This window comes from Spinacia oleracea, chromosome 2 (genome assembly GCF_020520425.1).
Source record: "Spinacia oleracea cultivar Varoflay chromosome 2, BTI_SOV_V1, whole genome shotgun sequence".
In the NCBI taxonomy this organism is placed as follows: domain Eukaryota; kingdom Viridiplantae; phylum Streptophyta; class Magnoliopsida; order Caryophyllales; family Amaranthaceae; genus Spinacia; species Spinacia oleracea.
In genome coordinates, this window is record NC_079488.1 from 9685481 (window position 1) to 9738429 (window position 52949).

At 35.7% G+C, this 52949-nt stretch overlaps 2 protein-coding genes across 2 annotated transcripts; one reads left to right on the top strand and one right to left on the bottom strand.

The window, feature by feature from the left end:
- The first annotated feature begins 6504 nt into the window (after window positions 1-6504).
- Window positions 6505-33393, top strand: LOC110803514 (protein CTR9 homolog). The gene is made up of 24 exons (XM_022009028.2): window positions 6505-6873; window positions 7498-7564; window positions 7651-7845; window positions 12173-12273; window positions 13637-13690; window positions 13851-13967; window positions 14873-14936; window positions 15044-15258; window positions 15767-15851; window positions 16810-16910; window positions 17022-17114; window positions 24178-24246; window positions 24354-24446; window positions 24579-24848; window positions 25932-26012; window positions 26573-26731; window positions 27174-27272; window positions 27452-27553; window positions 28160-28267; window positions 28361-28585; window positions 30084-30350; window positions 30430-30501; window positions 32149-32469; window positions 32781-33393. Exons 1-24 carry the CDS (start codon window positions 6733-6735, stop codon window positions 32958-32960), a joined length of 3279 nt encoding a protein of 1092 aa, XP_021864720.1. The 5' UTR covers window positions 6505-6732; the 3' UTR covers window positions 32961-33393.
- Window positions 33394-35290: 1897 nt separating this feature from the next.
- LOC110803509 (growth-regulating factor 1) lies at window positions 35291-39164 on the bottom strand. The gene is made up of 4 exons (XM_022009022.2): window positions 38733-39164; window positions 37386-37824; window positions 35897-36425; window positions 35291-35607 (listed from the first exon to the last, which is right to left on the bottom strand). The coding sequence occupies exons 1-3, from the start codon at window positions 38956-38958 to the stop codon at window positions 35915-35917; spliced, it is 1176 nt and encodes a 391-aa protein (XP_021864714.1). The 5' UTR covers window positions 38959-39164; the 3' UTR covers window positions 35291-35607; window positions 35897-35914.
- Window positions 39165-52949: the final 13785 nt, after the last annotated feature.

Genomic DNA, 52949 nt, shown 5'->3' on the forward strand with positions numbered 1-52949 from the left:
ACATAAGGCATACAATTCACATTTATTTATAACTGTTTTTATCTTGGAATTGAGTAAGTGATCACGAGGCATCAAACAAGACTCATTCCAATTAACTCCAATCTTTTCTTTAATACTGATCAACCCCTGAATATGGGTATAAGGTTTCAACTTACTAAATAAGGTCCTCCGCCCTCATAAAGTAGTGAAAAGCTAAAAAGGGAACAACAATTAATTGATCTGAATTATATACTGAATAATCTAGTGTTCCCAATCAAACATGTTTGCATCAATCTTCCATACTAACATGTTATAATCCTCAAAATGTAATAAAGGTTTAATATGTTCATCCAACAGTATCAAACATGCGATATCAACCTGACTAAGTTCATCAACAACATTAACATAACCAAGTTCATCAACGATTCAACATAACCAAGTTCATCAACAATTCAACATGGTTTCAACAATTAGCACACATTCCAAGCACACAGGTATGTACGTACCTTGTGTAAACAAACTGATAGGCCACTTTAACACTTTCAAAAGTCGCCTAAAGAGAATTCTCCGCCTAAAACAACCAATAAATAATCTCAATCAATTTCTGATCATTGACAACCATAATAAAGCATTCTAATTGCATCCTAAGCATATTTAGAACTTTCCCCAATATCAAAACTTAAACATTTGATTTCCTAGAATCATAATTATTGAATTAGTGATTGAAATTCGTTGAAAACTTTTGCAAACATCGTACTTTAAATTTTCAGCAATATAGATTCATTTAAAAGCTTCACCATGGTCAATCTACGTTCCTAGTATCTCAAAACAACCAATTCAATAATCCATACTCAACCTATCATGATTAAAACTCATAAAAACCTTGAATTTCGTACTTTAAACAATCCAAATTAATATTTCAAAGTAATTTGATAATCTGAAAATTAATAACCTTATTATATAATTTGCAAAAATCTGAAATTTATAACTTAAATCACAAAACTCCTAACTTTAATTCAAGAAACTTAATTCAAACTAATACATCATGAATAAACCCTAACTCAATATTTAATTAAACAAAACTGAAAATTAATTCGTTTTTTAATCTCAACATCAAATCTGAAAATCATATTTACCACAAAAATTACAAATTTAATTTAAGAACATAATCTAAATTAACAAGCTTTAATTTAAAATAATTAGTTACTTAGGGTTTAAGAAATAACCAAGGATTAAGGAGAGAGAGAAGGGCTGGACGGCGGTGGCTCGCGGCAGGGGTGTTCACCGGCGACGGTGGCTGGGCGCGGCAGAAATTCACGGCGACGGTGGCTGGGCGCGGTGGTGCTGCGAAATTGACAAGGCTAAGCTACGAAAACAGAGGGAAAAGGAACGAAAAGAATAGAAAGAAAGAACAAGGGGAGGAGAGATCGAATGAGAGGGAGAAGGGCTCACCGGCGTCGAGGGAGGAGCCGCGGCGAGGAGGGTTGCTGGGCTGCTGTGTCGGGAGGATGAAGCTTTGTTTCCTTTTTTTTTTTGATGTTTCACGTGAGTGAGGAAGGAGAAAGAGAATAGGGTTTTATTTTTTTTGTTTTACATGAATTAGAAAAGAGAAAGGAGTATGGTCATATGGGTTTTGTTGGTTTGGGCTTTGCCCAATTGGGCTAGGAATAGTAATTGGGATTTGCTTTCTAATTCCAATAGAACGTGATTTCAAAATTCGAATTCGTTTCAACGTAAAATTCAAAAATACATTTGATTTCGTAAATCATTTAAAATATTCAAAATGTAATAACATAATTATATTTCAATTACATATTCATTTCTAAAGTTCGTAAATTTACATTTAAATATATTAAATATACGTTAAAGTATATAATTAAAATATAATAAAATTACGGGGGATTACATAGAGTTTTAATAAGATTTTAATTAAATAAATTAGTATCCTAATAGGATTATAATTCCTTTCCATAAACTCTATAAATAGGTGCCTAGGGTCACATATTTACATCGAGGATTTCAAGTATTCAAACAATAAAAAGCTAAGATTTTTAAGTAGAAAAATCAGCCATATTCTTGCCCTATTAGCCGAAAATATATAGTACCTTAAGGGCGATTCTAGTTGGTCAATCTTAAGGCGGATCCGGACGTGCTGTGGACTATCTACGGAGGGACGACACTTGGAGTCCTAAAGACTTGTTCTTGTTCGGTTCGGGCGCAGCTAGGGAGGGCACGCTACAAAGTGTATGCATCTGAATTATGCTAAATGATTATGTGTAAATAATATGTTTCCTGGTTTTATGGTTTTTCCGCATGATTTATGTTTATTCATATGTATCATAACCTAACAAATATGTAACACTTTTACCCATTCATTTAAGTGGTCCCTTTACTTTTTCTATTTCTGTAACACCCCCATATTTAAGCCTACTTTAAAGATACTAATATGACTTATTAGCTTAACCTACTTTAAAGATACTAATATGACTTATTAGCTTAACTAATTATTAAAAATTTCGGCAGCATTTCCCTTAAATATGGGGGTGTTACAATTTCATTTTCTTTTTGTTTGGTGATTGTGACAGTATTTTAAATTTTTAATACAACAATCTAATCTAATATATCTATATATAAAGGGGATTTTTTTGGAAAGCATTTAGAGCGTCCACATAGGATTTCCACGTCATCACATATTATTAACTAATATTTTAGGTTTATTAAAAAATAAATATAATAATATTAGAGCCATTGACATGATTAAATTAGTAGGTAATATGATAAAGATAGATTCCAACAAAAATTTATCTATTTCTCTTATACTTTTTGTATATATATAGAGGGAAGCTTTTTGGGATGAATGATTGAGATAATAAATTCTTTTAGCAAATAAACGTTTTGTATGGTTTGTTCTTAATACCAAAATTTTAATTTGTTTAATGTATTTTTTATAGTAAGCCTTATTAATATTTGTTCATTTGTTAATGCTTTATACTTTGTATGCATTGTGTAGGGTATTTACTCTTTGTTTTTCTTCCAAGAATGATTTTATGATTTGTAATGTCCGAAGTTTTGTTGAAAACAGGTCGCAAGCGGGTCAAGATTACATGGATACCTTGAACATGGATCGTTGAACCAAAGCAAAGGTTGTTCCAAGATAACCGGATAAGGAGCTATGAAACTTTATGGAAGAATTCCAAATAATTTCAGATTAATTGCTTAATTTCAAGCTTTTTCATATAGCATAGTGATAAGCATATATGTTTTACGTTATTGGTAATAATGCTTTTGAGATTGTCAAATTCCTATCATTATTATGGTTTTCCCCATAAGTTTCGGTTAACTCTTTAGGGGTTGATGTTGTGCTGAATGTTTCGTGGTTTTGATCATGGGATGTTATTGAGAAAGAGGAATTTGTTTGTGTGTGCGTGTGCTATTAGCGTAGCTTCCGTACAATAAAAATTTATCTATTTTGTAATGAAAAAATTTTACATTTTAATAAAATCATTCATTTCAAAATCATTAGTAACGTACAAAGATAACCATTTAAAATGTTTATCCATCAATTTTTTTTTTCATAATATAAAATTTCGTCAAAATATTTTAAAAATTAAAAAGTGTTGGGTAAAAAATAACCTTGATGCAATAAATTTATTGTACACCGCGTGTGTGCAAGATCTTTTGGAAGATTAAGGGAATAAGATAGAAGTGTGATTGATTATTACCTGGAAACTGCAATAATAGATGATAGTTACAAGCATTTGAGAGGCTTGTTCTCCCCTTAAATGTAAAATAAACTAACAATAACTCTCAATAACATTCAGCATGCCTTTCCTCTTTCTAATTTGCTTTATTTATGGAGATTCTACCCTAAGTAACTAACTATTTTCTTCGTCAAGCTACAAGCATCTTATTATAATGCTACTCCCTAAAGTGTCCGTCCCACTAATGTCGATTCATTGCGATAGGAGAGAGTTTGTGTGTCCTAGGCATGAAGATGCACGTTATGGGGTAATTAATACGAGTGTGTGTTATCTAGGATATTATCTCTTCTTGTGTGAAGTGAGTCAATTCTGTACTTGCTAATACAGAATTCTGTTTTCCTCATGTTCATAAGATAAATAAACTTTATGCTACCAGCCTGCCAGTGGTCTTTTGTAATCATATACCATTGAGTAAAGATGGTTGTGGGTCAGGCCGACCCGAAGCCCGACCCGACCCGGCACGAAAAAAGCCCGGTCCAATACGAGCACGAAATAAGCACGGCCCGACACGGGCACGAAGTCGTGGGTCGGGCCTGGGCCTTAATTTTTTAGAAAAAGCACGCCAAGGCACATCACGACCCGACGCGACAAAGCACGCAAAATTTAGTAAAAGTAGCCTTGGGCACAGCGGGACGACCCGGCCCGGCACGAAAGCCCGTGGTCCTGGGCCGGGTCTAGGCCATGTTTTGAACTTATCGACCCGGCCCGACACGACACGATATAATGTGGGCCTGCCGTGGGCCCTACCCGTGGGCTTGATCCGAAGCCCGATCCGGCCCACAACCATCTCTACCATTGAGACGTATGGCTCTCCATAAGCACGAGGAGAGGAAGGCAAAAGAGAGTTTAAATGCAACCGGATTCTTACATTACCCGAAGCTCCGTTGGTTAGTGCTGATGTGCCATTGACTTTGTTTTTGTTTTCTATGTTATTATAGTTTTCTTTTTATTAGAGTAAGAAGAATCTGAAAAACTAACAAACTAAAAGACTAGATGTCCTGACTCTATGGATGACTACATTGTTGGTTATCATTCTGGAGGGTGTAGAAAATTATCACTTCAGCTAGAACTCAATTACTTCCTTCTTGCATCTTATCATTTTATGTCAGCCTAAAAAATAACACTTGCATGGTGTGCTGGAATGATAATTGCAGCCAATTTTCCTTAAAAATAATCCTAACACTTCAAATTGGCCCTTAGAATTACATCTGATCTTTGTCCAAGCTAAGTCCCTGCCGGACCTTTTTATGTTACCTAAGATACCTCACTTCCGCAAACATGAGATTGAGTACGACGCAATCATGCAAGAATATCATATTGGCCGAAGTCTGTATTGAATCTTGACTTTGTTGAACCAAAGCAGATGCAGTTCCAGGAGCAGTCAGCTAGCATCTATTCCCCATGCGCCTCCCTAATGCATGCCTACATAAGAATACTGTCATACAGAGTAGGTGGAGAAGGATGAAGGAGGGATCATATCGATTTTCCATATTTTGTATAATATTACCATTGTGACATGCACAGCCTTATGCGGTCCTTCACATAATCACATCGTTGTTCTAGCTATTGTATTACCATCTAAGGTGAATTTTGTTGCTGAAATTAAATATCCATTTACGTTCATGAGTCATTGACTCCGGGTCTCCGAGAAGATTCTATGGTGATGTTGTTTCTGTTGTACGATGTTGATTATTTCTTTGCCGAGTTAATCTTTTACGTTATGATAATTTGACAATTGATACACTAATAAGTTTAGGGAAATTTTGATGAGGTAGGGCCGTAGAGGTGTATACAATTCATGTTGTGCCTTTTGTTTCAAGGTACTTGAAATTGTTCAATTCTTAAGCCTCAAAAAGTCTGAATATATATCAAGAGTTCTAAGACCCTATGTGCGATTACTTGGGTTGTTTTCCTTAAAATTTACTAATTATAATTTTGTAACATGTGGAGTATATATTTTAAATGCAAATGTTATTGGTCAACAAAAAACTACATTTGTCAATACTCATAATTCATTGCTTTGCATTTATCAAGAGTATTGAGAGCTTCCATAGGATTGTACAGTCACAATAATAATTAAATTAATTAAAAAATGATAAAAATGAGTTCATGATAAAATAAAATAGTCAAAGAGATAAACATTTTATAAAGCACTCCATGCTCACCTGACGCCTTCTATTGTATTTTCATTCACCTATTTAAAGATAACTCAATGTTTACGGGTTCACTTGAAGAGTGGTAGAACATATTAGTTGCACAAGGGTGTACGGTGCACCCTCCATTTTCCCCTTATATGGTGATGAGAAAATGTGAGAGAGACCACCCATTAGCATAAAAAATCAAGCATTTGGGTGCACGTACACACATGTGCACCTAATAATTTTCAGAAGAGTGGTAGGGATTTACAACACGGGTTACATTTTACCTTACGAATATCAAAGGTTTAATATAAATAAAAAGCTATTGCATGCTTGATAATTATCATAAACATTTTAAATATTAAGAACACATTTATACCCTAACTAGAAAAGGGACCTATTTTAAATTTCTATTATACGTACAATTTATAAAACACCTATTTGTATACGATGATATAATAAGACAAATATGAACGAAAATTGACAAATACTAGTGACAGTATATATACAACAATAACAATACTTATATTACTTTTGACAGTACTCCTATATAACAACAAGATAGTAACACTTTTACACATTTATTTAAAGGTGGACAATCTTTTTTAACTTTTTTTTAGGGTGGGTATGGATGATTTTGTCGCTCGTGACCAGCGGCCTAGACAACCTCGGGAAAACTAACCTCTTCTAGAATCTAGAGTTCTAGTTCTCGCGCGGAGGGCACCAAATCACCACTGTTAAGCTCAGCTCTCCAACTCTTCCTTCTCTGCGGAGTCGATAAAATTGGAGAGGAGAGAGAGAAAGATTTGATGAACTAGGGTTTCGATTTCTGAAGCAATCATACCAATTCATTAATGGCGTCCGTATACATTCCAGTCCAGAACTCCGAGGAGGAAGTTCGAGTTTCTCTCGATCAATTGCCTCGCGATGCCACTGACATTCTTGATATCCTTAAGGCCGAACAAGCTCCACTCGACCTCTGGCTCGTCATTGCGGTTTGCTCTCTTTCTCTCTCTCTTCGCCTTGTGTCGAATTTTGATGGATTAAAGCGTTAATTGAATTGGAATTTGAACTGCTAGGAATTGTTAATTTAGGTCCAACTACTGGTTTCTGTTGTTGCGTAGTTTGTGAACAGTGTTGAATTTTGAAGGATTAAAGCGTTAATTGAATTGGAATTTGAATGGCTAGGAATTTTTAATTTAGGTCCACATACTGGTTTCTGTTATTGTTGAGTTTGTTAACTTGTAATATGGTTATGCTTCGTGTTGAATTTTGAAAGATTAAAGCGTTAATTGAATTGGAATTGAAACTTCTAGGAATTGTTAATTTAGGTACAGATATGTTATTGTTTGAGTTTGTTAACTTGCAATATGATTATGCAAAATAAGAACTTTTTAGATTTTGGTTTCTGCTTGCGAATACTAAATACAAGGCTTATTATCGTTGTTGTTATGTTATCTAGTTGTGTACACTTTTACTCTGGCACACTTTTATACACTCTGTTTCTGTTATCGAATCGAGACAGGATCACTTGTTAATTCTGCTTGAAGTGGAAGTGATTTCTGTTTTGTGATGGAAGTAAAAGTCTTTTTGTAATTATGATGTGGTGTGGTGTGTAGAGGGAGTACTTTAAGCAAGGGAAGGTTGAGCAATTTTGTCAAATTTTGGAAGAAGGTTCAAGCCCAGGTAACTTCAGAAGTTGTCTTTAGTTTTAAGTTGGCTTTCTATAATGTCATGGAGTTTGGGGCTTAAACAACTGCATGTAATTTCAGAAATCGATGAGTATTATGCTGATGTGAAGTATGAAAGGATTGCCATTCTAAATGCGTTGGGCGCTTATTATAGCTATATCGGAAAAATAGAGACGGGTGCTAAGGAGAAGGATAACTATTTTGCTAAAGCAACTCAGTACTACAATAGGGCGTCAAGAATTGACATGCATGAATCTTCTACTTGGGTTGGCAAAGGTAAGCGCTTAGTATAACTTTTTGTAACGGATGGACTTGAATTAATCTCTTGAATTGAATAACTTGCCAAAAAGGATTCATTGTATGTAATTGTTTCCGTGTGAGCAAAGTGGTTGTTTGATATTTCATATTCCCATCTTCTATTGACATCTCCTGTATGGTCATCAAGAGATGTGAATGGTTATTAACTTATTTTACTGAAAGTAGTTGACACAGTATAAAAGACGGAGAAATTATGTATGTAATGTTTTTCTAACTACTACGAAGTTTAGGGACATTTATTTAAAGATACCCTATTTCAAAGCTCAGGGACATGGGTACGAAGTAGTATCAGACTTCAGAACAACCACACTAAACAAATTTGCGATATAGAGTTTCAGGATTTGTACATCTCTGCTCCTAATTTTAGTTCTTCTAGTGAGTAATTGAGCATTCAACATACTCTACGTATAGCGCAAAATGGTCAAACATAGCCTGGAGGATTTATTTTATTATCTAGCTCTGTTTCTCTGTTTTATTGATCACACAACATAAAAGAATTATTTCATTAGCTATTGAAGCACTTGAGTTGACGACTAGGATGAGGCGTTGTGCCTTATACACACTTCATCTCAATAGGCAAAGTCTGGAGAGAAGACCCTAGTTTATTTGGCTCTGGTGGTTTATGAGTTTATGTGGAAGGAAAGGGAGAGGGAGTAAAAACATTGTTGAGCTAGGTGCATAAGCTTTCCTATGAGGCTCTTCTATCATCGGGGACTTCGATTCCAGCACTCTGTAGGACTATCTTTATTTCTGTAATTCGGTAATTCCTTTATTTTGTAGATTAGTTCATGCGTGATTCTATGAGGACTTATGCTTTATTTGTAGAACTAGTATAATACCCGTGCGATGCACGATTTATGATCCAAATATTAATTTTGCATGAAATCTATAGCTATATACAATTATCATCTAAATATAACTTAAAAATATTTTTCTAATGAAAATGGATAGATATGTAATTGCTCATTCGTCTTATTTTATTGAAAAAAAAAAATTAAAACCAATAAGGGTACCCATATGAGCTCTTCTCTAAAGGGAAAAAGGCGCAAAATCCAAATCTACCACACTTGAAGCAAATTGTGGAAGACCCTCCTATTCTACACAAATATTATTTTGACCCCTCATTCATCCCCCGTGTCAAACATAAAGTTATTTGCATCCACCTTTACTTTGATAATAATACCATCTAGTACTCGATACACCATCTACCCCATTACCCAGTCAATTAACACCTACCTACACCATCTACTTTAGTGGTGGGGCACGTGCGGATGATGGTCCCTCCACATCCGTACCCTCCTAAAAATGTCATATGCATTCCTGCTACCCACGATAGTATATCGTACTCATCCCCATCCCAACCAAAATCATGCTTTGCGGGGTACAAAAAAATTGCATCCCACCTCCTTCACCACCCGAGTATTCACACTCGCCTCAAACCCACTCCTAAATCCAACCAATTTTATTTTGTTTTTGTAGGAGAGTTTTGAATTTTAAGACACTATTGTTGTATGATTTAATTCGATTTTCTGATTAGAGTGATTGAGTAAATAATCAAAATATTGTAATATGTAGGTTATAATGAAAAAATGTATGTACAATTGTACATTCATAATCAATTAGATGAAAGATAAGCTAGGCACGCGGTTCTAGACTAAAATTCATCATCATTGTACTGATACATGTTTATCCCCATAATCCACCATGGTGAGATCGATGCAAGATTAAGTACTTAAATGTTAATTTTGCACAAAATTTTATACATAAGTTATATTGCAATTGTTACATTAACATATTAATAATATTTTTTTCTTGCAAACATATTAATAATAACTTTAATAATATAAAATACTACTCACAATATAAAACTATAAACCCTTATAAGATAAATACTAATATACATTTTATGGTTTATGAAGTTAGAAATTTAAAAGTTATGTATGTCTCAAGTATGATATACTTATAGACATAACATTATAAATTTATAAAGTCCCAAACTAAGTTGGGATGATGAAAAAGTAAAGGGGACACTATAAATTGGGGCGGAGAGAGTTTAATTATAAGCTTTGAGTTTTTATTACACTTTTTTAAAAAAGTAAAAGAAAAAGATATAAACTTATTCTCTATCATTCTCATCCATTATTTAGTTGGACATCCATATACAATTAATACTAATATTCTTTTTGTTGTATGTTAGTGTAAATATATAACATATAAATATATAATATTAGTTTTCAAATGGGTTAGTGGTAGCCATGTTTGATAGGATTATATTTTTCTATACGGATAAAAATTCACAAAGCTATCTTCATAGGTTTTAGATTTTGATAATCCATATACGAAAACAAAAATTAAAGTACTTCATATATATTTTCATTGAATTGCTTCATATTTAATATATACACTTAAATTTCTAAGTTAGTCAAATTTTCTTTCTTTAGTTATCTAGATAATTTTAGATTGTTGTAATCTAATAATGTTATTTTATTTTTCGTTTATTTTAATGTGGGGTATTATTGATATAAAAAAAACAATTGCAACCAAAATATTAGAAGTATGATAGTAAAAATTAGACTTGTGAAGGAGTAAGGAAGTAAGATAATATCTTCTTTAGACTATGGTAATAAAAATATTTTCAAAATTAACAAAATTAACAAAATTAATGCATTTATGACTATAAACCATGTCCACAGTTTGTAGAATTTGGTTTTGGTTTCATATTTTGAGGAAGCATATACCAATTTATGTACTCGATAAGATATATTTCATTTTATACATTTCTCTTAAAATAATTCTTGAAACGATAATGTACCAAGTATAATTTTGTAATAGTCATATTTTACCGTCTTAACGTAGATTATAATTTATATTTGGTCAAATATATGATCTCAAATATGTTGAATTATTATAGGAGAATTACTGTCTAATAAGAAAGTGCGCATATAAAAAATAATTCTAAGTATGGGAAAAGATCTTTTGATTCCATTGTCTATATTATACTATCTAGCCCATATATTACTGACAATCACTAAATATGTTAATTATTATAAAAAGAAAAATTAATAAAATTTATTAGACAGGGACACTTGTCAGCCTCAAAATGAGTGCCTTGTGTTTTAGTAGAGTATATAGATTATCTATTTTTCCTTTTTTCGGGGGGGGGGGGGGGGGGGGGGGTTAGTGTATAAAAAAACGCAAGGCGCACTAAAGCGATAAGAGTCATAGAGCCTTACGTAAAAGCACAAGGCGCACGCCTTATCGAAGTGAAGCGCGCTTTTAAAAAATTATAGGTTTCTTACTATTATGTATATGTATCTGACTAAAATAAAGTATTTAAACCACAAAAATATATGAACATCATATTTGCTTCGTTATTAGTCTTTGTTTAACAAAAATAAAGCATTTAACAGAGTATTTATCATGTACTATCCACTAGGAAACAAATATACTATAAACATCGTTGGTTGTTGTCTTCTTCTTTTTCCTGTTCTTTTGGACTCTTGGCCCACTTTCTACCGTTGAGAATTGATTAATAGGGTGTGGTTCAGAACACAGTAACAACATAAAAAGAGAAGATTCCAACATAAAATAAAAACAGAAAAAAGAATTTTAATGAACCTTAGAAAATCACGCTTCATGAGTTTCACGCGCTTTGATGCGCTTCTTCCAAAACGCTTCTCCTAGGACTACCCAAGCGCTTTTCCCTAGCGCTTTAAGCGCGCTTTTTCATACACTGGGACGGGGGAGGGGGGTGGAGGTGGGGTGAGTGAGACCCCAACTACGAAAGGTATCTAATGCTTTATAGTCGTGCTCGAGCCAGATTGCCACGCTCGGGACCTCCTTTTGTATTTAATAAAAAAACCCTCTTATTTGCTAATATACTAACACTTGTTGTGTTAAAAATATCCTATGTCGTTCTAAAGGACTATTTTTAAGAACTGTGTTTTTTGTAAATGACCCAGTTCTAACTTCTAAGTCTTCTAACAGCCACACAAAATTCACTTTATATCCCTTCTTGTGAAGTGATGTTGGGTAATTAGGTTGCATTTTGTTCAGGATTCTGGAATGCTACTGTGCGTTCTCTAGTGGCATCTAATTTTGCATTTCCATTCCTTTAACTATGCTGATTCGTTATCCAATACTCTTTCAACTCTTGGTTACTTTGAGCTCTTTGTTGGACTTGATGTGTTGTTCCTCCACTTCATTGAGGATTATTCTCTGCCGATTAAATAATATCTGTAGTTTGGACGAGGATTTATTGTTATATCATCTTTTCTGAGCTCAGGTCAGCTTTTACTTGCTAAGGGTGATGTAGAGCAAGCATATAATACATTCAAGATTGTACTTGATGGTGATCCCGATAATGTTCCTGCTCTTCTCGGACAGGTATATTTGTTCTCTACCTTTGGGAATAAAGAGGGTTTCTTATTGCTTCACTTGTGAGAAAGGCAGCTAGATTTTTGTCTTCTGGTGGCTCATTGTGTATTTCTCCCTTCCGTAGTTATTTTCTACACCTGTTATGGGAAAACTCTTTTTAATTACTTAAGGTTCATCTCTGCAAAGTATCTGTTATTCTATATCATAGTTTTGATTAGTGGTTAAAGGAATGGAAATGCAAAATAAGTCGCCATTGTGGTAAATGGTTAAAGTGGCACACTAAGGAAATACTCTTTATTGTGGTACTAAATATTATGGAGTAATGTAGTATGTTACTTGTCGGAGTTGATGATGTGGCATGATTATTAAATTGGTCATTAAGCTGTATCCGCCTTTTGTTAGCTTTTTTCAGCCTTTTATCGGTTGTATACTTGTATGGACTTCGTAATTTTGTATCGGCCATATTTATCTGCTTGTAGGGGTCCCTTAGGCAAGATATAGTTAGCACTTAGAAAGCTAGAAAACTGATAAGAATTGACCAACACTTCACACATTGGATTAATGGGCTTTTTTTCCACTATACTTTGTACTCCTGCCTCCCGTATTTAAGTTTCCATTTCGAGTGGTATAGAGGCTGAGATAAAAAATTGTTCAGAAAGTCGAATGTATTAATTTAATAAAAGGGTATTGCGTAGAATCTAAATACATAGATAATGAATAGAAAACACAGACTCATTTGAACAATAGATGCCTTACACATCCAAACATAACTCTAAAAAATACTGATAATGGATTGAGAGAGAAATAGTAGTAAGTGTTGTCATTCAGAGAGAAAAATGACTGATGTGATGAGAAGGTTTAGTTGGGACATCCCAAAAAGAAAATTGGGAAGTGAAATTTGGGACGGGGGAATAGTTGGTAGTCTTGGTTAGATAAGAAAATGGGACTTTTGGAGATTTGTTTCTTTTAAATATGTACTCCTTAAGAGAGTAAAGAAAGAAAATGCACCTTTGTTTTATGTCATATCTAAAACTTTTCTGAAGTCAGGTGGTCTCTTTAAAGTTGATGTTTTTTGTAGCTTGTTCACGCCCAAGAGCCTTGTGATTGACTCTTTTGTATCAATTCCAATTTACAGCATTCTACGCCTCCCATGCTGCTCTTATTTTGTAGTTGTCAATCACAAACCTGAAGTGGGGGTATGGGACAAACTTGGTCCTGTTTAGCATATGTATCAATTTTTGTACTGTTAATTTTTCAGTTTGATTATTTGGTGCAGGCTTTTGTATGTGTGCTTATCCTTTCATGTATACCTTCTTACCTGTCTTCCCTTTTTTCTGTTGTTCTTCTCGACTTATCATCTATGTAATTGCAGGCATCTGTGCAGTTTAATCGTGCACGTTATTCCGAATCCTTGGAATTGTACAAGGTCAGTTCTATCCCGGCTTAGTTAATATATGGGATGTTTCAAAGGAGCTCTGGTAAATTGATTACTTATGAAGTGATGAGCTTTGCTATTTAGCTTACACATCTTAAAACTGGATATATTTCTATCTAGTATTAATTTGCTTTTTATCATGCTTTGTTAGAGAGCCTTGAGAGTGTATCCTGATTGTCCTGGAGCTGTCAGACTAGGCATAGGTTTATGTCGATACAAGTTGGGTCACTTTGAAAGGGCCCGCCAGGCTTTTGAGCGTGTATTGCAGGTAAGATTTTTTCTTTGACATTTATTCAGGGATAAGGCCATGATTTACATATGTCTAGACACACATGGGTACACACACCAACTCACACATTTGTCGTGGAAGAATATCGTGTGATTCTATATACACAGACTCTTTTGTTTAAAACATACTTAGGCCCTGTTCTTTAGAGCTGAGCTGAGCTGAATGCTCCTGAACTGAACTGAATGCTCCTGAACTGAACTGAACTGCCAAATAAGTCCTGAAAGGGCCTTACACATGCTGAGAACTAGACACTTCACTGTTGGTGTGGGCACTGTTACCTGGTTCGCTAGTATGAGATTGGGTACGGGTTCGCAATTCGCTACCTAATTTGCTAAATTAGACCAAAAGTATACCATTTTGATGTTATAATTCGCTTTTTCGGTTCGCGGTTCGTGGGCTGATTGGAGGATTAGGTAACACTGGGTGTGGGTACTTCAGCATTTGACACTTCCTTTTGGACCAAAAACATGGATTTTTTTATGAAATGGTCAAGGTCCAATGGATTTTACTCATGTCCGACACTAGTAGCCAAGTTACAGTAGCTTAGCTGTGATTATGGCCTAAATCCTACACAACACATGTTTTCGACTGATTTGAAGAGATTTCTACTCGTATCTAACACTTGTATGATAGGAACATGTTTTCAGTAATTTTAGAAATTCATCGTCCATGAATGATAAATCATAGATCGAACGACCGAATCGGAAAAATTGGGTGCTATCATATAACTGGCTAAGTTCACGAGTTATCCTTGCCTACCTTTTCTTGAATTTACAATTCTACACATAATTTTATTTTATTTTAGCTTTTTCTTACCACCTTCTATTGTTTTTGATTTATAGTACGTGATTCTTCATATTTTCAAGTTGGTTTTTGTTTTGCAGTTAGATCCAGAAAATGTTGAAGCTCTTGTGGCTCTTGGGGTTATGGATTTGCATGCAAATGATGGTTAGTGACCTGTAAATATTCTGGATAGTGGTTGTGTTCTGAGCTTAATCACTGTTTAGCTTAAGCTTCTGCGCTGTAACCTAAATTTTTGGTGAAATATGTCGCAGCTACTGGAATTAGAAGGGGAATGGAAAGAATGCTGGTTGCATTTGAGATATATCCATATAATGCATTGTCATTGAATTATCTGGCGAATCACTTCTTTTTCACTGGTCAACATTTTTTAGTGGAGCAATTGACAGAAACTGCCTTGGCTGTTACAAATCATGGACCAACTAAGGCCCACTCGTACTACAACTTGGCCCGATCTTATCACAGCAAGGTTTGAAAATATTGTTGGATTTTTTCTTCCTGTAAGAAAGTGGAACTTCCTTATGTTTTCGTAGACTATACGTAATGACCTAGAAAAAAAAATCTAGGGTGAAGCTCTTTTTTTTTCCTATTTTTATTGTATTCATCAGTTCAGTTTTGTTCCTGTGCCACTCAATCACTCACCCGTTAGTTCCTGATTTCATGTTGTTTAAAACTTAGATCTACTGAGAATTGGTTTTTACTCCCCTTCTGCCTTTACCAGTTCATTTTTGTATTATGATGTGAAGTAATAATTGAACAAATTTCTCTTGTTTTAAGCCTTCAAGCATTAGTTACTTTTATAGATTAGTCTATCTTGCTGATTTGGTCTTCTAAAGTACTCCGTAGTAGATATTTTTTGGCCTGTTAGATCACTCATATCTCTCCCCCCTGCTTTGTGACGGGCAGTTGGTGTTATTGAACTCCGAAGATTAATCTCATTTATTTGTGTTAACATGTCGGTGTTTCTTTCCCTGCAGGGAGATTATGAAAAAGCAGGGCGATACTACATGGCCTCTGTTAAGGAAAGCAGCAAGCCTCAGGAATTTGTGTTGCCATATTATGGTATGTCACGTGAATTTTTTTTAGTGACTTTTTTGTTTTATAGAGGATGATTTCAATTGGTGGAGAATCGTTGTTTCGATGTGTTCTATGATAAAAGGTAACTGTATACTACGGAGTATATTATAATACTTAGAAGTTAGGCTGAAAATTAAAATTTATATCTTAGATACAAACAAATAAAAGGAATACAATAATTTTGAGATTTTTGGGCTGGTAGGCTGTTTGGATGGAGGTGAAGAAAGGGAAAAGGAATTAGAACCCCTCTTTCCCTTACTCCCTTAGTGAGTTAGTGGTTGTTTGGTGGGCTTTTTTTTATTTCCTTGTCCCCTTTTTTCTTTTATGAGTCATCCTGAAGCCACCTAACTTGATTCTCTAGTATAACTTGGGACTTGAGGTTTTCCCCATTTGCACCATCATCAATCCTGGCCACCACAACTCCACCAGCCTATAACAGTATAACACTCCTAGCCACCAATAGCAACCACCTTCGCCACCATACCACAACCACCTCCCCACAGAAATCACCATTGGTATGGACTTTGAGAAACAAGACACTTATGGATTTCGGTGTGGAGTTTTCATAGTTGAATTGACCACCATAGCTATCATCAATGGTGGGAAGGCAATGGTTGCAAGCAGAGGAGGTGTTCGGCCGTTGGCTTGTTGCTGTAGGTTGTGTTATGGAAACACAACGCTTTTGCTTTTGCCTATAGTGCGTTGTGACTTTCTAGGATCAGGCACAGGACTAGTTAAATATCTGCAACGGCAAAGCTTTTACGTCACTACAGAGAAGTACAAGATACTTTTGGGGGTTTAAATTCACCCTACAACCTAACCCTTTTTGCCATCTTAACTGGTCATGTCTTCATGAGCCCAGCTTATGCTACACTTGATTTGTTTGCTATTTATCTGTTTACCTCATAGTTTGAATATGGGCTAAAGCCAAGGCCTTCTGCAGGTTTGGGCCAAGTACAGCTCAAACTGGGAGACTACAGAAGTTCCCTTGCCAACTTTGAAAAGGTTTTAGAAGTCTATCCTGAGAACTGCGAAACACTGAAGGTTAGTTGTCTATTCTGGAAGGTCCCTTAATTCAATGTTGTAGACTAAGAAATGACGTTTCCATTTGTTTACTAATTTATTTTTTGCCTTTTCTTGTTCATTCTTGTTTAGTCGCTTGGCCACATTTATGCTTTGCTTCACCAGACAGACAAAGCTTTGGAGGTTTTAAGGAAAGTTACTAGAATCGATCCACGTGATGCTCAGGTGATATATCCTGTACTTTGCAAGTCCTTGGTCTACTTTCCATGGCTAACTTATATAAGAGCCATACTAAGTACCTTGAGATAAGAATTAGATGATTATTAAATTGTTAAACAAATATTTCTGTAAAAAGGTTAGTGGAAAAAGTACCTTGAGATAGGAGTAAGATGATTATTAAATTGTTAAAAGAATATTTCTGTAAAAAGGTTAGCGGAAACTTAAAGTGGCACCTTTGAAGAAGAATGTAGAACCTAGAAAGCAGGAGGGAATTTACGTAATTAATACTTCAATGTGTTTTGGCCCTTCCTTCAAATGTCTAATGACTGGCGTTATAGAGTAAAAATGGTTTGAAGTGAACTGCTTTAAACGCGCTTTTTGGCTACGTGATTTTTCACATAGTAATTATTGTTGTTCTTCTCTGTCCCCATATCAGGTCTAAGTAAACAATGTTATATGCCATTGTTTTTTTTCTATTGTTGATGTTGCAATAGGTGTCCCCTCTTTAAACATGCCATGGACTAGTATCTTTGTTTTTGTTTGATAAGGGAAACAAAATTCATTTTAAGAGATGAAACAAAGAGGAGTAGAACTATAGAAGTTCATAAATCTAGGCAAAGGGGGAAAAAATTATAATCTTGCACTACATCGGAAAGGGACATTTCATGCTAAGTATAGCATTCATGTAGCCGTTCTCATAAGTAACCAAAGAAGAATCAACCAGTTGACCACAGATAATGCTATCATTCCTCTCCTACCGAGCACCCATATAATGGTGACTAATGCATTGTAATATCTTTTTTTCCCTTCCGTTAAATAAACCTTACATGTAGTGTCTGTAGATGACCTAAAAGAGTAGAAGGGGCAGTTTGATGTAGCCAACTAAACAAAATTACCTCTCCTGATGAAACATCGCCAGCCCGTCAGGTGAGGATGCACAAACATATTTTGCTTCTGTCTCCTCACTAGCTAGACAAAAAGTACACACGTGAGCGAATGAATCCTTGTGTGGTCTCTTGCAGAATATCACAAGTATCGAATTTTCCAAAATGCAAAAACAAATTTACAAATATTATGAGTGTGGAGTGTTTTCGCTTGCTTTGGGACCTTGGCCTTCCAGATAAAGTAGAAAGATGGAAGGATTATGAATTTGGTGTTTTGAAAAGATGGTTGTATGAGGAACAACAGGTAAAAGAAGAATCAGCCATCAACACACTTCTATCATAGGAGTCTGACAAAAAATCAGTTTCAAGGATAAGCTCTTTACCTGCATGCGATACTTGAGTGCCAATCTGGGTAGCACAAACACTGACAGGAGTCATGTCCCTGAGCCTTGAACTTTGTGCGTAGGTGCTTTTGTGGTAGCCTTGTTGAATAATGACTTTATTATTTTCTTAAATTTACAAATAAATTGGATAGCATGACTACTGTTTTATATGGAGTAGTATGGATCGGACAATACAGTTTTTGTTCACTATTTTTTTTTTTTTGGCAAATAAGAGATTTTATTATTTACCAAGTAATAGGTTACACCCATACACCAAAACCACCAAGCCTTACATCTCACACATGAGACTGAAGACTAACAACTAAAGCAAAATCAAACCAAACACTTCCTCATCTGATCATCACATCTACAAGCAATAAGGAAAACAATCCTAGAGCTAGTTACATCAACAGAATCAATACTGTTTTTAAAAACTTTAGAGTTTCTTTGCAGCCAGATATTGTAAACTGTTTCCACAAATGCCATATTGCAGATTTTGTCCCTTGGCTTTGTACCTCTGCTCTTCTTTGCTGCCCAATCAATCTCTCCTTGCCAGGTCTGAATTGTTCTATCTACTCCAATTTTACTCAACACAGAACTCCACACCCTTTTTGAGAAAGTACACTAAAAAAATAAGTGTTCCAGTGTTTCAACCTGTGTCTGACAACTAACACAGCCACCATCAATCTGCATATTCCATTTTAGCAACCTCTCTTTAGTAGCTAATCTGTTCTGAAGAGCTAGCCAAACAATAAATGTGGCTTTTGGACTAGCTTTACTGTTACAAATAATTCTCTTCCAACTAACTGCAGTTGCATTTTGCCTCAAGTGAAGGTACATCTTTTGAATGCTGTATTTTCCATGAGTGATGAACTGACCAATATCCCCAGAATCCACAAACACTTCTCTATTTGCCCAAATTTTCCTCATAGACCAAGTAAGCCCATTAGGAACTTGCGTAGTCCAGAAGTTATGATGTTTCACATAGTATGTATGCATCCACTTGATCCATAATCTGTCTTGCTTCATTGACAAAGCCCAGCAGTGTTTCAACACAGCTGCCTTATTCCAAATAGTTAAGTCCTTCAAATTCCACCCTCCACAGGACTTGGGCAAACATAAACTTTCCCAAGCAACAGGAGCTTTTGCTGACCCTTCACCAGTACCAGACCACAAATCCTCTGGATTTCCTTCATTACCTTTTTAGGCATGACAAAGATCTGGCACCAATAGAGCTGAATCCCAAACAGCACTGATCTTACTAGTTGCAGTCTTCCAGCATAAGACAGAAACTTAGTAGCCCAACTTTTGATCCTAGCAACTGTTTTTTCAATCAAAGGCTTGCAATCAGTATAACTAAGTTTCCTAGTAGTAAGTGGGACCCCCAAATACTTAAAAGGAAATGAGCCTTTAGCTATACCCAAAGCATCAACAATTTGACTAGCAGCAGTATCAGATACACCAGCAACATACACATCACTCTTATGCAGATTAGCTTCCAAACCAGAAGCTTTTTGAGAATTTAGTAAAAGCTTGAAAAATAGCAGACACAGAAGGAATATTAGCCCTAGCAAACATCAACAGATCATCTGCAAACATCATATGGGTGATGTTTAACTTTTTACATCTGGGGTGATGTTTGAACTCTTTACTCTTTTCAACCACAGCTAAGCATCTGGATAGGTATTCCATACCTATAGCAAACAGATAAGGGGACATGGGGTCTCCTTGCCTCAAACCTTTCTTTGTTGGAATTGGTTTGGTAGGAAATCCATTCACTAGGATAGAGTAAGAGACAGAACCAAGGCACTGCATTATCCATTTAACAAAAAGAGCCGGAAATCCCAACTCAACTAGCATACTTTCCAGGAAGGGCCATTCTATAGAATCATAGGCTTTCTTCAAATCAACTTTAATCATACACCCGGGGGAAATGTTCTTCCTGGAGTAACACTTGATTAGCTCTGATGCAAGGAGAATGTTATCTGCAATATTTCTTCCATGAATGAATCCTGCCTGAGCACAATGAACCACCTTCCCAATTACACCTTGCATTCTTGCTGTTAAGATCTTTGAAATGATTTTATAAACCACAGAGCAACAAGCTATGGGTCTGAAATCTTTCACAGTGGAGGCATTCTGAATCTTTGGAATCAAAGTTACTGCAGTGTTATTAATTGGCTTCAGCAGAACACCAGTATCAAAAAATTCTCTGATTGCATTGTAAATGTCAGCTTTCACAATATTCCAGGTTTTATGAAAAAAGAGACTGTTAAAACCATCCAAACCAGGAGCCTTATTCACATTGATTCCCTTAATAGCAGTATCAATTTCCAAGTCAGAAATTGGAACAATGAGAGAGTCTGCATCAGCAGCACTCAATTGAATCCCGTGTCTAACAATAGGAACATCAATACCAGTTAGAGAAGTTGCAGCAGAACCAATCAATTTTCCATAAAAGTTTTTAATTTCAGCCTGAATGTCAGTCTCAGTTGTCAGTTTTGTACCATGATCATCATATAAAACATCAATGCTATTAATGGCATACCTCTCCTTCATGGCACTGAAGAAGAATTTGGAGTTAGAATCCCCAAGCTGAAGCCACTGAATTCTAGACTTCTGCCTATATGCACTTTCTTGAACTTTCAGAAACCATTTAAGCTTTGCCACACACTCTTTCTCCTTTTCCTGAGCAACACTATCATCAGGATTAGCAATGCTGATAGATTGAGCCACTTCCAAGTCCCTTCTGCATTTCTCAATGTTAGTGTCTAACTGAGCAATTTCCTATTTGTGTAGAGCTTTAAGTTCTACTTTAACTGCCTTAAGTTTGCTCCATACATTCTGCATTGCTGAAGTTGTTTGATTCTTCTCCCAACCTTTCTGCACAGCTTGCAAAAACTGGGGATGATCTGCCATGTAATTAAAGAACTTGAATGGTCTACCTCCCTTCTTCATATTCATCTTATAATTCATCACCAGAGGAGTGTGATCTGATAACCCAGGATTCATGTAATCAACCACCACATCAGAGTATGTACCATGCCAACAGGAATTGCCAAAAGCTCTATCAATTCTTGAACTAATTCTATGCACCTCATGCCCCTTATACCAAGAATAAAAATGTCCACAGCTTTTGAGTTCTGTGAGATCAGTCTGAATCAAACAGGTTTCAAAATCAATAGTTTCTGCATTAGTGACTGAATTGCCATTCACCCTATCCCCGGAATAGAGAACAGAATTAAAATCCCCCATCACCAACCAAGCTAGATTATTAAGGGCACTTAAGCTACTCAATTCTCTCCACAATGATCTTCTGGTTTCAATGGAATGAAGACCATACACTGCTGTAAAACCAGAAGTGAAATCAGTTGATTTAGCTGATACTATCCCATGAATAATCTGTTCAGACTTGTACTCCACTGTGAATGTTACCACCCTATGCTTCCAACCAATCCATATTCTCCCCCTATCAGAATGATCATAATTAGAGACCCAATGCCACTGAGCCCCAAACTTATTCTGGATTTTGTTACTATTCTTCAGCTTAACTCTAGTCTCAATGAGAGCAACTACACTAATTTTATTGACATTAACAAAGTTCTTAATATCTCCAACCTTACTGCGGTCATTAATACCCCTCACATTCCAGCTACAGATGTTCATTACCCTTTATCAACACAATCCTCCTCCTCACCTTCACCTCCTCCATCAAAAGAAAACCCCCTAGTAACAGCTTGAACTTGTGCCAAACCAAGCACATGGCTAGCTGGTTTAGGATCCCTTTTCCTCCTAGTAACTATTCTCCATCCATCATCATGAGTAACAGGAGTGTGTGTAACTTGGCCATCTGCCACTGGAGTGTGGCTAACATTCGTATTATTTTCAGCAGGAATGTCAGTTGTTGCTGCTTGTGCCACTACCTTTTTAACAGGCTGCCACACCTTCTTCACCTTCACAGGCATAGCAGGTTTAAACCTAGCAGATTGCTTTCTACCCTCCCACACACATGACCCACCACCTTACATGTGCCACAATAAGGTGGGAGCCAATCATACAAGACAGGTTGAGAAAAGGTGCTACCAGAAGGATCTTGCAAAAGGACTAGCTTTGGAAGGGGTTGAGTAACATCAATCTCCACCAGCAGCCTAGCAAATGAGACTCTCTTTTGAGCAGATGTACAATCATCAGCAAACAATGGTATGCCCAACAAGCTACCAATCCTACTCAAAGAGTCTATCCCCCAATAATTCAAAGGCAAATTTGGTAACCTAACCCACACAGGTATAACCCTAAGGATTTCTTCCTGGAAATTGAACTTGGCAGACCATGGTTTGACAATCATTGGCTTATTGAAAAATGAATTAAGGTCCAGCCATCAACACACTATCTCTGTCTCTTTTACTAGTAAACCTTATGACAAAGTAACCTTCATCATGAAGGAATACTGTTGGGGCAGCAACATTCACCCAATCTTTGGCAATAAACCTAATAACAACTCCAATAGAAGGCATTTCCCCCACAATATACATCACAATCGAACAATTCTAAATAGCAGCCATAGCATCAATGTCAGTTTTATCAAGAAGAGCAGTTGGCTTACCATCCACAATAGTGGGAGAGATGAAGCTCAATGAGGCCCCCTTCGCATTCAAAGATGTGCCATTAACAATGTTAGCCCATGATTTGTGGCCTGGCTGTTGCTGGATCACAGGTTCATCCTTCTTTTCCTCTCCTTCATGCTCTGTTTCCACATGCTCTGTATAAGTGTTGGGAATCATATCATTCCCCCATGAAATCCCATAGTCACCAGAAATTCCTAAGGCATCATTAACCTTGGTCATAATCGCATTCATCCTAATCCTCGAGCTGATATTTTCAGTATCCTGCTCCAATCGAGAAACCCCCTTCTCCAAGCTACGTGTCTGCAAACTCGAAGGAGTCAATTTTTGAGGAATAGGTTGCCTAACAGAGTTGTGGTAGGCTCTAATCACTTCCATTAACTCCGGCGATGGCGGTCCATTGCTTGGATGAGGTGGAACAGCGTCACTCCAGTCGAGATCTACTGTTCCATTGGATTCAGAACTGGGTTCCTTCTCATTCTGTTTCTGCTGAGATTTCGACCTTGAAACGTTCTCTAATGGTGTAGACGAAGATCCCTCAATCATTTCTCGCAATTCAGATCGTTGTGGCTTCTTCTTCCTCGGCATGGTGAGAGTGCGTACGATAGCAGATCACCTTATCATGCGCATCCCCCCATGAGAGAGAAAGCTTTTTAATACCTTGGACAACTTGTTTTTGTTCACTATTTTTACAAAGGTATGTGTATTTTTATAATTTTAACACATCTTGCCTTTATAAAAATGTGCTTGTATCCTCTGGTTTAGGTTTGTCGTTTGCTGGTGCCATTACTAAACCAACAACCTCATCCCTGTCCATTTTCTTGTAACCTGGTCTTCCATGCAACTTAGGAACCCTTTTGGAAATAATATAATATTAAAGTTTAGACTCAGTAATAAAGTTCAGTGGGGAATCTAACATGTCACCACTGACTTGATGTCCATACAACTGTGTCAACATTTTATGGGCTTTGAATGGGTGTGAATGGCGTACCTGACTCCAGATTCTTAATGTTACAGTTACTCGGTAAGAATAAATGTGAAGGTATAGAGAGGAAAAGAAAGAAAGAAGACGTAATGTTATGTAAAAATTTGCACAAACATCAACCTATAATTTGATACGTGGTATCTGTCAAACATTTAGTTTTGGTGTTCTGAATAATGTGTGATGCAACTTGTGCAGGCGTTTTTAGATCTGGGCGAAATTTTGATCTCATCTGATACCGGAGCCGCTCTAGAAGCCTACAGAACTGTGAGAGCGTCTACTATCAGATACCGTGTCTTGCCTTTTGTTCCAGTTTCTCTTTCTGTGATTCCATTTATTGTATTCACTATTCACAATTTTATGCTTCTTCATAGGCGCGCATTCTTCTAAGGAAAGTGGGGGAAGATGTACCAATAGATCTTCTCAACAACATTGGGGTTATTCATTTTGAGAGAGGAGAATTTGAGGTTTGTTCATTTCTGGTGGTTGTGCAACTGTTTACTTTTTTAAAGTTAGCACAGTTACCTGACTCATTATGCTCAACGGTTTCTCTCAACCTTCTTGAAGAAATCATATAAACTCTCTGTATTTGTTTCTAGCTTGCAGAGCAAACTTTCAAGGATGCTCTGGGTAGTGGTGTATGGCTTTCACTGATCAATGGGAAAGAAAACAATTATGTTGTGGATGCGGTCACAGCTTTGCTTCAGTACAAGGACGTGAATATATTTCATCGTCTCGAGGAAGAAGGCGGCAATGTGGATCTACTACCATGGAGCAAAGTTTCAACAATCTTTAACCTGGCCCGGTTACTCGAAGAGTCGCATAAAATTCTAAGCGCAATTTTATTGTATCGCTTGATTTTATACAAGGTATGTGGGCATTATGGAACTTCATCTTAGAAAGTTGGTTAAGAATAATTTCGCCGTTTAGTGATGTGCTAAATACAATCCACCACTGACGAAATTGGGGCTGGACGCTTTTGAATGAGCAACGTATTAGATCTCATGCTGGGCAGATTTGGAAAATCTGAATAAGGTCTGTTAAAAGTAAGACAAAATTTAAAAGTCCCTGTTTCTGCAATCAACACCTCAAGCATCTTTGTTTACTTAATGACCTTGGAGTTTTGCCTTTTCGACTGTTTGTGGACCAATTATATAAAATATTGAAAAGTTGAGAGTCTGCATTACATAATACAAGTACTTCATAGCAGTAAAAGGTGGGATTATTTTAGCCAAATTGCTTTTGGATATAATGAACTGCATTAGATGTTTTGTGTGATTCGACGAAGAGCAGTATGCTAATGTCCCTTGTTTAATTTTGTTTCACCTCTGTAGCATGGTATTTGATTGTGGTGTTATTTATTTGTTTGTACAATATGGGATTGGAGGTGCTGTGTCTTGGAGGACTTAGTTTTTAGTCCTTTTGAAGAGTTCATAGTTTGCAACTTTGCATTTGAATTTGGGATCTCTATATAGATTGCACTTAATGAGTGGCCTTCCTTTCATAGGTAGTTAGCTGGATTCAGTACTAACTGATCTTGCTTCATGTAATTAATAATTGAGTAGGCCCAGAAAGAACAGCTGTCACTGTTGCTTCAATATCCTCAATGTATTCATATTTGAGTTTCCCACTTCTTTAAAGAGCACATATCTTAGCTTCTCACATTCAAAAATCCGTTCTTGCACATTTAGTGAATCCTTTATCTTTGCAAAAACGTTTCTTTGAGGAGTATGAAGGCACACTTGTTATGGTATAAATTGTGCGGTTGAGCCCTCAAACGAGTTTACGAAGTCACAATGCCATCATCATTCAAGAGAATCTGTCACTGGGGGAAGGGGGGTTACACTTAAGTACTTAACATTCATTCAATTCTCCCCTGAGTTCTTTGAAATTTTGTTATACTAAGTTATATTTTCTCATTGACTACTAATTGTTTCTAATTTGTTTCGCAGTATCCAGAGTATGTAGATGCTCTTCTAAGACTTGCTTCCATAGCAAAGGCCCGCAGCAACATTCAGTTGAGCATTGAATTGGTTAGTCCATTCATATGATTGATGACACCATGATTTTATTCCTCGTAGAGTTCACCTCTATAATTTCATTTTTCCGGTCGCCTAAAGTTCTAGAAACAGGTTCTTTTAGTCTTAAACCGCTTCATACCATTCGATGGTAACATGTGATACATATTGACATGGAATCCTAGATTCTGAAGGCTGGGGTTATAGAAGGTTACATTTGGATGTACTAGTTTATTTATATAAATACTCCATCAGTTTGTTTTTTTGTTATACCCATTTACGAGGCTCATGTTTCTAGGAAACGTGAGTGGGTGTAAGAAAAAGGTGGATAAAGTAAGAGAGATGGAGTAAAAGGAAGACAAAGTAAGAGAGTGGAAATGTTTTATTATGGGATAAAAGGGGTAAGATGGTAATAGATGTTTGCCAAAAATGGAATAAAATAGTAGTGGGTATAACAAAAATGACACCAAATTCTTAAAACGGAAAATGGGTATAACAAAAAAATGGAGGGAGTATAAGGTTTTACAAGGACTTAATCTCTTAGTTTTTTATGTTGTGTTTTATTATTGTTACAGGTTGGTGAAGCACTAAAGGTCAATGATAAGTGTCCCGGTGCTCTTGCTATTCTAGGATGCTTGGAACTGAAGAATGATGAATGGGTTAAGGCTAAGGAGACTTTCCGAGCGGCTAGTGAGGCTGCTGATGGAAAAGATTTTTACGCATCTGTTTGTCTGGTGAGAATCCGACTTAACTCCCAACATAATTACTCTGATATACCTAGCTCTTGTTCTGGCTTTAACAAAAAAATGTTGCTTTTTTCTAATAATTTTAAGCCTGCCGTTGGCTACTTATTAAAAGTTATAGTTGAGATAACCTGTTACGTGCTATTTCTTGTGTAGTACATTTTCTAGTCAAAAGATGCTCTTTTGCGGGGTCATTTAAAACTTCTTATGTTTGTCAATGTAGAAATGGTATACATCATATTCATATCATGACCTCCCCAGTTCTCAGATCTTCCCTGACAGATCTTCCCTATGTGTAGTTTTTCTAGGTGCTATTTACTAACCGTATATAGTATTACCACCTTCTCTTTCAGTACATTGTAAATTTGCAAAATATGCAACCCTGTATACTTTGTTATTTTGTTTACATTTTATTTCCTTTTGCTGTTATTAGGGAAATTGGAACTACTTTGCGGCACTCGTAAGTGAGTTGAAGAAACAGGTCAAACACATTCCCGTCCATCTGGAGAAAGCAAAGGACATTTACTCAAATGTAATTTCTTCATAAGATGTCATTTTCTTGTGCTCACTAGGATAGTTTTTTTTTTCAACACTCGTGAACAGCCTTTATCGCCTTTCCCCTTTAGTTATGCTTGATCTTGACCATTTCTTTTTCTATAAAACTATTGCTGTCGATTAGTTTTGAAAATTCTTTGTCTATTGGATGATTAGGTCTTGAAGAAGTGCCCTGCTAATCTGTATGCTGCCAACGGACTGGGAATGATTCTAGCAGAGAAGGGGCAATTTGATGTTTCCAAAGAAATATTTACACAGGCAAGTTTTGCATGAATGTTTTTTTCTTGTTAAGTGTCGTTTGGTTCGTCTGGCTGTGACCTTTTAAAATTGAATCAAACATCTGCTTCCTATTTATATGTGTGCTTCCGATCCTTTTGTTTTCAGTCTGTTAATTACTTAATTCTCGTACTCCCTCGATTTTTAAACCCTTCTCATCAAAATGCATTACCAAGGGGAGTTGAATATTTAGTCCCACCATGTCAGCTTCAGGAACTTAACCATCACTTGCCACAATGTTAGCCACCACTACTTCTGCTGAACAATGAACAACATCAACTTCCCACCATATCAATGAGAGTTGGAAGGGGGGAGGTACCTATAAATTAGCAGAATAAACATCGTCTTCTAGGGGAGAGAAACTGTAAATGGTAAGTATGGAGCTGTGTGAGAGTCTATAGGTTGCAAAAATAGCAAACGGGTCCTAAAGTAATTCATATACAAAAATAGCAAAAATAATTTCTAAAGTAATATATAAACCATTTTCCTCCTGAAATATTTCCATGCTGCTGTTTATTAAATATCCGAACCAAACGGGTCTTTATTCTACAAAGGAGAGTCTCTCATTTGTTTATGTTTCTGCTCCAGGTCCAAGAAGCTGGGAGTGGAACAATTTTCTCTCAGATTCCAGATGTTTGGATAAATTTGGCACATGTGTACTTTGCTCAAGGGAATTATACACTTGCTGTAAAGATGGTGTGTGCCTACCCTTTTGCTTTCTCATGTATTCTCTTTGTTAATTGGTTCCATATCCAAGTTAACAGCTTTGTTGTGTTTCCTATTATGCAGTATCAGAATTGCTTGCGGAAATTTTACTACAATACAGAGAGTCAACTTTTTCTGTATCTAGCCCGGACTCATTATGAAGCTGAACAGTGGCAGGATAGCAAGCGGACGCTACTCAGAGCCATTCGTTTGTCACCTTCGAATTATACACTTAGATTTAATCTTGGTGTTGTGATGCAAAAGTTTTCAGCATCCTTGCTGAATAAGGAAAAGAGATCTGCTGATGAGGTGAGCACTACTTACTCATTTGCTGCTATTTAACTTTTTATAATGTCTTGGTTCTGGAAATGTGAAGCTTCCTTGAAGTGTTGTGAGGCTATATATCATTAAGACATTAACTATTTAAAGGTCATTTTTGAATTGGATGAAAAGAAATGAGAACTACTTAACAGGTGCCTGAACTGGGGCTTTTGTATGTTTTAAGCTGCTCTTAAGTAGCAAGACTTGTTATCCTTTATTTCTCTCTGTGAGGAGAATCATTGATCAGAATGATGATTGATTACTAATTCTGGGGGGCCTCCTAAGTTTTCTTTGGGCTTAACAACCCTGAGTACGTTCATGGCTTTATACCTGCAAATGTTTCACATAGGTGAAGCCACTTTTTTATCAAAATATGTCACTCTGGCTTTATGCTTAACTTTCCTGTGATAATTTGAACCTGAATCTTCAAAATCTTTCTGCTAGAAAATTATGGTGTAGCTGTCTAGCTGGCAGACAACTTACCCCGTTCTGTGCCCAAGACCTTGTTAGTTTCGACCATCACGATAATAATTGAACCACCATGTGCGTCTGTGGCTAACATATTTACTTCCCTGTATGATTTCGCTGATCCTTTGGATCCTCCAGTCTCAGTTGACCCTTCTCACAAATTACAGCCAGTATCCACTGAAGTTACAATTTTATCAATGGGCTCAGAGACAAATGCCCTATAATCACTAGTGCAGTTTCCTTCTCATGCCTTCATCTCTATGACTTTGAAGCTAAACTTTGCCAAGGCATGCAAGCTGTCAATATCATACATAAAGTTCGCCAGTAGCCAATTTTCCCATTACGGCTCCCGCTTTCAAGCTCTGGTATCTAATTATTTCCGATCTTTGGGCTCTTATTTCACCCAAGACATTGTCTGGTGTGAACTTTGCTAGTCCTTTGGGAGAAAAGTTCTCTATATACTTTGCTAGTCCCATCTATCCATCCTATCTGTATTTCTGCTTAAGTAGAAAGGAGGGATGGATACCCAGAAAGTGAAAGGATCAAGGATATAATAGTGGCTACAATTAGATAACAGAGGGTGAGAGAGAGATAATAACTGTTTAAATGGGTATATAGCTGCACCAATTAAAGGATAATGTCAAAATATGGAGTACACTGATGATGGTCATGATGGAGGTGTGGCAAGAAATCTTATGTGGTTGATTTACCTTCTGCATGGTCTGGTGGCCTAAATTGATCATTCTCACAATATATGATATTAGTTTTGTCCTGAACTAAATTGCACTACACCTTGAAAGTCCTATGTTGAAATAGTTGTACAATACATAAACCTCTCTCCTAGCTAATAATAGACTTTTGAACTGTTTCATCCCTAAATTTATGCTGTTAGAATTCTGTCCTATTATCTGGTTCTGATTTTTTCCTCGTTTTGACGTCTAAAGAGTTTTTAGTGTCATCCATTGAGTTCTTGAACCTTTTTTTGAACTCTTGTAATGCCCTTTTCGGTTTGTTATAGATGCGCACAACAGTTTCGGAGCTGGAGATTGCTATTAGTGTGTTTGGGCAGCTCGCTGTGGGTTTTAATCAGAATATTCATGGAATTGATGAGAAGAAGATTGAGACACATGTTAGCTATTGCAAGCACTTGCTGGATGTTGCAAAAGTTTATAGGGAGGCTGCTGAACTCGAGGAGCAGCAGAGCCGGCAGAGGCTAGAGCTTGCTCGTCAAGTCACATTAGCTGAGGAAGCCCGCCGTAAGGCTGAAGAACAGCAGAGACTTCAGGTTAAATGTCGCAATATCTGGTTTATTAGCAATAGACTATGTCACTCTGTTTGCTTTACACTGATAGTTTCCGAAACAGATGGAAAAGAGAAAACAAGAAGAAGAACTGAAACGAGTTAAGGAAATGGAAGAGCGTTTTGAACGTGTCAAGGTACCAACACTGAGAACTTTTAATAAAAACACATACTCTTTATCTTAGTAGTTGCTGCTGCTGTGTGTTTTACCATGTAGTGATATGATGTGTGCCTTGACTGAATTTTCATTGTATTTATTGGTTGCAAGTTTTGTTTCTTCGCTACAGGTGATGTATCTTCGTTTACTCTGTTTGACATGTATGCATTTGTTCGTGTGCACACTCACATTGCCTTTCCCATCTTAGTCTTTTCTTTTAGTGGTTTATTACATGAAATTCCTAATTTGCGATTTACATTACGTGTGCTTTAACTTTTTGGTAAATAACGAGTCTCAATGATCTACATTTCCAACGCTTATCCTTATCCTGGAAACTGTTACCAATGCTTATAAAATGAAAATAAGGTTGCTTAGTATAATACGAGAAAAACCAAGGGTGTGCAGAAAGCATCCATCTATTTGTGGTTAGGAACTTGGGATATCCACAAATATGTAGAAAGCATCCATCACTGAAAAATACTAATGTCTAGATTTAGTTTACTGTCCCTTCTCAAAATAAGTAGTTTAACATGATTTTGGCAATACCCTTTCTGAAATCATATTGTATCTACTGCAAGTATCATTTTAGGAAAATGACAATTTTATGGAATACCTAAAGTTCATTTGTGAAGCTAATTCTGGAGGAAATGTATTGTCTAATAAGTCGGTATGACGGAATATATCTTTGTGTATTTTTTTTTTTTTTTGACAGCATCTGTGTGTATTCACTGGGAACTTGCAAGTATCATCACTTTGGTTGTATGGAGTGTATAACAAAAAAGGACACTTTTCCTTAATGGTTTGATTTACCTAATTCCATTCCACATAACGCTATCATCTCTATATGCTTGACTGGAGAGGCTTAGACTGGATTAGGAGTGAGGAAAACAGGTCATATTTGTCTTCATTGATTTAGTCTGTTGGTCTCTGAGCTAAAAAAGCCACCATGTTCCATATTTGTAAAATGGTTGTAAATTTAGTCAGAAGATGGTAATTCTAGTCATATAATTCATGTTAGTAAGTCCCTTATCTAGTGTGTCTTGGAGAAGTTATGTTTCATGTGGATGGTAATAGGGTTGCTCATGAGTTCACTTATTGTGTACCATACCATGGGTGATTGGTAGACAAGTGTGGGTTATTATTTTCCTTCTTGTGTTTTGAGTCCTTACAGTCTAATGCTTTAATAATCAAAAGTTAGCTTTGTCCTTTGGGCTTTCCTCGGGAAAAATATGGTCAGTCTACAAGGATATATAGCCTAGAATTACATTTACGACCCGTTGGTAGCTGGTAAATAAATGGTGGGAAATGACAATAAATTTTAGTGTTGTTTGGCAAGAAAAGAATGCCGTAATGTCCATCGTAATTAAATTTTGTTTCCAACTTGGTGTTTTTCTGTATAAATTTGCATTCCCACCTAATACCACTCCCCAAATGGTAATGGATGGTAATGGCAAAATAATAAAGAAAATGAGATAATTTTGAGTAAACTAGCATTACCATGGGAATAAATATTGATTTTCCTTACAAATTTACGTACAAAATTCATTCTCGTTGACACCATTTATGGCCGGTTACCAAACTGGCCGTTAGGTCTTTTACCATACAACTAAAAACTTTGATATTCCAGGAGCAACTGAAGAGCAGCAGTCAACCATCCAAGCGGAAGGAAAGAGCTCAAAGTGAAGATGAGGATGGTGAGCATAGTGAGAAGAAGAGGAGGAAAGGGGGAAAGAAGAAGAGGAAGGACAAGCACGAGAAATCACATTATGAGACCGAGGAAGTCGAAGCTGACAGAGGGGAGTTTCAAGAAGATATGGATGAACAACACAATGATTACGAGGAACCCACTAATCAGCTCAATACAGTGTATGATGATGAGGAGGAAGACATGGCTCAAGATCCCCGTGCTGCAGCTGGGCTTGAAGATTCAGATGTAGAGGATGAAATGGTAATCTCATTATTCCATTTTGTGCTCTTTTTTTCCATTGATGTCATGATGAGACAACCTTGCATTGGTTTTCATTCATCTAGTTATATTTGCTGTTTCTATTGTTTCTTTTCTTTCACATACTAAGGCTCTGTTTGGTATGATGTTTTCGTATGATCAAACTGATATGAAAAATCCGGAAATACCTCAGCAAGAAACATATTTAGGGCATTGTGCTAGTATAAACTGACCTTAAGTTCTTATGTGTAATAATAAAATGAAGTTAGATTTATTTGTTTTACTGAAATGGCCTCTTTCTTCACTTATTACAGGGTGCACCTACAACTGCAAGTCGGCGGAAGCAGACTTGGGAATCTGATGAAGATGAACCCGTATATAGGCCCGAAGATTCAAGCTCATTAAGAGAGAACAATGCTCACCAACAGGAGACTGGAACCGTAAGAGATGATGAAAACGTAAATAATGTCGAGGCTGATGATGATATCGATTGATTTTTGAACGAACGCAAGCCTCCCAAATGGTATTGGTGGCGTGCAAAGGTTTCTTCGGGCCAGATAGCGGGTGGCCCGTGAGGCCTCGAGTGCAAATTAAGTTGCACTTCCAGTAAAGTTCGTACCGATTTTCGGGGCGGGCTGGCGGGTGCATGTACCCTTAGATTTTGTATAAAATTTGTCTTAGTTTTTTTTTTCTTTTTTTGTAGGTGTTAGGTTATTCATACAAGATTGGAGTTGTTTAAGATTCTGGTGCCCAATCTGTTTTTGTACATTTCTTTTTCTGGGAAGTCCTTGGTCAATTTTTTTTTTTCTGTATCAAGCTGTTCTAATTTACTTACTTTCTGGTGGATATTGTAGAATACACTTCAGTTGGCTAGCAATTGTTATTGTTATTTATTTATTTATTAATTATTATTATTATTATTATGTACGTTTCTGAGGTCACAATTTATTTTATTTTATTTTTGGTGTGAGAGCCATAAAGGCTCACAAAATAGTAGTTTTACCTTCTTTTTTACCCTTATGGGCTTTAAAAATTTTGAATTTTGTCCAAATAAACTTGCCAATTGCTTGGTACTTTTTTCACAAAGTTCAATCTCAATCGCTAAATTGCGCGCGATATGTTATGGCTTCTTAGAGTGTCTCATATGACACGCTTTATTCATTCTGATTGCTTAAGCGACTAGAGCTTCTGTCGTAAGCCCTTGTAATTAGACCACTATCTATGCATGTATTTTCAGCCCGGGAATACAATTAAAGCTAGACAAAGGTAATATTGAAGTATAAAACATTATGAATTTGAGATTCATCAAACACCAACAACTATTCCCTCCTTTCCGGAATACTTGCACCGCTTTCCTTATAAAGCCGTTCCAGATTACTTGCATCTTTTCTATTGGTGAACTTTTATTAATATTATATCAACTACTCCCTTCACATGTCATTATGTGGTCTCATGCACCATCCCCTACCCCTTTAAAAAGTTGACACATTTCCCTATCTATATAAAAAAATACACCACTATCAACTAGTACCATCTAATTAAATAATAAAGTCAATTATCTTGTATTAAACTCTGTGCCGGTCAAACCAGTTCAAGTATTCCGGGACGGAGGGAGTAAACAATAAGCGAATTGGGAGTACCGAGTGCAAATGTACATGGAAAATATGAAAAGAAATGGAGAAGATCCTAACTCGTATGGTTTATTGCTAAAGCCAATTGGACATAATTATATTGGATTATTCGACTACCTTGGATTCCAATTGGACTAAACTATACCAAAACTCAAAGATACTTATAAATAACATTGCCTGTCTTATTATTCAGTTTTACTATAAAAATAATTGGATTCAAGTTAAATTTATGACACTATCTATCTAAGATTTTAATGGCAGTTTAATTAATAAGTAACCATTTAAAGTTTTCAACAACCTGAAGTTTATCACACAGGCAAAGCCAAAGCTGGCACATTTGTGGGGCCCAACCTAAACGTAATCAAACAAGTAGAAGTCTTAAAACAACAAAAGCTCTGAAAACTGAAAAACCAACTTAAGAACCTGCCAAAATGGTTCAAGCTGTCATATGCCTTTCACACAAAGGGGATGTAACACCTCCTAAAAAGCCACCTAGCTAATTATTTTCAATTAGGTAAGAAAAAGGAACACTACAGGTCAGTATATCAAAAAAAAAATTAACAAGGAATGATAAGTAGTAATGAATACATAAATGTTACTGATTGTTGTGTTAGTAAGTGTGGATCCTTAGGTCAAGTGTTCAAATCCTTCCCATTATCATATACCTGTTTTTTAGCTTTATTTTTTTTCCTCGCCTTTCCAACGTACAATTCCTGGCTCTGCCACTGATCACGGGTTAGCCAGCTCAATTATACAGGTTTTCGCTTCATATACTCTCAAGCATTTCGCAGCTGATGAGGCTTATTAGCTCTTTGACTTCCAAGTTACAATGTGAGTTCCTCATCAAACACCACCAACTTATGTTGTTGCCACCTAGTTAATATGTACACTTATTTTACTAGCATATCTCCTTATAGAACTAAGGAGTAGAGGCGTAGAGCGCTTAATATTATGATTTGCAAAGCCGTGTTGGATTGTTTAAAGGAAATTTGACCAATTTAAGACATATTCTAACAAAAAGATAATAGTAAAAGAAACATGAATTGTCTTTTACATAAAGAACTACGATACAAAGAAGATTAACATGACGACCACTGAACAAGGATGACACTGCAGAAATCGTAAAGAAAAACATGGGCTCTTTTCTTTTTAAAAAATGATACTATGCTGAAAAGGGAAAAAGAAACTGAAAATATGAAAAGATAAATATGGAGCATAATTTGAGTCAGTCACACTTTTCAGAAATGAAAAAAGCATTCTCTTCTTCTAACATGGTCCAGTTACAAGTCCTATCACTCACAACTTACAGAGATTTAAACAGAAAATAAATACACAAAAGTGTTAAAAACTAAAAAAATATTTAAAAAATTAAGAAATAAAATAAAATAGCAACAGACTGACTGACCCCCACCCTGCCACCCACCAAGTTTCAGTAACAGCAGGTCTCTTTTTCTGGTGACCTTTGATTCAGAGTCCCACTCACACCCAGCCCTTGAATTTCTCAACACATCTGCCAAAAAAATAAAAACAATTAATTAAATAAAAAGGACATAATATGACAAAGAAATATTTGTCACTTGAAAAGCCAACACCAAACAGCCCCTCCAAAAAAGAAAAAAAAATTAAAACAAAAAATAGCTTATTATATACTCCTAAATTTTTGTTTTTTTTTAAAGGTAAAATAGGGTGCCTGTCATAATTTCGGTTCAACCCAGTCTTAGCATGTTAGATACTTTAAAAGATGAGATATAATATATGAACAAGAAAGATTATATTAAAAATAATAATTAATTAATTACCATTATTTTTGTTTTTAATTAGGAGTCTCTTGAATTTGAGAGGAAAAAGTCATGGTGATGAGAATTAGAACTTGGGATTGAGATAGAAAGTTGAGTTGTTGATGAAGAATCATGCCATGAACTATCCCTTCCTCCTCTTCCACCACCTTTTATTGGCCATTCATCAAAGAAATGATGGGTTGTTTTTTCATTGAAGTTGTTCTCTCTTTCATCTTCAACTTTCATTGATAAATCACAGTTGAAATCTCTTCCCCATATGTAACATTGCTTCTCTTGTTGTTGTTGTTGCTTTGCCGCCGCCGCCGCCGTGTTGTTGGTTTGAAGCTGTTGTAAGTAGTTAGGGTATCCACCACCACCACCACCACAACCACCACCTTGTTTTGATTGTTGTTGATGATGGTCTAAGTTTCCGAGTTGCCACGTGTCTTCCATGGATGACCCGGAAAATCCTCTCATACTTGACCCGGAACTTTCTGTGAAAAATGCATGTTCCCCTACCTCCTCTTTCAGCCCTTGGTAATACCTATCCCTGTATAACAATTCACACCTTTTAAAAACTATAATTGCCTCCAACTAAATTTTACAAAACAGTTATCACGTTGATAGTGTAATTGAAACTAGTATGGAACAATTAAATCACATTCCGGGTATTAATAGTCACGCTATCATGCTAAATTACTATAATCAAGACTTGTAACTTGACAACTAAATCTAGACAGTACGAGTTTTAATAGTCAACTATCAAACTCGGGCTAAATTGCTACTATATGTATATACAATTAAGACTTGTAATCAAGACTTGTAACGTGACTACTAAATCTAGACAGTCCGGGTTTAATAGTCAAGCTATCAGGCTCGGGCTAAATTGCTACAAGTACAATTAATACTTGCAACATGACAACTAAATCCACACGGTTCAGTTTTAATAATCAGGCTCATGCTAAATTTCTATAAGAACGATTAAGACTTGTAACGTGACAACTAAATCGAGACAGTTCGAATTTTATAGTCTTATCAAATCTAGACTATTCGGGTTTCCATAGTCGCGCTAACATTACTAATTCAAACTAGTAACGTGACAACTAAATCCAGACAATCCGATTTTATAGTCTAATCAAATCTAGAGTATTCAGGTTTCCATAGTCGTGCTAACATTACAAATTTAAACTAGTAACGTAACAACTAAATTCAGACAGTCTGGGTTTAGCCAGGCTCATGCTAAATTGCTACAAGAACAATTAAGACTTGTGACGTGACAACTAAATCCATACAGTCCGGGTTTCCATTGTCATGCTAACATTAGTAATTTAAATTAGTAACGTGACAACTATATCAAAATAGTTCGGGTTTAGTCTAAATCTAGACTATCCGGGTTTTCAACTCGTGGTAACATTAGTAATAATTTAAACTAGTAACGTGACAACTAAATCAAAATCAAACAAAACAAAACAAACCAAACCAAACCAAAATCAAACAAAACAAAACAAACCTGTTATAGTCCTTGTTGGTGTAGGGTGAAGAAGAATGAGGATAAAGGAGGTGAGAATTACTACTATTATTATTATTACAGGAGGAATCTGAAGAAGGAAGAGAAGAAAACAGAGAAGTGGATGAAACTGAAGATGGGTTTTGGTTTTGGTTTTTACTGAGATTGGTCAAAGATGCTGCAACTGACAATGGTGAATTTGTGGCAGAATTATTATTATTTGAACAAGAATTATTATTGGTAGTATTCAAAGGTGATGATAATGATGATTCCACAGGCTTTCTTGAACGGTTCTTGCCTCTATGCATGTGCCTTTCACAGTATTTAGAATCTGGGTATGCTTCTTTTGAACATCTCCATTTCTTCCCATCTGTTCTTCTGCATCTTCCTGGTTCTGGGTCTATCTTTTTTCCGTACCCCATTTGATAAGGGTTCCATCCCACTAAAAAAAAATATTGTCAAAGAAATAAGTTAGCGACAATATAGACATGTCAAAAATTAACCCGACCTGAACCCGACACCGACATGAAAATACACAAGATTTTGTGATATGTAACTTGGTTTTTTCCGAATTTGAACAACCCGAAAAGTAATGATCAAAATCCAATTTAACCCGTTTATGATCCGACCAATTGACAATCGTTGTATTTATAGTAATAAATTAGATGATGGGGAATTTTAAACATAGCAAACGCGTTGTTGTTACTATTGTTAGGTATATTATGATTTTAGTTTGATTTATAAGCCATTTTTACGGTTAAGTTTGACTAAGTATATATACTTGTGTAGTAAAATTTGATAATTTGTGCCAATGCAAGAAAAAATTGTTAATTTATGAACATATTTTGTATATTTATTTACCCAAACTAATAAAAATATAATACCGATTTTTTTAAAATCTCTCAACTCGTTTGCTCTACCTGAAGTCCTGAACCAAAAAATTATTTGTAAACCCAAAACCTAAAAGTGACTGACCCGGATTACCCTGATATTTTTAATAACCCGCCCCAACTGACCCGTTTGACGGGTTAACATTCTGTACAACTAAAACTGCTAGTTTTCTGTGCTTGACTCTTGAACAAATATCTGTACACCCAAAACCCGAAAATAATCAACCCGAATAAATATTTTACAACCCAACTCGAGTGGCCCGTTTGACGGGTCTAATCTGTACAACTAAAAACTGCTAGTTTTTCTGTGCTTGACTCTTGAACTATCTGTACATTCAAAACCCGAAAATGACCAACCCGAATAATTTATTTACAACCCGACCCAAACGGCCCGTTTGACATAATTCTGTACAACTACAAAAAAAAAAAAAAAATGCTAGTTTTTGTTTCAGAAACTTACAGGGGGAAGTTTGGTAAGGGAAGAGTTTGGTCGAAAGAGAAGAGTCAAGGCTGCGTTTGACGGTGAAGAGGAGGTCTGGAGGAATTGGGATGCCGGCAGCCATGTATTTGTAGATGAGTGCTTGGTGTTCAAGTTCTTGCCATTGTGTTGCTGTGAATGGGAATTTACTTCTCCCTCCTCCTACTCCTACTCCTACTCCTACTGGTGAAGCAGTTGCAGTACTCATTATAAAAACAGAGCAATCCAAAAAAACAGAGCAAAAAACAGAGGAAATGGGTAGGAAAACAGGGGAAATGAAAAGAAAAACAGAGGAAGTGAATAGAAAAACAGGGGAAGTGATAAGAAAAACAGAAGTTGGGAAAGAACAGGGGAAGTTGGGGAAAACTGAAAAGAGAGATGGCTTTTGAGGAGGGGGGGGGGGGGGATGGGAGTGAGGAAATGAGTGAAGTGGGAAGATATATTTATTTTTAAGGGACCAGTTTTAAGAGAGAGAAAGAGAAAGAAGGGGGTGTGTTTGGGGTTTGGGCAGAATCTTCTGTACATGATGGATAATAAAACTAATGGTTCAGATCAGCAGAGGTTCTCCTGCCTGCTGCTGCTAGCCTGCTACTGCTACCCACCTCCTTTTTCATTTTTTTTTCAATTTTTTTTTTTTAATAATTTATACTGTTCTTAATAGATTAACGTATTTGTACTCCCTCCGTCCCGGAATACTCGATCCGGTTTGACCGGCACAGAGTTTAAGGGACTTGAATTGGCTTATTTATTTTAATAGGTAGTAGTTGATAGTGGGGTATTATTTTAATGTAGTTAGTAGAGGTGGGTTAAGAGGTGGGGATGGGGGAGAGTAGGGATTGAATTTTTAATTATTTTTTGTATGGAGTAGGGGGTAGGTGGGTTAATAAAGGTGGAATGAGAAATAATATAATATTGTTAGAATATTTCCATTTTTAGAAACAGGTCAAATATTAAGGGACGACCCGATAAGGAAAACAGGTCAAGTATTCCGGGACGGAGGGAGTAATAATATATTTTCTCCGATTTTTAATACTTGTACGTTGTAATGTTAGTAACTTTTACGTATGTCTATGTAAAACTTTGATCATTAGTATCTTTAAGCAAAAATTATAAAAAAATTAATATTTTAAAAAAACAAATTATGATGAATCTAACAAGATCCTATATGATTATGTTTTATCTTACGTATAAAGCACCGACAATAGTCAAGATAGAATATGTGAATAGTAAGGGTGTGCGAAAATTGGTTTGAACCGAAAAAATGGACTGGACCGGACCGAAGGCAATCGGTCCAGTCTTCGGGTCGAGAAATATCAATTTTCGGTCTTTGGTCCAGTCTAAAACCCGATTTTAGATCGGACCGATTTTTCCTTACCCGAAGTATAATATAACCTATTTAAAAATTTAATTCTCTCCATTTATATGTGTAAATATTACTATATTGTTATATATTTTATTTTAGCTTTCAAGGCATCAAAGAAATAGTTTTTTTTTTATATTTTTTTTCTTTTTTACCATAATTTTTATAAAAAATAAAAATATATAGAAACAGGTCTACAGCCGGTCCAAACCGGTCCGGTCCGGGTATTGGACCGATTTTTCGGTCCGGTCCGTGTTCGGTCCAAGCATAATCAGTCCGGTCTTTGGATCTTTAATTATCAAAATTTCAGTCTTCGGTCCGGTCCGGGTTTTAACCGATGAATACCCCTAACTGAATAGAGTATTAAAAATCAGAGGAATTACTTTATAAGAGTATGTTTGTAATATTAACATTTTAAGTTCTATACAGGTATATTAGATATATTTACGTTTTAAGTCGTATTTTAAAAACCGTAAAAATTCAAATAAAATAATACTTTAGGAACGGAGGGAGTAATTTGGTCGTTTCTCCCTCTAAATGTTTTGTTTTGTTTTTGAGTAGTTTCTCTCTCAAAGATAAGTGTGCAGAAATAATGACTGCAACACTGGAGCAGCAGAAGGGTGTGCAGGGTCTGGGGTACTGCAATGCTAAGGCTATGAAGGGCTTGCTGCATGTGTGCAGCTATTTGTCTTTGCTCAATTATTTTTACAGAATCCCATAAAAAACTAATGAAAGGATACAGAGATAAAAGAGAGAAAGATTTGTTGGTTTATCAAACTCAGATTTACACAGCTAATGTAAATTCTTTGTTTTTCCTCTTTCATTTTCTGATTTTTGTGATACTGTATAACTGTATTTTTGCTGTCCTTTACATTAAGGAGTTTAGTTAGCTGACCTAAAAAATTAAGCTTAACATTAACAATGATTCATGAATCATGATATAACACTAGTATTAGTCTTTTCGATAAGACGATAATTGGTAAGTGTTATTCAACTTAGGTTCGTTAATCACGTGTCAAATTCGAGTCATGCAAATTATGAAATTAACCATATAAGGAGTATCTTGGAAGAGTAATTTATCATGAATAGATTTAAAGTTTAGTCTACTCTAAGTTATTGATTGGAATACCGTCTAAAATCTTATCTTGTTTTTTTTAAAGGAAACATTAAGTTTAGACTCTGTCTGTAAGTTTTATTTAGCTGAAATGAACTGAACTACACTGGACCTAAATGGAGCTAAACTAAACTGAAATGTATGACTCTGAAACAAAGTCCAAAATAACAGGAGCTTATTGTAATTTATTTTTTCGCCCAAACTTCCCGTTAATTTAAGTGATGAGAAAAACAACTTATTCCCCATGTACTGTCATATTCAAATTTTAAAAAATGGATCTGATAATCATACAAATATAGTGTGATAATTAAATTTGTACCACTTATTGCCAAATGTATATATCTATCATCTTACACATTCACTTTCATGTATCCTACTACTCCTTAGCTTTTTCACATGAATTTCACTCCCCTCCTTAAAAGCTAAAGCTTTTTGGACCACTTAGTTAGGAGTATTAAATTAACTGAAGGATGAATTTTGAGAAAACATGAATTCCAATTTATCATTCTCTTTGCTTCACCCACCAAATTCTAAAGTTGATCTTAGATCTCAACTTTAACTGCCACATCTTCTCTATCTGAACCAATTTTAATGCAACTCATTAGTATACATTTGCACTCTAATGTCATTATGTCATTTCTAAATTTGGTTTTACTAGACCTTAATTTGGAGTATTTGTGAGTTTGACACTTTAGGAAGGATAGGGGTTCCTCCCTTGCAACTAAAGATGGTTATGGGTTGGGAGCCACTCTGAGACCCGATACGAAAAGCCCGGCCTGGCATTGTTCACGAATCTGTGGGTCGGGCCTGTGGCGTATTTATTTGGAAAGATATGACACAACCCGAAGCGATAAAGTCCGCCAAATTTAGTAAAAGTAAGCTTATGCACGACTGTCCGACCCAGCCCAGTATGTGGCCACATGGGCTTAGGCCTCGTTTTGACATTTTTGGCCCAACATGACCCGATCCGATACAAAACGGGCTTGATGTGGCTAGGGCTGTCAAAAACTGACCCGATCCAACCGATTTCTGACGAAAACCGAAGTGACCCGAAAAAATTTCACACATTCAATCCGCATAAGCATAAATGACCGTGTACAACTACATTATCCGATTATACCCGACCCGTAACCAACCGATCACCCGACTTAACACTCCTAAATGTGGCCATGCCTTTTCAGGCCCAAGATCCGGGACTCAGCCCAGCCCGCAGTCACTTTACTTGCAACTATACTTGGTAAAGTTTATTCGATCACTCAAACATTTAAATACAAAGTACTTCAATACTCCCTCCGTCCCGGAATACTTGACTTGTTTTCCTTATCGGGTCGTCCCTTAATACTTGACCTGTTTCTAAAAATGGAAATATTCTAATAATATTATATTATTTCTCACTCCACCCCTATTAACCCACCTACCCCTTACTCCATACAAAAAATAATTAAAAATTCAACCCCTACTCTCCCCCAACCCCACCTTTTACATATTTTCCACTAACTACATTAAAATAATACCCCACTATCAACTACTACCTATTAAATTAAATAAGTCAACTCAAGTCCCTTAAACTCTGTGCCGGTCAAACCGGGTCGAGTATTCCGGGACGGAGGGAGTACTTGTATAAGGTAATAGTCTTACCAATCTATACCTAGTATTTAAAAAGGAACATCAAAGATTATTAGAAGCTATGTAATATCTCATTATTAGAAGTCATGTGACATCTCTCATTTCATCCATGATTTTGTTTTTTTTTTTTTCAATTTTTCTTTATTGTTTCTATGATTTACAACTTCTAATGCCTCTTCCATTCCATTTTCCTTATTCAACATCAAGTTATTAATAATCTAATATACTCATTTGTCTCTTCCACTCCACCCCTTTAACATCCAATATTTATTCTAACATATAATTTATATTTTCCAACCTTCAAATTACACCTCTAATTAATTCATATATTACCAAAAATCAGAAATACACTAATTAGAACTTCAAAAGACATTTGAACAACCACTATACAACCGCCCGTTCTATGAATGGGCTCAAAAGCTAGTTAAGTCAAGTCAAATAACCATGCGTCTCACTTATTGTAAGGGTGAGTTTATGCCCAGACTCATTTCCGATCTTCAGACTCTGGCACATCAGCTTTCCACTAACTTTTTTATTATCCAGACTCACACAAAACTCATCCTATTTTTACACATTATCTCCAGACTCATCTCAGACTCACCTAACTCCTAAAATAATATTTTATGTATATATCTTTTTTAAACAAAGTAATTTATAATCCGAGAAAAAAATGAAAAATAAAACAGAAAATGTTAATTTCGAAATTGACATATACTACGTATTCCATACAAATTAGAAACAATAATACAACATATTAAATTAAAAAGATCTAGAACATAAATTTAAAGGTAAATGAAACAAAACAATATATAAACCATTAATAATTTAGTTGGGTGAAATAAGATAAATTAAGTTTGATGATGTGACATGATTTGATTGGTGGGAGAAAAAAGTGGAATCTTAAGTGAGTCTTGAGTGAGTCTTGGATTTGCAATTCAACTAATACAATACTCTTAATTTGCAATTCCACACTCCGATAATACAAATTCACCACATTGGATCAGAATTCAACAAAATCAAATCCAATGTGTAGTCAATTTAACTCGAATTCCAACAAAAGCCCAATTCAAAGCATCGAAAGAAAAAAAAAATCTAATATAAATCACTTTCTCTCTCCTAATTCATTACCTTAGAGAAGTGCTGAGTGGGGACCGACGGAGTACTGTAGTAGTATGCTCTAAAAACCGATCCAAAATTTAAAGTATGCTCCAAAAACCGATCCCGTATTAAGCACTGTCGTTGTGGAAAGGAGAAATTCAAACGTGAGAGGGGAGAGAAAGGGAGAGGATGAAGAAAGGGCGATGGGGTCAAAGAGAGAGAGTGTGCTCCCAGTGAAGGTTGTGGGTTTTAGGGTTTTACAGAGGGAGAAACTCCGAAGAGAGAGAAAGATCACAGGCTTAGGTTTGAAATTCAATTAAACTGTAATATAGAATGGGGGTAGTTTAGTCTTTTACTTGGGGGACACCAAAAGCGTTGTAACGACAATAACCCCCCCTATTGGCTTATATAATAGAGATAAAACAAGCTAAAATGAATAAAACTTAATAAAATTGAATAAAACCTCTAACCTGTCTACTCTAATCTATTGCCTATTTTTTTTTTTACTTTTTTATTTTTTTGCCAAAACCTATTGCCTAATTTTTTTATTTTTTTGTTATACTATGAGGAATTCTCACCGTTTTCGACGAGTGGACTAATCTTCTGCGGGAGTTTGAATGAGTACCTCTATGAACAACATCCCTCCCAATTAATATTTTTTCTATATTCAAGATTCAAACCCAAGACATAAATAAAGGAGTAAGATACCCTTAATCATTCATGCTAATTTCAATCGGTAAAGCATATTGCCTATTGATTACGTGTTTGAACAATATTGTTAGCAAAATAAGCATAGGTTAAGTTAGGTGACATCATTAATACTCCATCTGTATTTATTTAAGAGATATACTTGCCTTTTCCGATCGTATTTATTTAAGAGATACACTTGCTATTTTTAGTAACTTACCAACCCCACTATCTAATTAAATAATCTATCTACACCCCACCCCCACCCACCATCCCCTAAAATGACATGGTCCCCACTTGTTTTACTTATTAAAATATCTATCAAACCCCACTTGTTTTATTACTTTATCTTATTCATTTCTTCTTCTTAAAACCCGTGTCCGGCCAAGTGTATCCCTTAAATAAATACGGAGGGAGTAACAAGTAAACTAAAAAATAGAAATAGATGTGTGGAGAAGTACTCCACCCGTCTCTTTTTGTTATAATGTTTTCACTTTTATCAAAATTATGATATTGAGAAATGGGAAAAATTTAATGACCCAATGAATTTAATTGGTTAAAATAATAATTGGACTAAAAATTTGATAAAATACTAATTCATTTATATGATAATATAAAAAGAAATGTAAAGAACATTTTAAAACACCCAAAAAGAAAAACGTAAAAAATAAAAAGAGACGGAGGGAGTAGTACGTAACCAAATGGGTGGGCAGAGACAACAGTGGGTACTGGGTACGACCCTGAATCATTTACTGCAAAAACTGTCTTTTACTTTATCCGTCACTTTACCTCAAACCCTAGTAAAAATCAGTAGGCCCCACTGTCAATTTTGACTTTCATTTCAGAATTTACCAGCAGACCACCAGAAGAGAGAGAAAGACTCAGAGCAACTGATTCTACTGTTTGCTGATTGATTACCCTTTGCGATTTTTTTTAATATTTTTTTTAAGTGTTACATTTATTAAAATTAAATGTTCAGAATATACAATAAGTAGTCATGTCAAATGAGTCGGGTCGGGTCGGGTCTTAAACAATTATTTTTGGGAGCGGGTTAAATCGGGTCGGTCACTTTCGAGTTCAGATTTACAAATGTATGTTCAAGACCCAGAACTTTCGGATTTGGATCGACCGAACGGGTTGAGAGATTTTAAAACACGCATTATATTTTCATTAATTTAGGTGATAATTATACAAAATAGGGGCATAAATTTACAAATTTTCCTACACAAGTTTATATTCAGATAAGATGACGTTAATTCAAATTAAAATCATATTACATACAACAATAGTAAAAACAACGTGTTTATTATGCTTAAATTTTCTCATATTGTCTAAAAATATAATGACTTTCAATCGGTCGGGTCCAAAACGGGTTCGATCGGATATTGACCCATTACTTTTCGAGTTGTTTGAGTTCGGATAAAATCAGGTTACAGGTCACAAAATCTTGTTCAAGGCCCAATAATTCCGGGACGGTTCGATTCTTGAATTTTAATTCTCCTTTCCATCTGTAATTTATATTGTTTCCTGGTTCATTCGCTTACAAAAATAATAGACCTATGAGTTATTGATATTTTAATTCTTGAGCTATAGAGGAGGGGGGGACAATGGGGAATGGTACAATAATAATTGAAAAATTCATAACGACTTATTTTGGTTTGTTCAAAACTAAACAACCTTTGTCATTTGTCATGAAAGCAAGCATGTTGTAGTTTAAGGAGGGCTGAATCGGACATGTGTTTATGGTATTGATTTCGGATGAGCTAACAAAGTGTTGTGGCAAATTCAATATACAACGTGTTGAATTCAGCTTGTCACAATGGATATGTCATATGGCCCTGGTCCAGCTTCGGGTCGAGTCCAAGGGTCGTGGGTTTGAACGGGCCCGAGCCACAACAAGGCTACTCTGTATTGGGTCGTGTCAGGCTGTCGTGCCTAATTTTACTAAGTTTAACATGCGTTATCGGGTTGGATCGGGTCGGATCGTATCTTGGTTTGTCATGCTTTTTCCGGCCAAAATAATCATCCACGACTTCTGGGTCGGGCCGGATTTTTTTTCGTATCGAGCCGGATCGGTCCACAACCATCTTTACAGGGAACTTGTTTACAAAAAGACAATTTCAAGCATTTAATTTTATTAAAGTAATTTGCAATGATTAAAGGGGAAAAAAAACACTTGAACTTAATGAAGTAGGAGGGTAGTTTAAAATTGGTTAAAAAATGGCTAAACCCAGCTTAGCAGCATAGCTAGCTTGAAAGCTGATGAAATCTAATAATATAGTGGTATAGGATTAAGTAGGATAGCTCAAAATAACTTTGACTCATCATTATGACTTTGCATCATCATTTTCTGTTCACCTACCTACAAAAATATAACTATATTACAAAACAATAGAATATCAAACATGCATGTGACAATTTTACTAGCCCTTATTTTACCCTGTAATAGGGTTTGATTCTCATTCTTACTGTTTGTATGAGATGTTTTATCTTACCTTTCAAAAATAAGACAATTTTAGATACACATTACCAAATAAGGTTTGGATGGTAAATATTTGTTCTCCTAACTTCAAAGTTATAAGATTAAACTCCGATAGATCATATTTAGAGGTAAGGATTCCCTTATCACCTTCAATAGTTCAATCACTTACGACTAAAAATTTCTGCAAGAAGGACCCATTCATTAGAAGTTTTCAACTTACCTTTTAATTTTTATTTTAAAAAAACTGAGATAATTTTAGATATGTTATAACTTTTCATTTGAACAAGTAATTTTCTATATGAACTAGAAAGAACCGAAGGAATAATTTTTTTATACGAACTAGAAACGACCCAGTGAGTAACTTCTTCTCTCATATTGAAATTTTCCTCAATGGTGGGGAAAGGAGGAAGTATTTTCCCATCTAATTAAGATAAACATATCAGACAAAAAAAGTTCAAAAATGGTATTCATAAGTATAAAAATGGTATCAGAAGTTCAAAAATGGTACTCAGAAATTCAAAAATGGTCCTCATAAGTTTAAAAATGGTGTTCATTTCTCAAATATGGTACTCAAAAATTTCAAAATAATGGTGAAATTACCGCGTAGCCCTCGGATATGCGTTTGAAAACACATCTCTGAGATGAGCCTCTCCGCCCTCAAAGGGAAGGAGGGCTGATTTTCTTTGTTGAGAAGATACTTCTTACATCTCATCTCATAATCCATATATCTGATTTTTTTTTTTGGTAAAATACTATGCTAAACGGTCTATTATTAATAATATTTTTATTTAGTTCAGTTCAATTCAGCTTCAACTTCAGCTTCAATTAATTTAGGTCGGCCAAATAAAACTAAGATAAATATAGCCCAATTAAGGATAAAAGATCGACTATTCAATGCCCAAATTGTTGGGCATTCAAAAACCTAAGTACCTAACCAATTGGTAAATGGTAAGTGAGGATAATTGTTAATTGGTACAAATTGTAGTAAGGTGATTAAGAAAAAAACAGATGCATTTTTATGTAGGTTTTGGCAGAGAGAGAAAAAGGTATGAAACTGAACTGTACTTTCTGTAAACTTCTGTAGAGTTTCTGTAGAGTTATGATAATCTTCCCTTTCCCTCTAACTCTTGTCAGACACTGCTCTTTCTGAATCACAGACACATGCAAAACCAACAATTTCTGCACCATTTTCAACTCTATACCAAATTACGGATAAAAATTAAAATTAAAAACAAATAGAAAATCAAAACGAATAAAATAGGACACAAAATTGGCCACCTTTATTAGCTACTCCTAATTTAATCTAACCTTAACTTATCTTTTCCTCTTTTCCTAGTCCTGTCATCTTGTGTGACCAAACTCATGATCCGTAAGTTTAGTTCAACTTTATTTAGTTCAATTAATTCAGTTCATTTCATTTTATTTCATCTCATCTCGAGCCAACTAAATAAAGTTTAGAAAAACAGAGTCTTACTTTGTAAGTAATATATCTTTGACAATCTTTTATGAAAATACAGTTACTCCCTCCGTATTTTAAAAAGAGATATAATTTTCTTAAATTACCATATTTTTAAAGTAGATACAATTTTTTTTTGACATGTTTTGATCTCAATTTTCAATTATATTAATATTTTTTCTTCTTGTGGTCCCCACACTTACTCACTTCATTTTTTTTACTATAATAAATAATCCACCCACAACCCCACTTTCATTTTATTTTAATAAATTTACTTACTCTCTAAAACCTACGTGCCGGTCAAAATTTATCTCATTTTAAAATACGGATAAATTATTAACTAACCTAGTAAAAGGAGACAAATTTTCAATCTTAGGTTGTTGGAGTTCAATCCCTAATAGAAACACTATAGGGGAGAGTTTCCCTTAGGCTTATCTTTTCGCTACTCTCATTCTCATACAGTCCATTTCGATAGCTTACACTTTAATATTTAGGTCTGAACTAATTTGAATTAGATTAAACTAATTGAATTAAACCTATTTTTTAAAATTTTATTTCAGTTTTATTTAATTCAGCTACCTCATTTCAACTTTATTAAGTTCTATTAAATTCAATTCAATCAAACTCAAAAAAAAATAAAAAATCTTAAGATAGTGAATCTTTATATGGATTTTAGCTTTGTAGGCCATTCAAATGTAGTTGAACATTATTATTTTTATTATAATATTGAGATAGCCGTACAGAATTTTGTTAAAAGAAAATGGTGTGGTGAGGGAGAAATAGAAAAAGTAAAGTATGAATTATAATTAGATTAATCTTAAAATGGTGGGGGTTTTATCATCAGAATTGAGAGGAGCATTTACTAAGAAAGGATTGAGGGTCAGTTCTGAGTTGTCAGACTGTCAAGTAAAGTCAGTTTGTGTCAGAATGTCAGAAACGCATGACACTGTTTTTCCCACTTCACTCCAAAAAGTCATCACAGACCACACTGTCTGATTTTTGTGGGGTCGTTCAGATTTTACTAACAATCCTTTCCCCACCCTCCCTCCCAACCCAACGTTTCTTTTTAACTTAAAAATAAATGAATACATAAATAAATACTTCATTCCGCAATAATTTGAACTACAAAGGAGCAAGGATCGTTGTGTGTTGGGTCGGGTCATGTTTCGAGACGAGCCTACGATTGTAATTTGTAAGCTTGGACGGATCCGGTACATGTAAAGTCCACTCTGCATCAGGCCGGGCAGTATTGATTGAAAACTATCAAAATAGGGCCTCAAGCCGTGGGCCTGTGCCGGGCCAAGTCAAGCCTATTTTACTAAATTTAACGTGTTTTGTTGTGTCGGCCCAAGTCGTCTTGTTGTTCCTTCCCAAAAAAATGCGGCCCACGAGCTCATGCTGGATCAGGCTTCATGATCGTGGGTCTGAATGGACCTGGCCCACAAAAGCTCACTCTGCACGGACCAGACACGAGTGAGCGAAAAATACTAATTTTTCTCTTTTTGTGTAAAAGCCCGCCCAATTAGGCTTATACACAATAACCCGACCCAGCTCTGCCCGACATAGGGCATATGGGCCATGTTTTGAAATTTCCGACCCAACACAGCCCGTTGCAAAGTGCGCTTGATTTGGGCCATGTCCATTCAGGCCTACGACTTATGGGCTCAACACAGCCCGACCCACAACTATATGTAACCATATGCAATAACGATGTTGGATGTGCAATTATCGAAAAGGCTTAATATACCCTAAGGGTATGATACCCTTGGCTGTGATTGGTCTAAAATTTTAAATTCAATGTGGGGTTGCTATTTTAGATTTAAATTTTAATCCCATGTGGGGTTACTTATATGAAAACAACCAATGGAAGTAGGGGAGGATCTTCCACCGAGGCCATTCGGGGCCAGACCCCCGGTAATTTTTTTGAAACTATTAACTATACAAGCTAAATATACATATAAAATGCGGGTGGTATATTGATTGATGCATTTATATTTAGTAAGATGTTGACGTTTCAACCTTTGGCCCCTCGTAATTTGTTAGTCAAGATTCGCCACTAAAATTATGGAAACACATGGTATATTATTATTTGATACCCTGAGAGTATATGTAGCAGCTTCCGGCAATTACCCATCCTCACGGGCAATAAACGCACAAATTTACCAAATCTCACTTTGAATTTTCAAATGGTGTGATGAAAATACAAGATTGAGAGGTCTCCTTCAATTCACGTAGGCTAAAATCTGATCTTCAGATCTTACAAAAATACATGAAATAAAAGTTTGAATTAATTATACTTACTTTATGCAGAATTTGGCACACATGTGCAGGTTGCACACGTGCATTATATCAACACACACGTGCAAAGGATTAGGACAAAACACTGTGATGTGCTCCTATCATATTCATAGCTGGTAATCTCTGCATATTCATCAGACAAGAAAAGAAAAAAAGAAAAAAGAAAAAAAACTTCCGTATAAATGTACAGTATTTATACAGATTCTACTTGTATTATACGGTGTATACTCGAGTATACCTACAAAGGCTACTCCGCTAACACATGTTATACGAAGTAAGTACTTCTTCCGTCTCAATATTAATGCATGATAAAGACAACGTCAAAGAATTTTGGTGTGGGTAAAAAGAAGAGGAAAAAAACAAAAATACAAACTTGTTCATGTGATTACAAGTATTTCGTATTAAATAAATCAAGAAGGGTTAAATGGTACAGACTACGGAGTAATGTATAGGCGTGAAAACAACTAATCCATATTTTATTTCCTATAATGGAAATGGTGTTATATTTGTGAATCTTCATCACAAGGTAAACGGTGCAGTAATATTAAAACAGAGAAAGCATTAGATTTTTGACTTATTTCTGACAAAAAGTTCAGACAAACACATTTACTCCATTCGTATTTTATTAAGAGTCATATGTTAATCGGCACGCGTATTTAGGAAAGAATGTTGAATCTAATAAAAATAATACGGAGTAAAAGCAAGTGGGAGAGGGAGTAATAAACAAATAGAAAAAAGATGGGAATTTTTTTTAAATCAAATTAGAGAGAGCGTTTATTGTAGTAGTGGTCCCTAGAGGAAATTAGGTACTCACTCCGTACCTTAATACCCGCTTTGTTTTCCTTATAAAGTTATCCCTTAATATTCGCCCCTAAAAAACATTAAAAAAATCAACCCAATCCCACCCTTCCCCTTTATTTGACACATTTTCCACTAACTATAATACGAAGTAGAAAGATACCCACTTTCAATTACGGAGTACCACATAATAAATTAATAAGTCAACTAAATAACCTAAAATTTTGTGCCGCTTAAACCGGGGTGAGCATTAAGAGACAGAAGGAGTATATTAATAACTAGAAGGTGGGGTAAAAAAATGACTAAAAATGAAAGTGTGACTACTAATAAAATATGGGCAGAAATGGAAAGTGTATCTCCTACAAAAATACAGAGGGAGTAAAAACATCCTCAATGATAAGCTAATTGTTAAATTAGTTTGCATTTCAACTAAGATTTTAAGCTAATTTATTTTCTAGCTAGTTTAAATCCCAATAGCAAGCTAGTTTGTTAAACTAACTTGCTATTAAATTAGGTTCATTTTTAGTCAACCATTTAATTTAAACTTAAAATTAAAATTTGCATTCCATTTGGGCAGTTTCTTCCCAAGCAAATCAGCGTGGCCAAGCTATTTTATCAAAATCACTCCAATAGTTAAACTAGTACGGAGTAGCTTAAGACCTTTGCAAATTGCAAACGAGTCTCTAGCTTAAGACTTTTGCAAATTGCAAGCAAGTCTCTAGTCCAATGCTCTAATAATTTTCAAAGTTTGTTACAATGAAACAATCGGCAATCACATTACGAAAAAAAGTTATGCATCAATGGTTAGTACTCCCTCCGTCCCGGAATACTTGACATGTTTTCCTTATCGGGCCGTCCCTTAATACTTGACCTGTTTCTAAAAATGGAAATATTCTAACAATATTATATTATTTCTCACTCCACCCCTATTAACCCACCTACCCCCTACTCCATACAAAAAATAATTAAAAATTCAACCCCTACTCTCCCCCAACCCCACCTCTTAACCCACCTCCCACTAACTACATTAAAATAATACCTCACTATCAACTACTATCTATTAAATTAAATAAGTCAATTCAAGTCCCTTAAACTCTGTGCCGGTCAAACCGGGTCGAGTATTCCGGACGGAGGGAGTACAAAATAAGTCGAATAAAACAAATAGCTATTCTATCAGAAAACATACTCTTCACATTCGATCATTTTTAGCTAGCTCTAAATGACCAAAAAAACATCATAGGTTACGCGTTTTATTCTCTTTATTTTATTCTTATTGCTTA

What these genes read in the sequence shown, in the direction of transcription:
- LOC110803509 (XM_022009022.2), bottom strand. Translation starts at nt 38,958, where the DNA reads ATGAGTACTGCAACTGCTTCACCAGTAGGAGTAGGAGTAGGAGTAGGA. An exon ending in CCCTTACCAAACTTCCCCCT is followed by an intron (nt 37,825 to 38,732) that starts GTAAGTTTCTGA and finishes ATTTTTTTTTAG; the next exon opens with TGGGATGGAACCCTTATCAA. An exon ending in ACCAACAAGGACTATAACAG is followed by an intron (nt 36,426 to 37,385) that starts GTTTGTTTTGTT and finishes ATTGTTATACAG; the next exon opens with GGATAGGTATTACCAAGGGC.
- LOC110803514 (XM_022009028.2), top strand. Translation starts at nt 6,733, where the DNA reads ATGGCGTCCGTATACATTCCAGTCCAGAACTCCGAGGAGGAAGTTCGA. An exon ending in CTCTAGAAGCCTACAGAACT is followed by an intron (nt 24,247 to 24,353) that starts GTGAGAGCGTCT and finishes GCTTCTTCATAG; the next exon opens with GCGCGCATTCTTCTAAGGAA. An exon ending in TTTACGCATCTGTTTGTCTG is followed by an intron (nt 26,732 to 27,173) that starts GTGAGAATCCGA and finishes TGCTGTTATTAG; the next exon opens with GGAAATTGGAACTACTTTGC.